The 72089-nt window shown below is 37.1% G+C and overlaps 1 protein-coding gene across 4 annotated transcripts; it reads left to right on the forward strand.

The window, feature by feature from the left end:
- Nucleotides 1–17384: 17384 nt before the first annotated feature.
- LOC134844083 (orexin/Hypocretin receptor type 1-like) lies at nucleotides 17385–35196 on the forward strand. Of its 4 annotated transcripts, none has more exons than XM_063860556.1 (9): nucleotides 17385–17633; nucleotides 21867–21991; nucleotides 26773–26963; nucleotides 27741–27962; nucleotides 28802–28969; nucleotides 29497–29652; nucleotides 32177–32337; nucleotides 32541–32682; nucleotides 34143–35196. In XM_063860556.1, the coding sequence occupies exons 2-9, from the start codon at nucleotides 21910–21912 to the stop codon at nucleotides 34395–34397; spliced, it is 1377 nt and encodes a 458-aa protein (XP_063716626.1). In that variant the 5' UTR covers nucleotides 17385–17633; nucleotides 21867–21909; the 3' UTR covers nucleotides 34398–35196. The 4 variants fall into 4 exon arrangements, with proteins under 4 accessions (XP_063716626.1, XP_063716627.1, XP_063716625.1 ...); XM_063860557.1 differs by lacking the exon at nucleotides 17385–17633 and adding an exon at nucleotides 19259–19375; XM_063860555.1 differs by lacking the exon at nucleotides 17385–17633 and adding an exon at nucleotides 19482–19635.
- Nucleotides 35197–72089: the final 36893 nt, after the last annotated feature.

Here is a 72089-nt window from a genome sequence, read left to right on the forward strand (position 1 = left end):
AATTTTGAATTTGAGCTAAGACGACAATACATTTGGCTGATATGAAAAAATTTTGTCAAAAACTTCTTGCTAAAAAGTCGAAATTTGTCAAGTGAAAAAAACCACCCCGAGTACAATTACTCCGCCACTTTCTTCGAAAGTCGGAACAAAAAGGACCTAGTGCCTGATAATTGTGTAAGCCCAATGAAAACTTAGTGCTTGAAACTTCAGAATAGGAGCGCGACTTTCATTCAATTTTGGAACAACCGTTGTTGGTTTGGCGCATAGTCAACCGGTAGAGAAAAAACGGGGTTGGTGTTTGCAGTTGAGATTAATATAAATGAGACTAATATAAATGCACAGCGAAAATGAAAACCAAAATCTAGTAATGCAACAGTATTACTAATTTCGGAGCTAATTTAATCAATCCTCCCTCCCCCTTTTTCCAAAAAACTAGAAAACTCTTCAATACTTTCTGAGAAAAACTTTAAAAAAAACTTAAAATCTACAAAACTAGTGGTTGAAATTTTTTCTAAGTCACTTTACTCTCTGTTCAATGAAAGGTAATATTCATTCATAACCAGGGGCGATCTAGGATTTTCTCAAAGGGGGGGGGGGTTCAAAAAAATTTTGAACGTTTTTTGTCAAGCAAAATATCTATTTGTATTTACTGTTGCTTTTAATGGTACTGAGCGCATTCAAAACCCAGAGGGTGTCAAACAGGGATATCATTTTCAGTTTATAATCGTGTTAAAAGAAGTCTTGGCTTTCATTTGTCGAATCAGGAGGTATGGAAAAAACTGATTCCGAATTAGAGCAGGCTTGATCTAACCTCGTATTTTTATACAGTCACATCTGAGCTTCTTTGCCTTTCTTTTTGTGTACTTTTAACTTGCCTTTATTCGTTTGAGGTTATCGTTTCAAAACACGTGACTCCGCGTGACATAATATATATTGAAAACATAAGTCAAATAATCAGTAAGTTTATGTTGTCTTTGTTTTTTATCAATTAATATGTTTGATTGGCAATATGCTCTGCTGGCGACCTTGAATTCCACTTTTTCTGCTGTCTCTTTTTTTAATGACGTCTTTTATTTCATTCTTTTTCATTCTTTTTTATGCGCTTTTTGTTCCTTTTTGGATGTACTTGATCTGAAACGGTTATGATAATACTTTTGAGAACTCCACGCGGACATTTGTACTTTTAATTATTCCTAAGCTGTTTTACCTTTTGACCATTCAGAGTATTGTTCATAACCAGGGGCGGTTCTTAGATTTTCTCGCGGGGGGCGGATTTTCAAAAAAATTTTTGAAAATTTAATTGACTTTTCAGGTCGATCAAAATAATTTTTCCAGCACTCTCAGAACACTGAAGAGACCTTTTTGACCAGAAACGTTGCGCTGCAAAAAAATTTAAAACAACGGTTCAAAAAATTTTGTCCGTGAGTGTAGAGATTTAAAATCTATATACATATATTTTTGCAGAATAACATAAGCAAGTTTACTCGTATCAGGGCCCAGCCCTGATTGTTCCCACTGTCTTTTAAATGGTCTCGAATAGTTTGATGAAGGAAATATTGGCAAACCAAAATTTTGGGCTGATAATAATAAAATTTAATCTTTTAAATGTGAGTTTTGTATGGAATTAGTAAGACTAAATAGCTTGCAGCAATTAAAATTGGTATTGGTACGAATTTGTATTTTAGGATAATTCACCACGACCCGCACCGGATTTTCAGGGATAAGAATCGATTGTATTGGAGCAATGTTATCTAAAATGTTGTCAGTATGATCCATTTTTGTTGCAAATTGAGACCATGAAATCGATTTTTTTTGTCATTATAATCGATTAGTTTACAAGAAAACAAAATCTATTAAAATTCAATATAATGGATTATATACCGTTTGAAACCCATTTTAACAACCCGTGTTACAATTTGAGTCGCGTATATAATTGAAAGAAGACTGCTCATATCAGGGCAAAGCCCTGAATATTCCGACTGCCCCTTAATTGGTCTCGAAAAGTGTTTAATATATGAAATGTATACAAACTAAAAATTTCAGGCTGATCAAAGTGTTAAAATTTGAGTCTTTCATGGAATTTATGCGACAAAGTGCAGAGAATTTGCCACGCATAAATAGTTCGCGAAATTGAAACAAAGTTTAAAAGTATTATTCGCACTTAATCGCAGCAAATCCGCCTTTTAGTCTCGTGCAAGCATTATAGCTCGGCAATCCTTTGATGCCCTTACGCAGACAATTTTTCTTAAATTGGTCTGAATAAAAAAACACCTCTTCGAAAGTCGGAACAAAAACCAATAAGCTGCCTCCATTCAATTTGAAACGGATTTGTAGTGAGGGATAATTCGCCACTTGTAAAGTATAAAACGAGCAGTTTAGAAGGACTCGTGGTATGATACAATAGTGGTGTGCACACTCGGCTGGACGCATGCCGATCAAGCGATTGATCTTCCGAGGGACTAAAAATTTATAAAGTTGGTTTTAATAGAAAAAACTACAGCGAGCGCATATAGTTCTCTCTTTCGTCGAAACTCGGAACAAAAACGAGCAGTATTCATAAATTAAGTTAGGTTCATATAGTTGTGTGCGCGCGCCGCTGGGCTTAAAAAGATCTAGGGATTGATCCCCGAAGAGAGCAAAATGTTCGTTTGGAAACCAGTCTGATTGAAAATACCACCCCGATCAAATATAATCTTCAATTTCTTCGAAAGTCGGAGCAAGCAAAAAATGTAACTATACCATCCGAAATTTTCGCTTAATTTTTTATTCAGAATTTTATCACACTGCAAAACAAAATGTTACAAATTCCCAATTGTATGTATAGGTAATATGTGCATGTAATGTTGCAAAAAATTTCTTTATTTAAACTTCGTTGTCAAACGATTGCAGGCAGGAAACTGATTTAAATAATCGTGTTTGCCAAGACCGTCGAGCTATTCAACCCAAATTTATTGCGTACAAGTAGTTCAATCAACATAAAATCAATTTTGAATGTTATTTGATCAGGAAAGTTTTTTAAAGTTAATACGAATAATTGATACTTACATGACTTAAAATCGACTACCTAAAATAATCAATACCGCTGACACATACTGCATAATGTAATCATTAAATTTTTGTTGTATTAAATATTTTTACTTAATTGGTTTTTGATTATCGTTAAGTTTCGTCGTCTATCTTTCCAATTAGTTAAAATTTGCACATAGCGCTAGTAGGGGCAGTAAAACAGTGCCGAAAATGAAAAAAGTGTTCGACAGTGCCGAAAAAAGATGATTTTCGGCACAGTTTGAACAATAAATTTATTTTCGGCACTGTTTTAATTCGGCCCTGTTGTGCTATCTTTAGAGGTGGAGCTCAACAGTGCCAAAGTACAAGAGCGCCGAAAATAAAATTATTGTTCAACAGTCCCGAAAACCATCAACTTTCGGCGCTGCTGAACCCCCCCCCCCCCCCCCCCTCCCGCCCCCGGCTGGTATTTGTATCTGTAATTTGACGTTCACTTACAAAAATAGAGATGATATAGTGAATATCATTTTCAGTTTTGAGCTCTTTGGATTAATCCAAAGAGTTCAAAACTAAAAGTGATATTCACCATGTATTAAGCTTTTTTCTGGCTGTTTTATTTACTATTTCATTTACTATTATTCAACAGAAGACGGATGAACGCAGAAGCAATTATCAGATTAATCTGACCCAAGCTGACCCTTCTTTAAAATTATTTTTAGCCAATCATGTTCTAAAAGCAAAAAGGGGCAAACCAATTTTCTCTAGACGCAGAAAAAATGATCAAATTTTTCAAGTCTGAGTAAAAGCCGATATGTTAAAATCTCTCGACAATTTGATTTTTGTTAACGTTTTTCAGTGAAAAAAAACAACAACTTTATATTAAGTTGCTACTGACAGCTTCATCGAGACAATACTCAGACCTTTAATGAAATTTTTGGGCCCTATATTATATATACAACCTCAAACGGTAGCTAGCTATTTAAGATCTGTTGCAATTAGCTCCAATCTAATAGACTTCTAAACGTTAAATGGCTTCATCAAACGTTGAAATACTGCAATTTAAAGACTTCATCAACTTTTAAGATCCTCGGAACTGAAGAAAACGATTCAAGTTTAAAGCTTTCTTGACTCCCTATGCAGTAGAATCCGTGATCAAACATTGTCAATACAGTATCAGCTCTTTCCTACGTTGGGCCAAATTTTGTAAAATAAAATCTTTCGACAGTTTTGACTTTTTTTATATTACTACCGAAGTAGATATTACGAATTGATTAAATAAATAATGAATTCGACTTTGGTTTTGATACCTTCAGAACATTTAATTACATCTTCTGTTCTGTTATATTAATCCATTTCATCCTTAGGAAATTGCACTCTTTGCAGGTCGTTTGAAAGTTTGAAGCTTTTTATTGCCTCCGTTCAATTATGTGTCGCATTCATTTTCTGGCAGCACTTGTAGTTCACATTCTTATTCTCCTGGCCATTTGACTTTTTCGGCTTTTTTCCAGTCTTCCTATCAATTTTTTTCTGAAATTAAATATCTGAAAGTCTATTTAAAATGACTTTTCATGTTATAAACTGTGTTAAAAAGTGTCAGCGTGAACAGGTGATTAATGTTTCACAACGTTTCTTGTATAACAAAATGCCGTGTGAACTTTACAACGGGGGTGAAAAACTGGAAAAGAATCACTTTTTCTTTAAAGATTTCCTAGTAAGTTCTACGAACTCGACAAAATAAGTTACCAAAATTTTATGAAAATTCGTAAACTGATTTAACCTCCTGATCTTTGACCCGCTAAGGTCTAAGACGTCTCGAAGCAAGATTGAATTTCAGTTTTACGGCGTTGGACCAGGTAAGCATTCTCCTCTTCAATCAGTGCAAATCAAAACAGTCGACTCCATTGATTTATTTGAATCAACATAATTGGCAGTACATATAAAACAGTCGAATAGAACCTTTAAAATCCCCCTCATGAACTGCTTAAAGGTCGAGTACATTAAACTGATCCAAGGCGTTTCTTTCTAGCAGTTAAGAAATATACTATTTTATTATTCACTTTATTCTTCTTCTGTATTCGGGTACTTTTTTTGGCTCCTCGCAAAATTAGGTATCGCAATAAAAGACGGATGCGACTAATGATTCAAAAATACACACAAAAAGTTAAGATAAATTTAATCTAGAAAAACCTCAAAAACATCAACCATTCAAAGGTAAATTTGAACCACCTATAGTACACCGCTTCTCACCTATAAATACCATTAAACTTTACCTATAGCTATATATCAATTTTTTTAACTTTGAAAAAACCCGAAAAAAAAATTTAAGTAATTTATTCTAAAAAAAGTAGCTAATTTACTTATATTTACCTCAACAATAAGGTAATTTAACTTTTAATTTTCCCTACAAAAAAATATAAGCTAAGATAAATTTACCCTGAACTATTAAGGTTTGAAAAATTTTAATTAACTTCATTTTAATACGTTTTTACCCAGACAGTTAAGGAAAATTGAGCCGTTCCATATGAGCTGCAATGCAACAGCGTTCAGAAATTTTTCGCTGTGCTCAAATAGGAAAAGTTTTATATTATTAGTTTTGCAAATTGAGGGGAGCGTAGATGAAATCACCGTGTTCTTTATTTGCATTAAAGAAGGGCCTAAGAAATTAGAGAGCAATCAAATTAGACGACCGTAATAAAACGGAATTTAGACGATAACTCTTTGTGATTTTAGACGATTAGGAAATGGGCTAACAATAATTTTTGTACAATAATGAAGTTATACTAAAACAAAAAAAAGTATCTGACAAAAAATTAATATCGGAAGTTAATTAAAATACATTAAATCGAAAAAGTTAATAAAATTTTTCAAATGCATAATTGATAGAAGTGTGACATTAATATTTTTATTTTTGGTTGTACAACCAGTATTTTTTCAACCAAAAAAAAGTCTGTAAACAATTTTCAAACAATTTGCACGCAAGTAATTGTCTAGATTCCGTTATTTTCTGGCTGTTTATCTAATATGCTTGTCGTTTAATTTCCTAAACCTCATTAAAGCAATTACAAGTAATTTTAAACGTGAGTAGCTCCATGGAGAAGATGTGTCAACCTAATCTCAACGCAATCTCGCGTATCATGCATTTATTAAATTTATAAGTTCCTTGTTTTCATTTTTTCGCCAAATTTTTGTATCGATATTCCGTATTATAAAAACAACAAGGGATAAAAACAAGACTGCTCGCATTTCAGGGCAAAGCCTTGAATGTTCCGACTGCCCCTTAGCACATATCGAATAGTTTTGGGGAACATAAAATATTGAAAAATTATAAACTTGGACAAAATCAAAGATCAAGTGTGGAAAACTGAGTAGCACAAAATTGATATGACCGATTAGCTAGTCTCATTCAATTTGAAAAAATTTTGTGCGGGATAATTCGCCACGAACAAAAAACCGCGTTACGCTTTCAGCATTATGATTAAAATCTTCAAAGCGCGTATAAATTAGTTCGAAGCATGGCTAAATTGGCTATTTCAAAACATCAAGAACTTTGAAAAAAGAAAAGATCGGAAGTAAAATAGCTTTCTAAAGTTGAGTTCAAAGAGTCTATATCTTCAATATTTTATACAATTTTCGCTAAAAACAATTATTGCTCTGATTTTTGTAGCGAAAGTAACGGAATATTTGTGCTCGGGTGGTTTTTTTTGTCTTCAGACAAATTCCTTTTCTGGCGGATTTTTTTTCATATCACTCAAAAGCTATTGTTGTCTTGAGCTTAAATTTTTTTTTAAGTTATGGGGGTTTAAATATTGACACTTTGGCCAATTTTGGACAAATAACGCGCAATATATTTCGCGCTATTAACGCGCAAGCAGAGATTTAATCCGTCTTAGAAATCGTTCCAAATTGGTTCAAAGAAGCCTATATTCCATAAATGATATGTTAATAGGAGCAAAATCTATCACTTTGTACTTAATATGGCGTGTGAGGGGATGTTTTCATAAAAAAAAATCAGTTTTTTTGAAATTTTAATTTAAATTTTTGCTTTTAATTTTTTCATGTTGTTTCTGCTCCATAGACCTTAAAAGGCAGTCGGAACATTCAGGGCTTCGCCCTAATACGAGCAGTCTTGTTTCGTTTTCTTCGAAAGTCGGAGCAAGGAATTGGCACTTCAAATGTTTAGCTCAAGGGATACTAAAAAAGGCAAAACTTGAATGAAAATATTTGGCACCCTAAAACTAGTATTCAACAAAAATTGCAATCAATTTTTTGCACATTAGAGCACGAGAAGTTTTTGAAAATTGCCAGAATAAAATGGTGATACATTTTTATGAAAATCCAATATAAACCCTTTCTCGCTTTTTTCTGTACCGGGCACGGACTGCACATGGCTATAATCTAGTCGCCAGTAAATAAGCACGTGTTTTCTTTGAACTTATACCATGGAAACGACGCAAACCAATTTTAGAAGTCACTGAGTCCCAATGATTTCCCCCTTTTCTGCGACAGTGGTTGGCCAAATCTTAGTATTTCACGCCGCAAGTGGTTCATAATGTATAGATGGTTCTTCTTATGTTACGCAAGCACTTGCAATTTTTATATTAAATTTTATTCGCTTGTTGCAATTATTATCTAACTAGCATGAGGACTAACAAGACTGCTCGTAAATCAGGGCAAAGCCCCGAAGGTTCTGACTGTCCCTTAGTTTATATCGAATAGATTTTGGGGAAAAATATTGAAAATCTATAAATTTTGGACAAGATCAAAAGGTGAAATGTTGAGTCGTACAGAAAAATTATGTTGTGCGGGATAATTCGCCACGCATTAATAATTCGAGTTACGCTCTCAGCATTACGAAAAAATTCTTCACAGCGCGCCTACTTTAGTCCAGAACATGGCCAATTAGGCAATTTTCCATCCCCCAGAATTCTACAAAAATTAATCTGAGGTTAGATATCTTTTTTCATTTGAACTTAGGAAGTTGATATCGTCAATGAGGTATGAGAACTATTATTTGGATCGGCAAAAATTGACTGAATAAAAATATCACATCGAGCATAATTATTCCGTTTTCTATGAAAGTCGGAACAACTAAGTTGACAGTAAAAAAGCAAAGATTAGAAGTTTTGAGACATGAAGAGAACGCATCTAATATAAAGAAGAAAAATTCTGATAAGGTTTAATTTTGTATAATTTTTCAACACATTTGTTTGATATTGTATTGACTAATTGAAGAAAGTGAACTGTTTTAGCGTCTGTGGAAGAAAGTCAAGTCTAACTATTCCCTTTCTGGTTTTCTTAACACATTTTTCAATTAATAGTGTTGAAACAACCTGGCTACAGCTGCGAGTTTTTCTGGGGTGGGGGGCGCACGCCCCCTCACAAGACTTCGACCTCTTAGCCACCCAAAGGATTTCTTCTACAGCATTGTGAGACACTATTTTTTTGCACACTGACCCTAATTTTTTTCTAGAGGAATCATCGGAGCCTTTGTATAACACTTATAAAAAGGGAACGTGCGACAAAAAATGCAATTTTTGGTCAATATTTTTTCAAAAACTTCCAGGCGGCACAGAAAACTTAGGCAAAAGGAGGGCGTTAAAAAACATGGAGGCGAGGTAAAATGGACAATATAGACCAATATTTACAATAGACATTTTGAGAAGAAGTTGACCATTGAAGGCTTTGCTCAGGTACGATTAGCCTCGTTGTACCGGCTTTCGAAGAAATTTACAGAAATAATGTTTGAGTTTTTAGGCAAACCCTCTACTTCTTAACATGCTTTTTAAGGAATTTGTGCACACGCTTTTCACATCCTGAACTCAATTTGTAACAAAAACTCACCAGCTAACATGCTTTGCAAGTTTATGAGGGTTTGAAATTTGCCGATTTAGCCAATTTTGAGTAATTAACGCGCGGTATATCTCGTGCTATTAACGCGTAAGCGGAGATTTAATCCAGCGCTGAACTCCTTCCAGCTTAACTTGAGGCATGCTATTGGTCTTTGTAAAAATTTCTATACACTAAATTTGTCAATTTGTAAGCTACAAAGCGTGTGGGGAAAACTTTTAAAAAATAAATCTGTAAAAATTGTTTTAATTTTTCGTTTTTTTTCTAAATTTTTCACATGAATTTTTTTAAATATGTATTTGAAAGACGTGAGCATAGAATAATTTGTTTCATAAACCTAATAATTCAGTCGGAGAGAGAGAGGCTATTAGAGAAGTTCTTCAGAGGTTGTAAGCTTTGTTTTCATTTGAGTTTTTTCATAAACCTGGAAGTTGATACTTTCCGCGCTTGAGACTTGACTCAAGATGAATCCCAATTATCTTGATCAAGGCTTAGAGGAGCCAATTAATTTCAGTCCTGGAATGTATTACAGTCGATAACCTCGCATTGATAAATAAAAACTACACTGAAAAATCTAAAATTGTTCAGAATGAACTTTAAATGGTAGTTCAACTTTCCACGTTTAATTGTTTAATCAGTTGACTCTTTTTTTCCTCGAGTTTTTCACATGCGCCGTTAGATTTCTGATATTTGATTTTTGGCTTCAAATCATACAAAATGGCCAGAACTAGAGTTTTTTTGAGCATTGCTTCAGTTAGAAATTTGGATTCTCAAAACTTTTACTTAACACAAAAAGGCGCAGCTAAAAATGTTCCAAAAGGAGGACAATTTTAATCGAGTCGAGTTCTCAGTAATAATTATTGTTATTTCTGAGAGAAATCAGTGTTTTCTATGGATGATTCAGTCCCTGGGAAACGTCGAAACAAAGAACATTATTGGCGGGATTAACATCGATATTAAAAAAGACTATCACGGCATGTCACTAAAACGTCGATGCATATAACACTATCATTGAATCTCGTTGAAAGATTTATGCATACCACACTATCATGGCATATCGCTGAAACCTCAGTTTACGTAACACATCATGGCTTATCGCTGAAGCATTTATGCATATCACATTGTCATGGTAAATTGCAGAAACATTTTTGTAATTCAGTTTGTCATATCATATCGATGAAGCTTCGATGCTACTTACACTATTATGATTTATCGCTGTAACACCCATGCATATAACAATTTGATAACATATCGCTGAAACGTTGATGCGTATCAGACTGTCATGAAAAATCGCTGAAACACCCATGCATAAAATACTGCCATCGCATATTGCTGCAAATCGAATTTGAAAAACTAAGGTTGCATATCGCTCTAACATCAATGCGCACAACATTATTATGATATCTCGCTGAAACAACCATATGCATATAACGCTATGATGGCATCATGCTAATAAAGCGATTCAAAAAACACCATTATGCCATATCATCAAAAAGCGATGTATCTAGCACTATTGTGGCATACCGCTGAACCCTTGATATATCTCATAATTTCAGAGCAAACCTCTGAAAAATCGATGCATATAGCAACAAAATGGCACATCGATGATACATCGTTGCATTTAATTCTATCATGGCATATCACTATAAAAAACAATCCAAATAAAACTACCAGGCACATCGCTATAAACCGAAGCTTGTATTCTTATCAAGTCATTTCACTAAAAAATTGATTTATGTAATACTATCGAGGCATATCGCTGAAACATCGATGCTTATACAATATCATCGCACATCGTTGAAGCATCGAATCGTGCCTCACTATCAAAGTATATCGATGAAACATTGTTGCAAATAAAACTATCAGGCTATATTGTTACAACATCGATATATATCACACTATCAGGGCATATCACTGAAACATCGTCGCAAATAAAACTATCATGTTATTTTTTTTACAACATCGATGTATATAACATTATCAGAGAACATCGCTGAAACATCGATGCTTATAGAATATCATCGCATTTTGCTGAAGCATCGAATCGTATATCACTATCAAGTATATCGCTGATACATCAATTCATATGCCATTATCAGGTCATATCACTGGAGAAACGATCATTATAACACTACAATTAGGGCATATCGTTGATTCATGCATGTACCACTATCGGGGCACAGCGCTGAAACATCGTTGCAAGAAAAACTATCAGGATATATTGTTAAAACACCGATGTATAAAACACTATCAGAGAAAATCGCTGAAAAATTGATGCGATGTTATCGCATATCAATGGCAAACTGATCATTTAACACTATCATGGCATATCGTTGATTCATCGGTGCATGCAATATATCACTATCGGGGCATATTGCTGAAACATCGCTGCCAAAAAAGTTTTCAGGATATATTGTTAAAACATCGATGTATATAACAAAATCAGTGCATACTGCTGAAAAATCTATGCTTATAAACACTATCACAGATTACGGCTGAACCATCGTTGCTATAACACTTCAAGTCATACCGCTGAAACAGGGATGACTTACGCTGCCATTTCGTTTCAGGCTCGTTTTGGACACCCCCTAGGGTTAGGTGTAAGGAAAGGGGTCCTTCCGCAACTATTACCCTGGAAGGTATCAAAATAAATTTTTTGTCTTATTGCTGTACTTGATGAATCAGTTTATGAATACCAAATTCATAATCGAATCCAGCATTGAAGTTGACTTTTAAAAACCCTATTTATATTACTCAAAATATAAGTTTTTTGGTTTTTTATTCGAGTTTTGTTATAATCCTGAAGGTGTTAATTCAAAAATGTCGTCGAAATGAATAAAAGATTCTTTCACGCCGCTTTTAAGTAAAAGAAGTTTATTAGTTTGTCTTTATCATAGACAACCAAGCCCGCCTTAGGTCCAATTTTCACGTGGTTAGATATACCAATGTTTATTCGCCCTCAAACTGACCTTACGCCAATTATCCGAATTAGTTCAACTCGAATCTGCAAAACCTTGAGGGCAAACTTATGGCTCGCTGGCTGAAAACATAACAGCACGTATAGAAACCGGGAAAAGTTAAACTTCAGCAAGTATCAATAAACAACTAATCAAAACAAATTATCTGTCTCGGTAACAGGATTTGTAAAGATATATAGATAGATTTTTCTTATTTAACTCGGGCAAAACTTGCAATTAGCGGTGAGTGCTTTTTTCATGTGAAACAGTCCATTCAATTTCTGTTTGAAAAATTTTGGCAGTTGCAAAAAAAATTTCATTTGATTGAGCATGAACTGTGTTGTGATTGTCTGTTTTGTTTCATGAGTTGGTTTGCCTTTTCACAAAGTTTCCAATACCAACACATAACTTTCTACCCTTCAGGTTTCTCAGTTTTACTAGCAAAGTTTTTTTGATAGACCCGCACCAAATTTTCATGGGTAAAAATTTCATGGATTTTCTCTGTCTGAACTGTTGTATAGACAATAAATAGTAAGGATAGCTGGTTACTGTGCAAGTGAAACAGAATGTTTCATCCGAAATCTTTTAAAAAATACAAACATTTGTTTAAAATGATTTATTATTCGACTCATTGCGATGATTTTTTCTGTTACCTGATTTTGTGTGGAAAACAAAAAAAAAGAGAAAAAACTAAAACACACCTGAATACAAAGTTCCTCCCCATTTTCAATGGTCGGAGCAAAATTTTACAATTGAGGTCAGAGAATAACAAAAAAGTAACTTTTTCTAAAGACACATTTTTTTAGTTCACCAGCCAGAGGCCTAACCATAATGATTTAAGGTTAACTAAGCTATCGCTATAGTAGCTCACCTTGTAAATTGCAGCGCACGTGCGATTTGAACCCGCAATCATTTGATTGCTGAGCACCATCACCACTGATGCGCGAAATAAAACAAGTTGAAAATAATTGGTCTAAATCAGTTAAATTTTTGTAACTGATAAATTACCAATATAATAAGGAGAGACTATTAAGAGAGACTATAAAATATCAATAAAATATGGGGGCGGATCTAGGATTTTCTCGAAGGGGGGGGGGCGGAAATTTTTGAAAATTTTCTCGAACTTTTTTAGTCCGGTCAAATTGATTTTCCATGCACTCCTGTGCAAGTGTATGGGACGGACTATAAATGCCCAATTTTGACCAAAAATTTTAGGCCAAAAGCTTCTGTACAAAAGTTCATGGGTTGTTCGTTCTAAAATGGATGTCATAAAATAATACAAAAGGGGGGAACCCTCTGGTTGGCGAGGGGGTCGAATCCCTGAGGGGAGGTGGCTGTCCGTCCCATACGCCCCACAATCCCGCCCAAAGCCCGCTCCTGATTATAATCAATTATTATCCATGAAACTCCAGTGATGCGATCACTTAATTTCTTTGTTTAGGTTTTACTGCTGAGATTTTTCAAGCTGCTGAAAATATCGAAAAATATCATCTTTGAAAAAATGTGTTTGCTGCTTATCAACACTCTGCTGGCCAATCTTTCCCGACTAAAAGGCTCTCAAATTATGGTAAAAATGTAAATGATATACAATGAATGCATAATTAAAAAGTAATCGTAATTCTATCTGTCCCTTGAAAATAAATGCTTATCATTATTCTTAGGGTTTCTTTTTTTTTTTACAAAAGAACCAATCATCGACAGTTTATTGTTCCACAAAAAATCTTTACCACTTGCAGTGATTTGATTTATAAAAACAGGTTTCCTCGCTTCTGTGCTTCAGCCTTTCGGCCCATCTATGGTAACAGAGTGTCTCTAATTTAATTGTATCGGTAAGTTCTCTACTTAGAAAGTTTAGCTTTGGTATTAGAATTTGATCGTTGAATTAGGGGGCTGGGCGTGGTCAGCAAAACCGGGCGTAGCGTTAGTGGTACAATAAGCCGACCCAGAAATAACTCGAAAATGAATTGAGTCAAGCTAATTGCTCTCAAAAGTTTGATATTAATTCAATTTTGTTTGTAGTACCGGATTTTGGCGACAAAAATATTTCACGAACCAAAACGCACCCTAAAACAAAATGCTCCCCGCGTTTTTTTAAAAAGTTTTATTGCGACTAATTTTCAAAAACACGAACACTATTTCGCGTTTCTGACAAAGCTAAGTAACACAAGTTAGAAAAAAGTTGCACACATATAGTACCTAAGTAACTTTCCTGAAAGAATAACCATGCAAGTTTATTTTTATTAAAAGGGGGTATAACCCCAAAGACCCCAATTGTTTCCGCGAACCAGGGGCGGATCTAGAATTTTCTCGAGGGGAGGGGGGCTGATTTTCAAAAAATTTTCGAAATTTTTGTCGACCTTTTTTTAGGTCGGCCAAATTGATTTTTCGAGCTCTCCCAGAGCACTGTTTTGTCCCTGTTTTGACCAAATTTTCTGCGGCGCAGGCATAATTTTGAAAAAAAAACAGGCCAAAAAAAGGCGTTTGTAGGCACTTTTTGGAAAATTTTGACCAAAAAATCGCGTTTTTTCGGCGCGCTCCCTCCTCATATTTAGTATATATTGGCGCCATAGGCGCCTTTAGAACATTTTTAGGGTCCATCACCAAAAATGGATATTGGAAAATAGTACAAAGGGGAGACCTTTTGGGTCGGCACGGGGTCGAATTCCTGAGGGGGAGAGCGTCCGCCCCCCCTCCCTAAATCCGCCCCTGCCGCGAACACTGCGCCTTTCGCGGCAGTTTTGTTTTTTCTTCGCAAAAATTTAAAAAAATTTTTCTCAAAAGCTTTGAAAAAAATCTCCACCTTGAGAAATTCTGGATCCGCGCCTGGCGAGAATAAGTGCTTTTCTCTCTATTGAAGTGTCCTTGAAAGTGGTAATGATAGAAGGATTGATTGAGAGTTCGAGCCGAATTCCTAGAAATCTGATTGATCGATCATACGTCTGCTATCGATAAGACTCCATTCAGACTGATTGACAGTCGATTAAAACACGTCAGTCTTTGTTAATGTTGCTTTAAGTACCGCTCAGAATAACCACCGCTGATTAAATTTAACCACCTCTTATCAAAATTAGCCACTTTTGATCAAATTTATTCCTACTTTTGATCAAATTTATCCTCAGTTTGACAATGCTAGTTGAATGGGTTTTGAAGCAGATTATTACCAATAATTACTTCCATTTTTTGAAAATCTTTTCTTTTTGCTAAAAACGGGTTTTTATTAGAATTAGAAGTAAAAAATGGATTTTGTGCTCAAATTTAATCCGGTTTTTACTGAAAACGTCATTTGTTTTCTCAATATAAAATGAACTCCATTTTTTCTTCTTTTTTTATTCAACCAATAATCAATGTTTGTTTTACTGTTTTCTTGCTTTGAAAATTTTAGTTAGAAAGCGTTTTTTTAACTTGAAGATAGACAGTTATGTACACTAATATCACTGTAGTCTTACCAATTTAGTCTATCTGTTTAATTCTTGTCAATAAAAAACGCGTGTTTGATTTTGTCTGTTTTCTGTCATAGTTTTTGAAAAGCGAGAAAAGTAAGGAGAGCAACTTTTATTAAACTTTGCGATTTATAAACAACAACATCGAATATCTCAAAACAAATCAACTAAGAAGCTGATATTTTTCAACTCTCTCTGCGTAAAAAATCGATCGACTTCTATCGTACTGAAGAATTTGTAACACACAACTACTTATTATTAAAGTTTAATTTGTGGCGGTCTTTTGGTTCCAAATGAAGTTATGCAAACCGCTCTTAACTTCTAGCAGTCTTTTGTTGTGAGCTCGAAAAACAACCATCACCCGCCATCATCTCAATTTAATCGGCACATCATCAAAATAATCGTAACGAACTGTAAATAGTGTAGCACTCAAATTAGATTAAGAATACCAGCGTGCCAAACAGAACTCATAGAACTCAAAGTTAAGTATAAAGAGTCGAGTGTTCCGACGGCTGTTATGCTCCGAACATGCGGAAGACTCAAAAATGATACATTTATTGACCGGAAAAATCCAGTCGGGACTCCCGAAACTCAGACGAACGTCTATTGATTTTCGGCGGAACTAAATCGAGTTTTTGTTTACTTATTGTTGTGTGATTAAAGCCGCGATTGGAGGCCAACAAGAATAGCGAGTGATTCCGGGGATATGGAATCCGGGATCGAATCTTCCGTGTTTCAAAATCTATCAGAATTGTCATCTACTGTGTCATCTCTCGCCTATCAAAATGGTAAGCGAATTATATAAGCTGTTTTTATACCAATTTGCTGTCCTTAAAGAATAAATACTATGATGAAATAGGCGCTTGCAGCATAGACGCTTGTCTGTTATAGTGTTTTATATAGGTGGCGAGGGGGGCTTTCAAATAAATTGCTTTAAAAAAATTTTGATGGCTTTTCTAGGTCGACCAAATTAATTTCCCAAGCTCTTTTGCCAAGCTCTCATATTTTGTCAAAAAAACAGGCCAAAAAGAGTTTGGGTCCTTTTTGAAAGACTTTGACGCAAATTTTTTTTCGGCGCGAGCACTACCTCAAAATTAGTAAACATTGGCGCAAAAGACCCCTTTGGAAAAATTTTAAGTTCGGTTGGTCGAAAATGGATATTGTGAGAGGGTCAAAATCTCGTCGCCTCCCAGATTCGCCCAGGATAGAAAAGTTAGGCGCATATTTACTGAAAACCACATACTTACTCATTAAAAGATTTTTTTTTCAATTTATGTGCGACAAAGTTTTCCGGTTAACACATCTTTCTTATGATGAAAATATTGTATTTGTACATCATTGCTCCCCCCACTCTCTAAAAATGGGAAGGAACTATAGCGAAGGTGGATTTTTTCAGCTCATCATGACTCGCTCAATGAAAGTCATAGCGAAGTTTAGCACATATGAGTTAGGACCGAGTTGGTTAACTCATAGAGTAATTTCGGATAGGGTACACCGTCTGCTCGTCACGCTATCTTATTTTCGGCCGGATAGATTCGTGCAACTTCTTAGTCTAATACCGATCCTAATCTTACTCTTATACTATCTAGTCTCAGGTTGTTTAACTAGTCTCTGCTAGGCTCAATAGATCTAGGGTATACTGGTTTATTGCGGCTGCTGAAGTGCTCGGGAGAGTCCAACTAATTTCTAAGTTAAATTCAAATCTCTCTGGTGCTGAAATTACAAGTAACTTCAGCACTTACAAATAAGTGGGTTGTTAGTTAGATGGATCATGATTGGTTAATATTAAATACTTTACATTGGTAAAACATTTAATTTATCCAATCATAAAATATAGTTTAGATCAGGTTCCAACTTGATGAATCAGTTTATGAATACCAAATTCATAATCGAATCCAGCATTGAAGTTGACTTTTAAAAACCCTATTTATATTACTCAAAATATAAGTTTTTTTGGTTTTTTATTCGAGTTTTGTTATAATCCTGAAGGTGTTAATTCAAAAATGTCGTCGAAATGAATAAAAGATTCTTTCACGCCGCTTTTAAGTAAAAGAAGTTTATTAGTTTGTCTTTATCATAGACAACCAAGCCCGCCTTAGGTCCAATTTTCACGTGGTTAGATATACCAATGTTTATTCGCCCTCAAACTGACCTTACGCCAATTATCCGAATTAGTTCAACTCGAATCTGCAAAACCTTGAGGGCAAACTTATGGCTCGCTGGCTGAAAACATAACAGCACGTATAGAAACCGGGAAAAGTTAAACTTCAGCAAGTATCAATAAACAACTAATCAAAACAAATTATCTGTCTCGGTAACAGGATTTATAAAGATATATAGATAGATTTTGCTTATTTGTCTCGCGCAAAACTTGCAATTAGCGGTGAGTGCTTTTTTTCATGTGAAACTGAGTCCATTCAATTTCTGTTTGAAAAATTTTAGCAGTTGCTAAAGAAATTTCTTCTGCTTGAGCATAAACTGTGTTGTGATTATCTGTAGATTGTCTCTAATTTGTTTCATGAGCTGGTTTGCCTTTTCACAAAGTTTCCAATCCCAACACATAACTTTCTACCCTTCAGGTTTCTCAGTTTTACTAGCTAAGTTTTTTTGATAGACCCGCACCAAATTTTCATGGGTAAAAATTTCATGGATTTTCTCTGTCTGAACTGTTGTATAGACAATAAATAGTAAGGATAGCAGGTTACTGTGCAAGTGAAACAGAATGTTTCATCCGAAATCTTTTAAAAAATACAAACATTTTTTTTTTCAAATTGGTTTCGTTTTTTTTCTGCATGTTGTGATAAAAAGAGCTAAACAAAAAAGTAGAATTAAGGCAGATTTGAGAGTCATGGTAAAATAGGTCAATTCGAAAACAGTTTTTGAAGAATAATGACTAGGAAAAAAAATTTTAACAAATTTTGAAATTTGATTCCCAAAATTGCGCTAAAAAGCTCCAAAAACTACCTTCATTTGAGTGAAACCAAGTTTTACGGCCTAAATTAAGCTTAAATAAGCTATTCTAAGCATACACGGTCGCCTTGTTAGTTCAAAAGTAGTCGTCAAAAATTTCAAACCGGTTTTTCAGTCGTCAAAAATTTCAAACCGGTTTTTCTCGACACTGTGAGAAAACTCTATTTTTTTTGTCGTTCGAATCACGACTGAAAGGGCTTTAAAATGATGTATTATTCGACTCATTGCGATGATTTTTTCTGGTACCTGATTTTGTGTGGAAAACAAAAAAAAGAGAAAAAACTAAAACACACCTGAATACAAAGTTCCTCCCCATTTTCAATGGTCGGAGCAAAATTTTCCAATTGAGGTCAGAGAATAACAAAAAAGTAATTTTTTCTAAAGACACATTTTTTTAGTTAACCAGCCAGAGGCCTAACCATAATGATTTAAGGTTAACTAAGCTATCGCTATAGTAGCTCACCTTGTAAATTGCAGCGCACGTGCGATTTGAACCCGCAATCATTTGATTGCTGAGCACCATCGCCACAGATGCGCGAAATAAAACAAGTTGAAAATAATTGGTTTAAATCAGTTAAATTTTTTTAACTGATAAATTACCAATATAATAAGGAGAGACTATCAAGAGAGACTATAAAATACCAATAAAATAAGGGGGCGGATCTAGGATTTTCTCGAAGGGGGGGCGAAATTTTTGAAAATTTTCTCGAACTTTTTTAGTCCGACCAAATTGATTTTCCATGCACTCCTGTGCAAGTGTATGGGACGGAATATAAATGCCCAATTTTGACCAAAAATTTTAGGCCAAAAGCTTCTTTACAAAAGTTCATGGGTTGTTCGTTCTAAAATGGATGTCATAAAATAATACTAAAGGGGGGAACCCTCTGGTTGGTGAGGGGGTCGAATCCCTGAGAGGAGGCGGCCGTCCGTCCCATACACCCCACAATCACGCCCAAAGCCCGCTCCTGATTATAATCAATTATTATCCATGAAACTCCAGTGATGTGATCACTTAATTTCTTTGTTTAGGTTTTACTGCTGAAATTTTTCAAGCTGCTGAAAATATCGAAAAATATCATCTTTGAAAAAATGTGTTTGCTGCTTATCAACACTCTGCTGGCCAATCTTTCCCGACTAAAAGGCTCTCAAATTATGGTAAAAATGTAAATGATATACAATGAATGCATAATTAAAAAGTAATCGTAATTCTATCTGTCCCTTGAAAATAAATGCTTATCATTATTCTTAGGGTTTCTTTTTTTTTACAAAAGAACCAATCATCGACAGTTTATTGTTCCACAAAAAATCTATACCACTTGCAGTGATTTGATTTATAAAAACAGGTTTCCTCGCTTCTGTGCTTCAGCCTTTCGGCCCATCTATGGTAACAGAGTGTCTCTAATTTAAGTGTATCGGTAAGTTCTCTACTTAGAAAGTTTAGCTTTGGTATTAGAATTTGATCGTTGAATTAGGGGGCTGGGCGTGGTCAGCAAAACCGGGCGTAGCGTTAGTGGTACAATAAGCCGACCCAGAAATAACTCGAAAATGAATTGAGTCAAGCTAATTGCTCTCAAAAGTTTGATATTAATTCAATTTTGTTTGTAGTACCGGATTTTGGCGACAAAAATATTTCACGAACCAAAACGCACCCTAAAACAAAATGCTCCCCGCGTTTTTTTAAAAAGTTTTATTGCGACTAATTTTCAAAAACACGAACACTATTTCACGTTTCTGACAAAGCTAAGTAACACAAGTTAGAAAAAAGTTGCACACATATAGTACCTAAGTAACTTTCCTGAAAGAATAATCATGCAAGTTTATTTTTATTAAAAGGGGGTATAACCCCAAAGACCCCAATTGTTTCCGCGAACCAGGGGCGGATCTAGAATTTTCTCGAGGGGAGGGGGGCGGATTTTCAAAAAATTTTCGAAATTTTTGTCGACCTTTTTTTTAGGTCGGCCAAATTGATTTTTCGAGCTCTCCCAGAGCACTGTTTTGTCCCTGTTTTGACCAAATTTTCTGCGGCGCAGGCATAATTTTGAAAAAAAAACAGGCCAAAAAAATCGCGTTTTTTCGGCGCGCTCCCTCCTCATATTTAGTATATATTGGCGCCATAGGCGCCTTTAGAACATTTTTAGGGTCCATCACCAAAAATGGATATTGGAAAATAGTACAAAGGGGGGACCTTTTGGGTCGGCAGGGGGTCGAATTCCTGAGGGGGAGAGCGTCCCCCCCCCCCTCCCTAAATCCGCCCCTGCCGCGAACACTGCGCCTTTCGCGGCAGTTTTGTTTTTTCTTCGCAAGAATTTTAAAAAATTTTTCTCAAAAGCTTTGAAAAAAATCTCCACCTTGAGAAATTCTGGATCCGCGCCTGGCGAGAATAAGTGCGTTTCTCTCTATTGAAGTGTCCTTGAAAGTGGTAATGATAGAAGGATTGATTGAGTTCGAGCCGAATTCCTAGAAACCTGATTGATCGATCATGCGTCTGCTATCGATAAGACTCCATTCAGACTGATTGACAGTCGATTAAAACACGTCAGTCTTTGTTAATATTGCTTTAAGTACCGCTCAGAATAACCACCGCTGATTAAACTTAACCACCTCTTATCAAAATTAGCCACTTTTGATCAAATTTATTCCTACTTTTGATCAAATTTATCCTCAGTTTGACAATGCTAGTTGAATGGGTTTTGAAGCAGATTATTACCAATAATTACTTCCATTTTTTGAAAATATTTTTTTTTGCTAAAAACGGGTTTTTATTAGAATTAGAAGTAAAAATGGATTTTGTGCTCAAATTTAATCCGGTTTTTACTGAAAACGTCATTTGTTTTCTCAATATAAAATGAACTCCATTTTTTCTTCTTTTTTTATTCAACCAATAATCAATGTTTGTTTTACTGTTTTCTTGCTTTGAAAATTTTAGTTACAAAGCGTTTTTTAACTTGAAGATAGACAGTTATGTACACTAATATCACTGTAGTCTTACCAATTTAGTCTATCTGTTTAATTCTTGTCAATAAAAAACGCGTGTTTGATTTTGTCTGTTTTCTGTCATAGTTTTTGAAAAGCGAGAATAGTAAGGAGAGCAATTTTTATTAACCTTTGCGATTTATAAACAACAACATCGAATATCTCAAAACAAATCAACTAAGAAGCTGATATTTTTCAACTCTCTCTGCGTAAAAAATCGATCGACTTCTATCGTACTGAAGAATTTGTAACACAGAATTACTTATTATTGAAGTTTAATTTGTGGCGGTCTTTTGGTTCCAAATGAAGTTATGCAAACCGCTCTTAACTTCTAGCAGTCTTTTGTTGTGAGCTCGAAAAACAACCATCACACGCCATCATCTCAATTTAATCGGCACATCATCAAAATAATCGTAACGAACTGTAAATAGTGTAGCACTCAAATTAGATTAAGAATACCAGCGTGCCAAACAGAACTCATAGAACTCAAAGTTAAGTATAAAGAGTCGAGTGTTCCGACGGCTGTTATGCTCCGAACATGCGGAAGACTCAAAAATGATACATTTATTGACCGGAAAAATCCAGTCGGGACTCCCGAAACTCAGACGAACGTCTATTGATTTTCGGCGGAACTAAATCGAGTTTTTGTTTACTTATTGTTGTGTGATTAAAGCCGCGATTGGAGGCCAACAAGAATAGCGAGTGATTCCGGGGATATGGAATCCGGGATCGAATCTTCCGTGTTTCAAAATCTATCAGAATTGTCATCTACTGTGTCATCTCTCGCCTATCAAAATGGTAAGCGAATTATATAAGCTGTTTTTATACCAATTTGCTGTCCTTAAAGAATAAATACTATGATGAAATAGGCGCTTGCAGCATAGACGCTTGTCTGTTATAGTGTTTTATATAGGTGGCGAGGGGGGCTTTCAAATAAATTGCTTTAAAAAAATTTTGATGGCTTTTCTAGGTCGACCAAATTAATTTCCCAAGCTCTTTTGCCAAGCTCTCATATTTTGTCAAAAAAACAGGCCAAAAAGAGTTTGGGTCCTTTTTGAAAGACTTTGACGCAAATTTTTTTTCGGCGCGAGCACTACCTCAAAATTAGTAAACATTGGCGCAAAAGACCCCTTTGGAAAAATTTTAAGTTCGGTTGGTCGAAAATGGATATTGTGAGAGGGTCAAAATCTCGTCGCCTCCCAGATTCGCCCAGGATAGAAAAGTTAGGCGCATATTTACTGAAAACCACATACTTACTCATTAAAAGATTTTTTTTTCAATTTATGTGCGACAAAGTTTTCCGGTTAACACATCTTTCTTATGATGAAAATATTGTATTTGTACATCATTGCTCCCCCCACTCTCTAAAAATGGGAAGGAACTATAGCGAAGGTGGATTTTTTCAGCTCATCATGACTCGCTCAATGAAAGTCATAGCGAAGCTTAGCACATATGAGTTAGGACCGAGTTGGTTAACTCATAGAGTAATTTCGGATAGGGTACACCGTCTGCTCGTCACGCTATCTTATTTTCGGCCGGATAGATTCGTGCAACTTCTTAGTCTAATACCGATCCTAATCTTACTCTTATACTATCTAGTCTCAGGTTGTTTAACTAGTCTCTGCTAGGCTCAATAGATCTAGGGTATACTGGTTTATTGCGGCTGCTGAAGTGCTCGGGAGAGTCCAACTAATTTCTAAGTTAAATTCAAATCTCTCTGGTGCTGAAATTACAAGTAACTTCAGCACTTACAAATAAGTGGGTTGTTAGTTAGATGGATCATGATTGGTTAATATTAAATACTTTACATTGGTAAAATATCTAATTTATCCAATCATAAAATGTAGTTTAGATCAGGTTCCACCCATCCGGGTTTTACAGAGTTTTTTTTAGAATAGTTCTTCTGCAATTTGAAGGATGGATGATGGACGTTTGTTTTTTTGGCGAACATCATTTTCTTCCGTTTCCTCTTTGTTAAAGAAGTTCCAGGAAGCTGGAGTTAGAGACATAAGACGTTGTGTCTTCTAGTGACAACGACTAAGTCTTTGCAACAAACTCAAATCTGATTTCAGAATGGTTGGCTATGTCAGGTTTTTCTGTTCTGCGTGGAGAACTTCTTTTGTGTCTGATCTAATTTGGGAATGGCGTGGAGATTGTGCGTGGAGGGGATGCCTGGTTACTCGGATCTGTACGTATACTTGAACATCGAGGTGGTCATTGGTCTAGTTCAATGAAGTCCTTTTCTGCGAAGTCAAGTCGTACTCTAAATCCTTTGAGTGGTGATTGTGAGTGGCATATCGATTGTGGTTGGTCATTCTCTCTCGAGTGTAGTGGGGTTGTTTTGTCTTTAGATGTTCGTCCTTGGTGTTGTATTCTGATCTATGTATTGCATAATGTAATTTACATTTTATAAAACATTTATTAGTTTAATATTTTTTAATTATGATTTCAGTTAGTTGTTTTCACAAAAGCTTTTTGTTTTAGTTCGGTTATTTTGAAGAGTTACTCACACTTGAGTAGCTCTTATTAAAAATAGAGGTGTGGTCACAAAGCGTGGATGTAGCGCGGTGGGTTAGGCCGGCTATAGAGCATGCTCAGGACGTCCTTCCTGGTGGGTTAGGCCAGGAGTGGGAGTATGATTTCATGCGGTTTTTATGAGGGGTCCTGTTATGTGACAACGTTTTATGTTGGGTTTGTTGTGGTTTTTCTTATGTCTTGTTGGTTATGTCCTTTTTCTAAAAAGCAAATTGTTCGTGGTATGGGTTTGTCTTTCGACTTTTTTGTGTTTTATTATTTCTTTCTTAGACTTTATAATAGTCTTCAAAAGAATAAATTATCCAGTTTTAAACTGGGTTAATCCGGTTTGGGTACCGTTGGTTTCCTTTTCTTAGTCATGCTGTTATTCTATGATTTGTGGTATTTAGTAAGCTGCGTTGGTTAGTTTTGTTTAAAAATTTCTATTAGTCTTAGGTCTTTAGAAAGGGTTGGGTAGTGAATCGACGTTTGAGGTCGTTAGACACTAATTAAGTGGATGGGGGAGAACAAAGTTGTTCTGTTTGATCCAAGGATAAGCCTTGGTGATCAAATTTAAAATTTAATTAAGTAGAAAATTATTTAAGATCCAAGGATAAGCCTTGATGATCTGGTTTTAAAATTAAGTGAATTTAAGTTTTAATAAAATTTTAAACGGTGTAAAGGAAAGATTTAGTGTTTTGATGATATTAGTGGGTTTATAATTGCTGTTATGTTTTAGATGATGGAGCTGGAACAACAGGATGATTTATGATTACTAACCATTTATTGTCATGCTACTAATTTTTATTTTTATTTTTCAATAAATATTTTTCAAACATGTTTTGTATATTACTGCAGAGTTTTAGGAAAACGATCTTAGATCTTTTTATCAATCGTTATTGTATATTAATAATTTTGTTTAGCGCCTGAAATGATTTTGAAGATTAACTTCAAGGTTTTATGTTTGCAAATGAAAATCTAAATTCATTGCTAGTAGTATTCTAAATATAAAAGTTTGTTCTGGTTTTTGCCTAACTATCATATAGCTATATGGCAAGTTTCTACTTTGTCGTATGTCGTCTCTGGTTCGAGGTCTTCTTCCAATTCCGGGTAGTTCTGTTATGGTTCGGAATATTGGCTCTGATCTATTGAGTCGTAGAGACATTTCGATTAAATTATTGTCGTATAACATTTTTTTTAAATGTTTTTGTCTAATTTCTAATCTATTTTGGTTAATTCTAAGCTATTAAGGTCTTGTTCGAGACTTATGGTCGCACCAGATGAGTTAGGACCGAGTTGGTTAACTCATAGAGTAATTTCGGATAGGGTACACCGTCTGCTCGTCACGCTATCTTATTTTCGGCCGGATAGATTCGTGCAACTTCTTAGTCTAATACCGATCCTAATCTTACTCTTATACTATCTAGTCTCAGGTTGTTTAACTAGTCTCTGCTAGGCTCAATAGATCTAGGGTATACTGGTTTATTGCGGCTGCTGAAGTGCTCGGGAGAGTCCAACTAATTTCTAAGTTAAATTCAAATCTCTCTGGTGCTGAAATTACAAGTAACTTCAGCACTTACAAATAAGTGGGTTGTTAGTTAGATGGATCATGATTGGTTAATATTAAATACTTTACATTGGTAAAATATCTAATTTATCCAATCATAAAATGTAGTTTAGATCAGGTTCCACATAACCCTTTTTTTCGTCATTAGAATTTTTTAAACACTCAAAAACATTTTTCTCAGTGCCGAGAAAAAATGGTGTAACTTGTGCTGTTCAGACATAATTTTTGCTGTTTTTATCTCAGCACCAGTTTTACTTACAAACTCAGAAGCGATTCATGTATATGTTTAAAGGCTTTCTTTAATCTCACTTTGAATAGAAAACTCAATTTCTTAATTATTTTCGAAGGTGAAAGTTTCGTAAATTACTTCGAAATTTTTTTTAAAATTATTGTTCCGACTTTCGATACGAAAGTAACGGAATATTTGTGCTCGGGGTGGTTTTTTTTTTCTTCAGACAAATTTCGACTTTTTAACTAGCCATTTTTGACGGAATTTTTTTTACATCATTCAAAAGCTATTGTTGTTCTGAGCTTAAATTTGAAAAAACATTTCACCTGTGATCATTTTTCGTAAAGTTATGGGGGTTTAAAGATTGCCATTTTGACCAATTTGGGACAATTAACGCGCGATATACTTCGCGCTATTAACGCGTAAGCGGAGATTTAATCCGTCTTAGAAATCGTTCCAATTGGTTGAACGAAGCTTATTTGCCATAATTGATTTGTTACAAGGAACGAAATCTATCCTTTTGTACTTTATATGGCGTGTGGGGGGATGATTTTCATTAAAAAAATTTTCAAATTTTAGAAAAAAAAAATTTCATTTCATTTTATTTCATTTAATTTTTTTATGTTATTACTGCTCCATAAACCTAAAAGGCAGTCGGAACATTCAGGGCTTCGCCCTGATACGAGCAGTTTTGTTTTTATTGCAATTATAGCTTTGGTCGGAGGGTTTTGTGCTACTTACACCAAAGCCGTTTATTCTTGTTTTAATAATACCATCAGATAAAGGGATATGTCAGAACCAAGGAATTATCAAACAACAGTCATGAATAAGCGAAACAGCTGGTATGTCGTTCTCATGATTCAGATTACCGAGGAGCTAAGTCCCTAAATACGTTCTCGGATATCCTTATCAGAAAGCTCAAATCTGTTTGTTTGATATTCGCCTGCGCTAGTATGCGTCATAATAGCGGCCTGCTTTTGATTTTTCATCACTATGACTTTTAGGTCCATAGGTTATGCTTTAATTAGTCAAATGTTTCTTTCAAAAAAGTCGACAAAATTACGTCTATGGTCAATTTTGCCCTTTTGACTATTCAAAAAATAGTAGTTTTTAAGTAAATTAAATATTTTGATCTTTTTAACGCAATGAAATTTTTATCTATAGCATCAAAATAAACAATTTTATTAGGTTAATTAAACTTCTTTTAGATTCTTTGACCTGAGCGAGTATTGTCAACAGTTTGTCACTGTGTATTTTTTCTAATTTTAGCTTCATCCCCTCTGGCCAATGGCAGTATAGACGGTAACAGTAGTGGAGATGGAGAAGGGGGAGGGGGAGGGGGCGCGTATGGGGGAGGATGGTATGTGAACAACAACAGTGTCCTCATCATAGCACTGGAGACACTCCTCTATGTCACCCTCTCAATTGTCATCAGCTGCAGCTCACTTCTCTCCATAATGGTATTACTACTCACTTAAAAATTAGTAGTAATTAATTTTGATAAATTTTAGAAATAATACTAACCTTATTATATACGAATTTGAAATTTATCTTTTTTTCTGGTTTAATTGAATAATTATGTCCCCATGAGCATTTTACCAATGACCTAACAATCTGTTTATCTTTCTGCAAACTTTTTGGGCAGATTTCAGTCACATTGTCGGAGTGTTATGTAGTTAATACAGTAACTTAGTCATTTCAAAAACATTCGATTTTTTCTTCATACAAAACTTGACGAATAACTGATTATGTCTTAGGACTGGTTGTTCTGACCATTGAAAATGGGGAGGAACTTTGTAGTATTTGTTTTCCTCGCAACATCAGCTACCACAAATAATCATCAGACAGGGTTGAGTGATGTATCATATTAAAGCTCTTTTAGTCGTGATTCGAACGACATCAAAAAATTTCAAAAAATTATCCCGGTGTCGAGAAAAACCTGTTGAAACTTTTGATTTTTCGTCTAATTTTGAGCGAGTGAGCAGGCTTAAATTAGCTTACTTATGCTTATGTTGTATGCTAACATTTTCTGCTACTTGCACAGTAACCGGCTATCCTTCTTTTCATATCTGGTTGGTGGGAACACCAAGAAAAGAAACCCCACTTCGAATTTTTTGCTCCTTTTTGATAAGTGCTTATATTCTAGTGGCAATTTGAATGATGCGTTTGTTATTTAAAACTGTTGGCGAGTGTTATCAGCTGAATTTAAGCTTCTTAAAGTTGCCATTAAATTTTAGGTTGTATGGACCACTAGTGGCCTGCACACTTCTCCTGGCTTCCTCATGGTCATCATGTCCATGTGTGACGTGTTGCTGTCCACTATTCTGGCCATGTCCACTGTGAATGTGATACTGAGGAAGAATGTGTTTCCACAGTGGGTCAATGTTGCTCTGGCCATGATGTTCGCCACCTTCCAGAATGGAAATGCAATGGCACTCATGGTGTCCGCCATAGATCAGGTACGCAATGAAAGTTGTATGACAAGCGTTTTTCCATAAACTCCATATATGAAGTTGTATGATTTTTTTGTATGGTACTTTTTTGAATGGACGTCAACCCGGGATACTTAAAATTTGTGCGCTGCAGGAAATTTTGGAAACGAAACAAAAGCAGGCAAAAAAAGCTGGTTTTTAGGCGTTTTTGGAAGGCTTTGACTAAAATAATTGCATTGTTTCGGGGGGCGCACTCCCCCTAAAAATTACTACATATTGATGCCAAAAGCGCCATGAAAAAGTTTTAGTTTCGATAGGCAGAAACAGATGTTTGTAAAAGCTAAGAAGCTCCAAATTGTCTTCGGTGCAAAAAAAAACTATTAGACGCTTTTGTTTTTTCTTATCATTCTTTTAAAATCCTTCTATACAAACATATTTAAAGAACCGTAAGTTTACGTTTTATGCTAATACACAGCTGCAAACGCTTAAAATTTTAACAGCGAGGTTCTATCGATGAAGTTTTTTTCTGATCTTTCTAGCCGCATGTAGAAAAAGAAGATAGGCACCCTTTTGGGGTTCTTCCAGGAAGGAATCAACTTTTTAAGAAAAAATATTTCAATTGTCGAAATAAGCAAACTATATCTTTAATTATATCTTTAAAAATCTTCAAAAAAAGGTTATCTTTAAAGGAGGTTATCTTGCAAGATCTTGCAAGAATCTTGCAAGATCTTTGAAAGAGATGCATCCTCTTCAAAACAATCTTGCAAGATTCTTGCTGGATATTGCAAGATAACCCTTGATCGACTAGGGTGTTCCCTTCTCTACAATGAGGTTATTAAAAGAAAACGGCTGCTTGTGTTGTGTAGTGTATTTCGATCTTGAAGCCCCTGCACTACCCTCTGATCTCTACCCCTCGGAGGATTCTGGTGGTGTTTGTGAGCATGCTTCTCGTAAGTCTCCTCTTCGTCCTCTATCTCACCTACGCATCCTACTCTTACACCCAGAAGGTCAAACAGGCAGGCGGCCAACAACTGGTTAGTTACAATGTTAAACACTATTGATATGATTTTAGCAAGATTCTCATGAACAGGTTGGATGAATTTTTCCAAGGGGGTGGTAAAAAACGTCAAAAAAAATCAAAAAATTTTTTGATCAAATTGATATTACGAGCTCTTCTAAAACGCTATAAAGACGATATTTTGATAAAAATAAACATTTTGTGGGGACTTTTTGGAATGTTTTGACCAAAGATGTAACTTTTTTGACGCGCACTCCGCCTCAATTTTAGTATATATTGGCGCCAAAGGTGCCTGTATAAAAATTTTAGGCTAAAAAAAGTCTGTAAAAATATTTCTGAAAAGTAGAGCCTTTGGGTGGCCAAAAATGACCCCCCTCCTTAATCCTCTGCTAGTTATGAAATTATTGGTATGACAAGATCCATTGCAAGATCCAATGACAGTTTTTTCTAATATTAGAGTGGTTTTCTTTCTCTCATTTTTGTCTCGTTTCCTTTTTCACGGATTCAGAAATGTTTTCACATCTGTTTCTTTTTCTTCACTAGAGCATGCTGTACTACGATGAGTTGACCCACCTGCAGTTCGTGGCCTGCTACGGAGAAGTGACCCCTCACTTGGCCATGTTGTTCTTCGTCCTTCCAGGGGCAGTGGTACTCGTCTGCTACGGAGTCATATTCATCGTTGTCGTCAAACAGCGACAGGTGAGTGAGCTAGACCGAAGAGCTCGTATTATTATCTCTGGCATTTGGCCGAGTAACAAAAAAAATAAGTGGTTGCTGTACAACTTGCAGAAAATATGCATTGATTTATTGCAGGAACTAATAAATCAAGTTAATTGACATTTAAAAATATGCTTTACTGGTGCATTTGCAGAGCTAAACACTAAGAAGTTCGTCCTAGTTTAGAAACTTTTTCCTGGCAGAGGCAAAATTTTGACAGAAAAGCCAAAAGACCTGTTTTTGAGCATTCATTACGAGGCCAAACTGTGCATTCTGTGCATTGTATGCGGATTCCACAACAGGCCAAAATCAGATTTGTCGCGGAATCCACATCAATGCTACTTTTCTTTGATCTTCTATGCTGTTATGGATTCCACAAGCAAATAGTCAAAACACTGTTGCGCTCAAAATCGCTTCAAAAATAGACAAATTTGCGGAATCAGCAACCATATTTGCGGAATCCAAAACAGTTTGTGGAGTCCACAAACAAACTAGTTAAATTGAGCTGTTGCGGAATCCGCAACTGTAAGCGAAATCCGACAAGTGTAAGTTGAAACCGCAAATTGTAAGTGGAATCCGCATTTTTTTTTTGCGGATTCCGTTTACGTTTATGTATATATGTAGTAGCGTTTAAAATTATATCTTTTAATTACATGATTTGATTTCAGTAGATTAGGAGTATACTAGATCAGTGTTTGGGATTAATGAAAACCCAATTACTGACCAGTATTTGGGATCGATGAAATTCCAAATACTGAAATAATTCGACGATTTGCTATGCGTTGGGTTTCTAATCACTCTCAACCTAGTGACTCCAAATAATGATTTTATTCCATATTTATTCCATATTATTTCAGTTATTGAGATTCCATCAATCATAAATACTGACCAGTATTTGGGATCGATGGAATTTGGCGATATGCTGTGAATTGTGTTTCCATACACTCTCAACCCAATGACTACAGTTTCTGAATTTATTCGGCGTTATGCTTTCAAAATCAGTATTTGGAATTGACCTAATCCCAAATACTAACCTAATTTGGCAATATGCTGGGTGTTGTATTTCCATACACTCTCAACTCAAGGACTCCATATATTGAAATTATTCCGTGTTGTGTTTCCAAGATACTAAAAGATGTTATCCACCGATTTAGGTAACCAATGTTTTAAGACTTGTTCGTGGATTCCGCTGACAATGGTTAAATCCTTGGTTTCAAATTCCGCATTGCTAGAGATAGGAAATCCAGCTCTAGCTTTTAGTTGTTCATTTGCATGTTCAGTATTGAGCAAAATTCGGAATCCACTTACAGTTTGCGGAATCCGCTAACATTCCGCTTACATTTTGCGGAATCCAAAACAATTAGCTATTTTCGCTTGTTGCGGAATCCACGACACAACAAATGTACCGATAAAATTTACGTTACACTCATAGAACGCGGAATTCACAGAAGTTTTCTAAAGGGAACATGTTTAAAGATTGGTTTTTGGAATCCAGGAACATACAGACACAAAATTGTGGGCCCATCGTGCACAGTTTGGCCTCGTAAAATTTGTTGGGAAAGTTTTTTACAAATTCAATTTTGCTGGCAAGCGCATGCCCTTCAAAAAAGAGCTTGTAAAAAAAAGTTCGTTCGGCCGAAAGTGAATGTTGTAAATTAGTACCATATTGGGATTCTTTGGGTAGCCAGGGATCAAAACCCATCGGATGGGTGGATGGCGGATTTTCAGAAATTCTAAAAGTTTTGTCGACCTTTTTTGGTCGACCAAAATCATTTTCCGAGCTCTCTCAAATCACTATAAAAACGAAAACTTTTTGAAAAAATAGGCCAAAATAGGCGTTTTTAGGCACTGATTGACCAAAAAATTGCGTTTTTTGTTGCCCCCCCCCCCTCAAAATTAGTTCGAGGAAAAATCAAATCCCCTCAGAATCAAAATCGATAAAAAATCATTGTGACTTTGAAATTCAAGCTATAATGCTTTCTTCAGCCTCTAAGCATTATAGCTTGAATTTCATAGTCACAATGATTTTTTGTCGATTCTTTTTTTAAATGTAGTCGACTTTTTTCTACGTCAAACAAATTGATTTTTCGAGCGCACGCAGAGTTTTATAAAGACCCTTTATAAAGTCTATTGATCACAAAAATTGATTTTATCTAATTTTTATTTCAAACTTTCGAAATTAATACTAGTTTTGGCTGTCATTTGCTCATTGAGTTGCAAGAATTTCTTCGCCTTGGTTGCGATTGTCAAAGTCAACCTTAATAAATCATAAACTTCTCAAATAAGCCTCATGATTGATAAGTTCCTTGGAGAGTCTCGTTTTTTACTTTTCTTGGAACCAGTTTTTTAATTTATGAAACAATTGGATTGCAGCGGTTCATGAAGTTATTTTTTCTTTCGAACATTGGCACGTTTTGTGTCTTGTTTATGCTTTGTGTGTTGAATTTTTAAAAATTGCAGTCATATAGAAGTAATGAGAGTTATGATTGTTTTCTGTACAATGCAGGAGATCAGACGAATGCAGGCGCAGCTGACCTCGATGGCTGCGAGGCGGGGCTCAGTCGCCAGTGGACTCCAGTTCCTGTCCCACATCAAAGCATGCAGGATGCTGTTCATCGTCACCCTGGTTTACTTCTTGGGATTCCTACCTTACATGCTCATGGACAGGTATGTCCCAAAGTGGGATCTTTTTAAATATTCGGAAAAAACCGAAATACAAGCGTCTGAAAACAGATATTATATGTGTTATGGCAATCTGTCAGACTGGGTTCTTAATATTTTCTTATATAAATGATATTTAATGATCAAATCTGGAACTATACTGGAAAAAATGTATTGCTTTTTATTTTATCTGCAACATTTTTGCGTAGGTACATCAACGATCAGCTGCAGACGGAAAGGGAGCCGAAACTGCCTCCCCTGTGGTCATACAAGCTAGCCACTTGGCTCATCATGGCTCAGAGTCTCCTCAACTGCGCCATTTTCTACCGCATGAATTCCAAGTTCAAGCAGGTAACGGGGCATTAGTCATGCGAATAGCAATAGTACTAATTGATATGCACCCAGGGGCGTACCTAGATTTTCTCGAGGGGGGGGGGGGGGTTTAAAAAAATTGATTTTCCGAGCGCTCACAGAGCACTATAAAGACCCTGCATAAAACTTTAGGAGTGGTCGGTCGAAAATGGGTGTCATTAAATAATACAAAAGGGAAAAGGCTAACCCTTTGTTGGCGAGTTGGTCGAATCCCTAAAGGGAAGTGTTCTAGTTTCATATTGAAACAGAAATATAGAATTTATTGTGCTCACAAAGCGTGACGCCGCCGCCATCATAAAATCAATCTGTTTATACCCCTTTGTAAAATGAATGGAAACCAATGCTTGAGGTATTTGGAATAACTCGTATAACGTTTAAAGTATTGGGAATAAAAACGACTCTTCTCGTAAAATACGAATGTATGAACGACTCCACTCGTAAATTACGAATGTACGAATGACTATCACGAGAGAAAACGAAGTTGAAAACTAACCTCTCATTTGTTACGACAAATTGAGAGATTTCCCAATAGAGGGTGAAAACTACTGAGATTCTTTCCAACCTTTTTCTCTAAAAACACCAACCTTTCGATCCTAAAAAAACAACCATTTTCTCTCAAAACTTCAACAAAACATTTTCAATCCAACCCTTAAAACTTAATATGGAGTCTAAGGCCACTTGTAGTAAATTCATACAAAGTTCTTTTCTAATTAATTTTTTCAGCGAATTTTAGATTTACTTTCTAAGATAGAAAGTAGAAAAGACCCTATATTACTAGCAGGCATTTTGTCTAACATACATAAATTTTGCTAACGTGATAGAAGGCTTCCCCCTTTTGTTCCGGCCCTTACTGTATCAATCTTTGAGTTGAGTTTCATTAACAAATCTTTTTCCTATAGAAGAATGCTTTGGCATATTAAGTTTTTTTCCCGAGAATTGCATTTTTTTCTGTGTTATCTGAGAGACGTGCAGGTCAGTCCACTTGTTGATTATTGAAAATTATATACGCTCCTAAGGATAACAAAATTTTTTTTTTTGACAAAACCTGGTTATCTTTAGAAGTAGAATAGATCAACTCTCAACTCGGACAGTCAATCAGCCTATCCCGTGCACAGTTTGGCCTCGTAATGTTTTTGAGCTTAAGGTGAATGCGATCAACGATATCTTTAATTTACTTACAATCATCTTGAATAAAAGTTATGTAGATTGTAGATATAGCATATATCATAAGTAATTACAGGTGGAGGTCCGCGACCCAAAAAAAATCTTGTCGAATACCTTTTTTAGCCGAGTTATGTACTCAAAATGCAGCTGTACAGTCTTTTCTTAGTCATACGCAGCGGATCAAAGTATTTTTTGGCAGAAGCGCCGAAATCTTTTTTTTTGAAATATTGACTGGTTAAGGATTTTTCATGATAATTTTTTGCGCAATTTAACAGGGTTTCCACCGTCTGCTGAACAAATACTGTCCCTCCATCTTTCAATGCATCAGAAACTGTCTCCACTTCCGCCAAGCAACCAACAATGTCCCCCGCAACGACACAGCTTGCACACAGCTGGCACGTCTGGATGGCGGCGGCGGCAACCTCCCCAGTTTATCAAACTTCGCAGACACCGAAATCACTCCCCCGCCGAGCGTCCAAATTGCGACACCCGACGAGATCCACCCGCGGGTTATGAACTCGTCTGCTTAAAAAACTGATCGCCAGATGCTTTTTTTCTAATTCGACAGACCGAAAACTAAACGGCGAATTACTCGGGGGCGAACTTTTACTCCAAGGAACTATTTTGCATCGATTTATTGAGTGATTCAGTCTTTTCTCATCATAATTATGCTAGTCTACACTATTGATGTACTCTTGATTCGATGTTTAAAATCGCCGCCGATTTGCCAAAAATGGTCACAATCTTGTTTTATACTGCCCGAAAAAAGTCAGTCTGAAAATATGTCTGCAAATCATTCGCTCTGCAATCTGTGAAGAAGACGATTCTGCTGATGCTAGGTAAATAAGACGACAAGATACTAAGATGACACGACATTAAGACGACAAATGAGCGTTAAAACCTTTAAAATGAACTGTTTGAATAAGCGGTTTATTTCTTAGAAATAAAATGTGGAGAAATGCGTGTAGCGTCGTCTTAAAATTTCACTAAAAACGGTTGTCGTCTTAACTTCAGTCGTCTTACATGCCGGACACCTGTTCTGCCATATGTCAATAAATGGGTTTGCATTCAGCTGACAAAGTAACAATTTGAGAACTTCAATTCCGTAAACTATAATTCCTAATGATAAATCTACTGAACTCGTAAATATTTTCTTCACTGTTATGCAAAATATACTGAATGAAATCTACTTAGTCTCAATATTTTATGTTTAATATTTTCTAAAAGCTTGCTAAGTTCATTATATTTCGACCAAAATGCTACAATATTTTAGCTTTAGTTGCTACTGTATTTTACTGTAATTAGAAATTAGTTTTTCGATTGCCGTTTGTCGAAGAAATAGCATGTGTAAAGCAAAATTTGATTATAATTAGCTTAATTCTTCCCAGCAGGACAAAAATGTGGCGCATTGGAGGTGGAAAATTATAAAAAAAAACAAGGGAAGGCTTTTCTGCAGCACATTTCTATGGTTAGTCAAGTTGAAGCTTGCGTTTTTTGTCTCGACCGAGGTGGGCCCATTACATGTTAGAGCTCGACCTAAAATCCCTGGTGGAGAATGCCCTATACAAATTTAAAGTCGGAGCTAAAACGAGTCGGTCGTCGATTTAATATGTCGAACACAAAATCGAAACAGATCAACACGGCGTCGAAATTTAGAGTAAAAAGCATCCGGTGAGTACGGATAAGTTCAACCGATGTTTGGCAGAGTCTAACAAAGATAAAAAATGTCAGTCAAAGTGGAATAAGGCCGTAAAAAGTCCAACGCTGTCAAGATTCGACCACGAGGGTCAAAAACGGACTGTTTGGCTCAAAAAGTAAAAAAAAAAGCTCAGCTCCTGGAAGTCGTTGAATCCTTTAAATTTGTTTTTGTTATCTTTTCCTCTACGACTAAGGAGCATAGTTTTCTAGGTAACCGACAAATGGCACGAATTATTCAAACCATGCTTGTTTTCAAAATGAAAATCAAAAACTCGAAAAAAATTGTAAGTCTTAGATAACACATTTTTTTTAATTGTCATGCAATATCTTTGCAGCTCTTTTTTGAAAATGAAACTGCAAAAGAGGGTTGAATTCTTAATTTTGCAGTATATATTGAAAATCAGAGCAATAATGGAAGCGTTTTAGCATAAAAGGATACATATATCATAACATCCTTGACTCCTTGCTAGCTTTCTTTGTGATAAGATTCAGAGTTAGAGCAACTAGGATTAAGAGCTGGGGTTAGAGACTGAGATAGAATCTGAGGTTTGAACTGAGAAATCAGAAGAGGTAGTGATTGTTGAAGAATGAATTGAAAGAAGTGAATGTAAATGACAAGACAAACTAAGCATCAGAAAAGTACCAGTTTATTAATTACAGACTAATTAATTAATTTGAGATCACTAGTTGACCTTGTCTGAGTTTAATCAGTTTTGATTATGATTCAATTAATCGGTCTGACCTTGAGATGGTCTGACCTCAACATCCCCACTCAGGCTGAATTGGCTTTGTCCAATGTCACGCTGCAACCCATCAAAGTTCGACGATGCTGTTCCATCTTAGCCTTGCTCAGGGCTTTGTCAAAAAGTCAGCTTCCATGAACTCAGTAGGGTAATATTGGAGTTCAACTGTCTCAGCTCCCACTCTTTCTCGAACAAAGTGGTATTTCACATCGATGTGTTTCGTTCGCTTCTGCATCACATGATTCTTGCACATCTTGATACAGCTCTGGTTGGCCTCCTTGATGGCAGTTGGTCCGTCAATAACTACGCCCTTCTCATCGAGAATAGATCGCAGATATAGAGCCTCTTGAACCGCTGCTGCCATTGCTTGGTACTCAGCCTCATTGGTAGAAATGGCTGCAGTTGGTTGCTTCTTGTTGCTCCAACTAATTGCTGCCCTGCCTTCTGCAAATGAAAGCTGTAGCCTGTAGTTGACCCTCTAACATCCAAATCTCTAGCCCAGTCAGCATCTGCTGATCCATAGAGTTTAACACCACCAGCTTCCGTAGTGTAGCACAGCTCCAAATCTTTGCTCCCCTTCAGGTAACGAAGAACCCTCTTTGCAGCCACCCAGTGCACCCTTCCCGGAGTTGCGTCACAGTAGCTAGGATATCAGGCCTTGTTTGCTTAGCTATGTACAATGAGCACACAATGCCTCTGTAGTCCTCAGCATTCATGGATACTGCCTCTGCTGATCCAGCTTCAGGGCAGCCGTTTTTCGACAGCTGTGCGCTGATGCCCGCTGGTGTGCCCACTGGTTTGCATTGAGCAAGGCCAAAATGCTCCATGCAGTCCCCGATGTAGCGAGATTGATTTACTTTTACCGTCCCAGGTGACTGCTTGACCTGCATTCCCAGGAACCAGGACAATGCGCCTCTGTCATCCATCTTGAATCGTTCGGAGAAACGGCTCCTCAGCTTGTCAACTTCTTCTTGACATCTGCACCCATTGATGATTGATGATGTCATCTACCTAAACCAGCACATAAATCATTGCATCGTTTGTTCCCCTAATCGTGAACAAACAGAATTCGTTGCTGCTTCTAGTGAGCCCTTCATCAAGTAGGAAAGTGTTCAGCGTCTGATACCAGTCTCTTCCTGACTGCCGCAGCCCGTAGAGACTTCGTTGTAGCAAGCACACTTGGCTGTCACCGCTGTTGAATACCTCTGGCTGCTCCATGTACACTGTCTCTGCTAGATGAGAGTTGAGGAAGGCTGACTTAACATCCATCTGATGAAGTACAAGGTCATCTTGTGCCCCCAGAGCCAGCAGTATCCCCTTTGTTTAGGGCTTACAAGTTGGAGCAAACGTCTCATTGAAATCAAGTCCTTCCACTTGCATTTTTCCTTTTCATTACACATCGGGCTTTGAACCACCCCACTTGTCCCATCGCATCTCTCTTTACAGCAAGAACCCATCGTCCAGTACAACTTTTCGAGATTGTGGTCTATCAACAAGTGTCCATGTTCCATGGCTTCTAGAGACTTCACCTCTAAAGCCATTGCTGCCATCCACTGCTCATTTTCAGGTCCAAACACTGCTTGTGAAAAACCCCTTGGCTCTTGAATTCCAGTCACTGAAGCATGGGTATAGGCCACTCCGTATCGAATGGGTGGGTTCCTTGTCCTAACGGACCTCTGCACTGGATGATCAGTAGAATGTGAATCTAATGCTTCCTCCTCGACCTGAATTTTTTCAGTAGCCCCCACTGAATCTGCGGTATCACCCTCAATTGGCGCGCTTCGTGCTTCGCTGGTTTTTGTCCTGCTTGGTTGCTCAATATCAATGCACCCCTCAATTGATAGCTCGTTTTTGTAATGGCTCACTGTCAACCATGAAGTCATCTGGAATGATGTTCTCATTGAATGTCACGCTTCTTGCTCGCACCACTCGTCTTGTCTCTAGATCCATCAGCAGGTAGGCTTTGCTCTCCTCGTCGTAGCCGATGAACTTGCTTCTCTTGCCCTTTGGATCCCGTTTCCGTCTGATGCCTCGATCCAGACAGTACGCCAGGCAACCGAACACACGCAAATAGCTCAATTTTGATGGTTGCCCATAGTGCACCCCTGTCGGTGAAAGGCGCTTCTCGTTGCTGGATGTGGGACAAAAGTTGCGACCCCTCACAGCTGTCGACATTGCTCACACCCAAAACATATTCGATAGCTTTGCTTCGGCCAGCAGACATCGAGTCATCTCGGTGATCACTCTGTTGTAGCGCTCTGCTTCACCATTCTGTTGGGGAGTATTTCGCACAGTGAACTCTTGCTTCACCTGGAATTCTCTACAAAATCTCTTAAATGCATTTGATGAACAGTCACTTCCATTGTCAGTTCGCAGGCACTTCGCTGCTCCATGCTCAGCCACAAACTCCTGGAACTTCAGTAGAGCATCACTCTTCTTCACCAGGTAGTTGACCCACAGCCAGCCGACTGAAGTCGTCGATGAATATCAAGGCATAGCGTGCATCATGCATACTCGTTACTTCAATTGGTCCCTGAATGTCACTGTAGACCCGTTGCCCCACTGCCGATGCTCTGCTGTCAGTCTTCTTAGGCACTGCTACTTCATGCATCTTAGAAGCTGTACACACTTCACAGAACTCTAGATCGCCCACATTGACAAGCGATGAAAGATCCTTCTGGTTGAGGTGCCCCCGTTGTCGGTACCACAACATTGCATCACTGGTATCCCTCCTTGTTTTCGTCTCTAGAGTCATCGGGTTTCTGTTGAACTTGCACTCAAGAAAGAAAAGCTTGCCGCGCTGCTTCACAGGTAGCTGTCCCCCATCTGGTGCCAGTAGATGTGACGCATTTGCGGCGAAACTGAAACTTGAGCCTCTAGCCACAGCTCAGCTCACACTCATCAAGTTCACACTGTAGATCGGCACAAACAGCACATTGTGAAAAGTGTAGCTCCTCACAGCATCTTGGCAGTCACTGATCTCCACTTCCACTAATCCTTTGCCCTCAATCCTTGACAGCGTGCCGTTGGGGTTTTCCCCAGTTGTCCCTTCGTTCCAGCTCTCAAAGCTAGAAAAGACAGCCCTGTCGCGCACCGCATGATCAGTGCATCCCTATCCACAATGAGGTCGTCTCCCTTCATTGAAGTTGCAGCACAACAACAGAAGAAACCTGTCCTCCCCTACTTGCACTCCCTTGCAAAATGTCCAGGTTGCTCACACTTAAAGCACCCTTGCTACTTTGCTCCTGGTCCCTTTGCTTCGTTCGACCCATTGCCTCGAGCACCGGATTGTCCGCTGTTGCTTTTGGATTTTCAGTACCTCGCCATATGACCCTTCTGACCGCACACATAGCAGCCACAACTTGACACTCCTTTCTTTTTCCTCACAGCTTGCATGGCTATATGACCATGTCCAGTCCTCTCTCAACATCGGGCCTTCCTCGAGTCATCGTAGTTTCTCAACTTCGTTCTCAGCTCTGGAAACGTCTTGGCTGGTTGAAAGCTCTCTTTCACCACAAAATGCTCTTAGCTGTCAGGCAGCCCATTGATCACCAAAGCATTGAACAGCTCTTGACTGCGATTGAAGTGGTCGTCCAGATCCTCTTCTGATACTAGGCGCAGCTTCGTAAGCTGACCTACTAGACTGACCGCTGTCGGCATCTCTACACTGCAAAACTTCTCTTGAAGCAGCTTCCAAGCCTTCGTCCCATCGCCAGAGCCATCTGTTCCCACGCAGTCGTGCTGTATGTACATCAAAGTGGTGTTGTTGAGCACCAGAATGAGGTGGTACTACACAATGTTTCGATTGTCTTTCCTCTGCTGGATCAAACCTGCTCGCTTCTGCATCTTGTTATCATAGGCTGCCTGCTGATCAGCATTCGGACTCTCGAGGAGAGTAGGCTCAGGCTCTGGCAGATCATAATTGCCCATCACTGTCCTGAACAGGCCCTGGGTGTGCATCAGCGCCGCAAACTTCGTCGACCAAGCAGAAAAATCTTCAGACTTTCCACTAAAAGCCGCCAGTTTTAAGTCCATCGTTGCTTAAGGCTGCTAAAATAATACATGAAAAAAACTAGAAATCTGACCCATATCCTGTTAAGATTCAGAGTAAGAGCAACTAGAATAAAGAACTGGGGTTACAGATTGAGATAGAATCTGAGGTTTGAAGTAAGGATTGAGAAGAGATAGTGATTGTTGAAGATTGAATTGAAAGAAGTGAATATGAATGAAATGACACACTAAGCATCAGAAAAGTACCAGTTAATTAAATACAGACTAATTAATTAGTTTGAGATCACTAGTTGACCTTGTCTGAGCTTAATCAGTTTTGATTATGATTCAATTAATCTGTCTGACCCTGAGATGGTCTGACCTCAACACTTTGAAATTGTCAAAACTCAGCAAAAAAGAAAGACTTTCTACAATTTTTATTCTAGTAAAGTGAAATTGCTGAAACCTTGATTTTACAAATGTTAACCGCTCACAATTTTTCACCAAAAAAGTTTACCTTTCTCTGACTCTGCTTTTTCAAGCATTTAAAGATAATGGCCTAGCTTGCTTCTCCGACGCAATTTTGGACGCAAAACTAAGATTCAAATCAATTATCGCAAGTAAAATCTACAGTTCAACAAGCTAGTTTATACTTTATACTTATTTTAATCGATTCGATATTGATCGAAATCCGTATTCTAAAGTGATTTTTTTGGTACAGATTATATACAGATTTTACACAGATTTTAACCAGATTATATACTCATTTTGTACAATTTAAATACTCTATAAAATGGATTGTAATTTCGTTTCAATTTTGATAGAAAAATTTTCAAAAAAAAAATGTTTTGTTACGTGTCTTGTTGAAAAGACCAAAATCGATAAAAACAAAATCTGATTTATATTGACCATTTTTTTCATTTTATACATATTGATGATTTTCATGGTTTTTTTTGCATATTTTTGCGACAGAATCTTGTTTATATCGATGACTATCTTGAATTTGTGTCGTTTAGTTGGAATTCAACTTCTGTTTTGAGTCTCCAATCAGCATGTCACTAAGAGTAAAAAAAATCAATTTTTTAGACAATATAATCCATTTTTAAGACAATATAATAGATTTTTTTGGGTCCTCTGAAAATGCATTACAATCGATTATAATCGTTTTTATACAGATTTTATATAGATTCTATACAGATTTTATTCCGCAAAAAAATCCATCGTCTACACTATAAAATCGATTTTTCTGAACTGTATAAAATCTCTATATGATCCATTATAGTGTCTAATTGGGTTACATACAATCGATTTTTAACTAGTAGAAAATCTGTATAAAAATCGATTATAATCGATTGCAATCTTATTTTAGCCAATGCGGTGCGGCATTGGCGATTAGCGACCGCTTGCTCTGCTGCGCAAACATGCGACACGAGTGTTAATGTGCGTATTTACGAGTCTGTTATTGTGCAAGTCTGTGTTTTTAATGAAGTTGACAGTTTTGTTGACAACTCGTTAGATAATTGTTTTAATTAGGGAGAGCTTGACCGGAACTGAGCGACGTCTTACCTCTGTCAACCAATTAAGCATCAGTTTTGTTACATTGGTCGGATCTACTTAATAATTCCCCCACCCTTTTTTAAGAAAGGGGTAGGCAATTAATAAGTAGATTAAAATAACGCATTTTCGACCAATCAGAATGCAGCAAAATTCTAGTTCTCAATAAAAGCTCAGTGCTAATTTACTGCTTTTATTAGTAGGGGTGGAAATTCTTAATTAGTAACCAAATGGGAGGGGGGCAATTGTTAAGTAACTCCTAATGGTCTGCTAAAAGACTCATTTTTCATTTTGTATGCTAAGAAATTGGTCTGCTAAGCGATCGGTCCCATAAAGCGCATATTTGGTTTGCAAATGGTTGATCATTTTTTTATTATAACGGTTTATGTTATACTGACAGATCAATCTTTTAAATCTTGAACTGAGATACAAAAGAGAAAAACTAGCTAATGGAAAAAAACTTGGATGCTTGCAATTGTTCGTTTTTGATCGGAACTTCCTATTTGGTCAAGGTTTGTGAGAACTATTCTGGCCATAGTAGTTGGATACCAAGATTAAATAAGCTATTAGAAACAGCGAGTAGAAACAGCGAGTATCAAAAAACATTGCGGGGCCAAACTCGGTTATAACAAAGATTTAAGGGGTGCTCGATAAAAATTTTCTTGACATGAAATCTCATCACTGATGAAGGTTTTGAATTTGATACATAAATCTGCCTAGTGTTTAATCACTTGAGTTTTGTATGACAGCCCGACAAAAAGCATTGCATCCAAACAAGGAAGTTCTATGTTTTGCCACACTATGAAATTTCACGACTAGCGTTTTCTACTAAAGTAAAAAGCAGCGATTTATTTCAATTTGGCTTCCTTTTTTTTTGTATTTTGTCCAAAAGCAAAATAACCTCAGGTTTTCTGTATGAGAATAACAAGAAAATCAAGTGAAAAAATTCCCACAGATAAACTACAATTAAAGAGTGGCCATAGAAATACATTATGGCTTCTTTAAAAAAGTTTGTGTTTCAAAATCGCGGCCTGATTTTCGAAAGACTTTTAGTTTCTTTCGCCATATAAAAACAAAAAACAATTCGGTCTAGTGATATAAAGAAAGCGATATAAGAAACTGGTGTGAAAAAGTGATATAAAAAGTGATTGAAAAAAATTTGATCCAGATAGTACGCCAGGCAACCGAACACACGCAAATAGCTCAATTTTGATGGTTGCCCATAGTGCACCCCTGTCGGTGAAAGGCGCTTCTCGTTGCTGGATGTGGGACAAAAGTTGCGAACCCTCACAGCTGTCGACATTGCTCACACCCAAAACATATTCGATAGCTTTGCTTCGGCCAGCAGACATCGAGTCATCTCGGTGATCACTCTGTTGTAGCGCTCTGCTTCACCATTCTGTTGGGGAGTATTTCGCACAGTGAACTCTTGCTTCACCTGGAATTCTCTACAAAATCTCTTAAATGCATTTGATGAGCAGTCACCTCCATTGTCAGTTCGCAGGCACTTCGCTGCTCCATGCTCAGCCACAAACTCCTGGAACTTCAGTAGAGCATCACTCTTCTTCACCAGGTAGTTGACCACAGCCAGCCGACTGAAGTCGTCGATGAATATCAAGGCATAGCGTGCATCGTGCATACTCGTTACTTCAAATGGTCCCTGAATGTCACTGTAGACCCGTTGCCCCACTGCCGATGCTCTGCTGTCAGTCTTCTTAGGCACTGCTACTTCATGCATCTTAGAAGCTGTACACACTTCACAGAACTCTAGATCGCCCACATTGACAAGCGATGAAAGATCCTTCTGGTTCAGGTGCCCCCGTTGTCGGTACCACAACATTGCATCACTGGTATCCCTCCTTGTTTTCGTCTCTAGAGTCATCGGGTTTCTGTTGAACTTGCACTCAAGAAAGAAAAGCTTGCCGCGCTGCTTCACAGGTAGCTGTCCCCCATCTGGTGCCAGTAGATGTGACGCATTTGCGGCGAAACTGAAACTTGAGCCTCTAGCCACAGCTCAGCTCACACTCATCAAGTTCACACTGTAGATCGGCACAAACAGCACATTGTGAAAAGTGTAGCTCCTCACAGCATCTTGGCAGTCACTGATCTCCACTTCCACTAATCCTTTGCCCTCAATCCTTGACAGCGTGCCGTTGGGGTTTTCCCCAGTTGTCCCTTCGTTCCAGCTCTCAAAGCTAGAAAAGACAGCCCTGTCGCGCACCGCATGATCAGTGCATCCCTATCCACAATGAGGTCGTCTCCCTTCATTGAAGTTGCAGCACAACAACAGAAGAAACCTGTCCTCCCCTACTTGCACTCCCTTGCAAAATGTCCAGGTTGCTCACACTTAAAGCACCCTTGCTACTTTGCTCCTGGTCCCTTTGCTTCGTTCGACCCATTGCCTCGAGCACCGGATTGTCCGCTGTTGCTTTTGGATTTTCAGTACCTCGCCATATGACCCTTCTGACCGCACACATAGCAGCCACAACTTGACACTCCTTTCTTTTTCCTCACAGCTTGCATGGCTATATGACCATGTCCAGTCCTCTCTCAACATCGGGCCTTCCTCGAGTCATCGTAGTTTCTCAACTTCGTTCTCAGCTCTGGAAACGTCTTGGCTGGTTGAAAGCTCTCTTTCACCACAAAATGCTCTTAGCTGTCAGGCAGCCCATTGATCACCAAAGCATTGAACAGCTCTTGACTGCGATTGAAGTGGTCGTCCAGATCCTCTTCTGATACTAGGCGCAGCTTCGTAAGCTGACCTACTAGACTGACCGCTGTCGGCATCTCTACACTGCAAAACTTCTCTTGAAGCAGCTTCCAAGCCTTCGTCCCATCGCCAGAGCCATCTGTTCCCACGCAGTCGTGCTTTATGTACATCAAAGTGGTGTTGTTGAGCACCAGAACGAGGTGGTACTACACAATGTTTCGATTGTCTTTCCTCTGCTGGATCAAACCTGCTCGCTTCTGCATCTTGTTATCATAGGCTGCCTGCTGATCAGCATTCGGACTCTCGAGGAGAGTAGGCTCAGGCTCTGGCAGATCATAATTGCCCATCACTGTCCTGAACAGGCCCTGGGTGTGCATCAGCGCCGCAAACTTCGTCGACCAAGCAGAAAAATCTTCAGACTTTCCACTAAAAGCCGCCAGTTTTAAGTCCATCGTTGCTTAAGGCTGCTAAAATAATACATGAAAAAAACTAGAAATCTGACCCATATCCTGTTAAGATTCAGAGTAAGAGCAACTAGAATAAAGAACTGGGGTTACAGATTGAGATAGAATCTGAGGTTTGAAGTAAGGATTGAGAAGAGATAGTGATTGTTGAAGATTGAATTGAAAGAAGTGAATATGAATGAAATGACACACTAAGCATCAGAAAAGTACCAGTTAATTAAATACAGACTAATTAATTAGTTTGAGATCACTAGTTGACCTTGTCTGAGCTTAATCAGTTTTGATTATGATTCAATTAATCTGTCTGACCTTGAGATGGTCTGACCTCAACACTTTGAAATTGTCATCACTTAGCAAAAAAGAAAGACTTTCTACAATTTTTGTTCTAGTGAATTGAAATTGCTGAAACCTTGATTTTACAAATGTTAACCGCTCACAATTTTTCACCAAGAAAACTTACCTTTCTCTGACTTTATACTTATTTTAATCGATTCGATATTGACCGAAATCCGTATTCTAAAGTGATTTTTTTGGTACAAATTATATACAGATTTTACACAGATTTTAACCAGATTATATACTCATTTTGTACAATTTAAATACTCTATAAAATGGATTGTAATTTCGTTTCAATTTTGATAGAAAAATTTTCAAAAAAAAAATGTTTTGTTACGTGTCTTGTTGAAAAGACCAAAATCGATAAAAACAACATCTGATTTATATTGACCATTTTTTTCATTTTATACATATGTTTTTGCCCAAAATCTTGTTCATATTGATGATTTTCATGGTTTTTTTTGCATATTTTTGCGACAGAATCTTGTTTATATCGATGACTATCTTGAATTTGTGTCGTTTAGTTGGAATTCAACTTCTGTTTTGAGTCTCCAATCAGCATGTCACTAAGAGTAAAAAAAATCAATTTTTTAGACAATATAATCCATTTTTAAGACAATATAATCGATTTTTTTGGGTCCTCTGAAAATGCATTACAATCGATTATAATCGTTTTTATACAGATTTTATATAGATTCTATACAGATTTTATTCCGCAAAAAAATCCATCGTCTACACTATAAAATCGATTTTTCTGAACTGTATAAAATCTCTATATTATCCATTATAGTGTCTAATTGGGTTACATACAATCGATTTTTAACTAGTAGAAAATCTGTATAAAAATCGATTATAATCGATTGCAATCTTATTTTAGCCAATGCGGTGCGGCATTGGCGATTAGCGACCGCTTGCTCCGCTGCGCAAACATGCGACACGAGTGTTAATGTGCGTATTTACGAGTCTGTTATTGTGCAAGTCTGTGTTTTTAATGAAGTTGACAGTTTTGTTGACAACTCGTTAGATAATTGTTTTAATTAGGGAGAGCTTGACCGGAACTGAGCGACTTCTTACCTCTGTCAACCAATTAAGCATCAGTTTTGTTACATTGGTCGGATCTACTTAATAATTCCCCCACCCTTTTTTAAGAAAGGGGTAGGCAATTAATAAGTAGATTAAAATAACGCATTTTCGACCAATCAGAATGCAGCAAAATTCTAGTTCTCAATAGAAAGCTCAGTGCTAATTTACTGCTTTTATTAGTAGGGGTGGAAATTCTTAATTAGTAACCAAATGGGAGGGGGGCAATTGTTAAGTAGCTCCTAATGGTCTGCTAAAAGACTCATTTTTCATTTTGTATGCTAAGAAATTGGTCTGCTAAGCGATCGGTCCCATAAAGCGCATATTTGGTTTGCAAATGGTTGATCATTTTGTTATTATAACGGTTTATGTTATACTGACAGATCAATCTTTTAAATCTTGAACTGAGATACAAAAGAGAAAAACTAGCTAATGGAAAAAAACTTGGATGCTTGCAATTGTTCGTTTTTGATCGGAACTTCCTATTTGGTCAAGGTTTGTGAGAACTATTCTGGCCATAGTAGTTGGATACCAAGATTAAATAAGCTATTAGAAACAGCGAGTAGAAACAGCGAGTATCAAAAAACATTGCGGGGCCAAACTCGGTTTTATAACAAAGATTTAAAGGGGGCTCGATAAAAAATTTCTTGACATGAAATCTCATCACTGATGAAGGTTTTAAATTTGATACATAAATCTGCCTAGTGTTTAATCACTTGAGTTTTGTATGACAACCCTACAAAAAGCATTGCATCCAAACAAGGAAGTTCTATGTTTTGCCACACTATGAAATTTTACGACTAGCGTTTTCTACTAAAGTAAAAAGCAGCGATTTATTTCAATTTGGCTTCCTTTTTTTTGTATTTTGTCCATAAGCAAATTAACCTCAGGTTTTCTGTATGAGAATAACAAGAAAATCAAGTGAAAAAATTCCCACAGATAAACTACAATTAAAGAGTGGCCATAGAAATAAATTATGGCTTCTTTAAAAAAGTTTGTGTTTCAAAATCGCGGCCTGATTTTCGAAAGACTTTTAGTTTCTTTCGCCACATAAAATCAAAAAACAATTCGGTCTTCACAAAATACAGATTTTTTGATATTCGTTTTTTTTCGTGTGTTTTGAAAACAATGTGTCTGGACTAATGTTTTAGACAAACATTTAAAATTTTGCATGCAAAAAATTATTTTTCGGAAAATGTTTGCTTGTGCATTTTGTTTGTTTGTTAAAAATTTATTGTGATTTTTTCAGTTTTTCTAAGCATATAAAAATACTTACACACAAATTTGAAAAGTGAATGTGTATTACTTTAATTTCTTACAGAAAGAGGGTCCTCAGTTTTTCTGGAGTTTGTAGATTCGAAAAGTAGTCTTAAAATCAGTTTTAGTTTCAATACGTGATGTGTATCAATTTTGAACGTCTTCATGATGATTTGTTTTTTAAAATGATAATGCAAACGAGAAAATGATTTTTGAAAGAAGCTATTTATTTTCAAAGTACGAAATTGTAAATTGTATGACTACAATTTTTTCAAAGAATTCATTCATTAAGTTCTATCACCAGCTTTTTTTTCTCGTATGGAGTCAACCCGGGAATACGCGGATTGCGTGTTTTCTACTTAAACGACTACGTTTATTCTGCTACAGCCGGACGAAATGCGAAAAAATTTAGCTCGCCATAACTTCTTGGAGTTTATGGGTAAAACTACTTCCTGCAATTTGTGGGTAAAAACACCTGCAGTTTTTTATAGCGACTACTATACTTTTGTGTTGGCCCGCTTACACTAATTTCTAGAGCAGCCAATCAGCATAAAAAAAATGATATCAAAAAAAAAGTTTAACAAAATGATTTAATAAAATTGATAAAAAAATTATAAAATATCATCATATACAAAAATTGATACATAAAACGTAAGAAAAAGCGACACAAAAGAGCGATAAAAAAAGATATTAAAAAATGATAATGAAAAATGATATTAAAAAAGTGATATAAAAATTGATTGAAAAAAGTGATTTAAAAAGTGATATAGAAAAAGCGATAGAAAGGATTAAAAATGGGATACAAAAAATCATAGAAAAAAATTGATATAAAAAGTCATTTAAACAAAAAATAGAAAGAAAAAATTATAAAAAAGTGAGATAAAACAGTGATTTCTATAATAAGTGATATAAATAGTGATATAAAGAAAGTGATATAAGAAACTGGTCTGAAAAAGTGATATAAAAAGTGATTGAAAAAAATTTGATTTACAAAAGTGATAAGAAAGTGAGACAAAAAAGTGATAAAAAAAGTGCTATAACAAGTGATATAAGAAAGTGACATCAAAAGTGATATAAAAAGTGAATTAAAGAAAGTGATATAATTAAATGATATAAATAGTGATATAAAAAGTGATTCAAAAAAATTGATATACAAAAATGATAAAAAACTGAGATAAAAGAGCGATATAAAAAAAGGATATGAAAAGTGACTTAAGAAAGTGATTTAAAAAATGATATAGAAAAGTGATATGAAAAGTGAAACAAAAAAAATGATATGAGAAACTGATAAAAAAGAGTGATATAAAAATGGATAAAAAGTCATTTAAAAAGAATCAGAAAAAATGATAGCGATGTGATAGAAAAAAAATTACATAAAGCGATAGAAGAAAGTGGAAAAGTTGAAAAGTGATAAAAAAAAATAGAAAAAACACTGACAGAAAAAAAAGAAAAAAAGCGATGAAAAATGATAGAAAAAAGAAGAAAATAGATAGAAGAAAGTAGATAAAAAATCGATAGAAAAAAAAGGAAAAAAAGCAATAGAAAAGTGATAAAAAAACTATAGCAAAAAAGTGATAGAAAAAAATTGATATGAAAAAGATAGAAATGAGTTATTCAGCAGAAAATGATATAAAAAAGAGATACAAAAATGATATAAAAAATGATATTAAAAAAGTAATATAATCAAATTGATATGAAAAAGATCTAACAAACGTGTTTTAAAAAGTGAATTAAATAAATGATTTTAAAAAAACGGTTTTATAATGGATAAAAAAAATGTTATAAAAATTGATTAAAAAACATAGAAAAAATGATTTAAAAATGACAAAAATTGAGTAATAAAAAAAGTGATAGAGAAAAAGTGATATAAGTAAGTGATAGAAAAAAAATGATACAAAAAATTGATCTAAATAAATCACTGATATAAGAAACAAATGCAAAAAAACTGATATGAAAAGATATAGAAAATTAATATAAAAGAGTTGATTTAAAAGATTACTAAAAAAATGAGATAAAAAAAATTAATGCCAGAAAAGGATATAAAAAGGGACAAAAAAGGACATTAAAAAGTGATACAAAAAGGCGATACACAAGTGATAAAAAAAAGAGATATAAGTAAATGATATAAAGAGAAAGACTAAAAAAAGGATACAAAAAATTGATATAGAAAACTGATATCAAAAAGTGATATAAAAAGTGATATAAGAATAATAAAAATGATGCAAAAATGATTTAAAAAAGGATTTAAGCAAGTCACATAAAGAGATGTTGAGAAAAGGATATAAGAAAAGTGATATTAAAAGACGTATAAAAAGAGAGAAAAGTGATTGAAAAAATGTGATTGAAAAAAGATATAAAAAAAGATTAAACGAGGTGTTTTAATAAATTGATAAAAAAATTTTATAAAATATTATGATTTAAAAATTGACATATAAGCGTGAAAAAAGCATTATAAAAAAGTGATATATAAAGTGATACAAAGAAAGTGTTATAAGAAACTGATATTAAAAAAAGTTTCTAAAAAGGATATAAAAAAGTGATAAGAATCGGATGCCATAAAGTGATAGAAAAAAGTGATACAAAAAAATGAAATAAAAGTACAATATAAAAAAGCGATTTGAACAAAAATTTAAAAAAAGGTATTCAGATGTGATATATAAAATGCTATAAAAAAGGAGACCATAAAGTGATAGAAAAAAGTGATACAAAAAATGATATAAAAGTAGGATATAAAAAGTGATTTAAAAAAGTTGATGGAAAAAAGTTATAGAAAAAAAATTGATCTAAAAAATTGATATGAAAAGTGATACAAAAAAATGAAATAAAAGTACAATATAAAAAAGCGATTTGAACAAAAATAAAAAAAGGTATTCAGATGTGATATATAAAATGCTATAAAAAAGGAGACCATAAAGTGATAGAAAAAAGAGATACAAAAAATGATATAAAAGTAGGATATAAAAAGTGATTTAAAAAAGTTGATGGAAAAAAGTGATAGAAAAAAAATTGATCTAAAAAATTGATATGAAAAGTGATATAAAAAAGTAATAGACAAAGTGATACAAAAAAAATAATAAAAAATGATATAATAAAAGTGACTTAAAAAAAGTGATGGAGAAGTGATACAAAAAAGAAATATAAAAAGTGATAAAAAAACTGATATGAAAAAATTATCTAAGAAAAGTGATATTAAAAAAAGTATAAGAAAGTGAGAAAAATGATAATAAGAAATTGATATTAAAAAAAGTGATATAAAAAGGATAAAAAATTGATATAAACAATTGAAATTAACAAGTGATACCAAAAAAGGACAAAAAAAGTGAAATTAAAAAGTCATATAAAAAAAGATATATAAGTGATAGAAAGAACATGATATCAGAAACTGATGTAAAAAAATTGAAAAAAAGGTACATAAAAATGATTTTAAAAATGATATGAAAAACCTGATCATAAGAAAGTGATATTAAAAAAGTGATAAAACAAGTGATATAAAAAACAATTTAAAAAAGGGATAAAAAACATGCAAAAAAGTGATATAGAAAAAGTGATAAAATAAAAGAATTGAAAAAAGGGACTTACAAAATTGATATGGAAAAACTGGTAAAAATTGGAAGAAAAAAAGGGATCAAAAAAAGTGATAGAAAAAATTATATAAAAAGATGATAGAAAAAAACTAATGAAAATATGATCTAAATGAAAAACTGATATGAAAAAGTTAAATGAAAAAATTGATATAGAGAAGCGATATACAAAAATATATCAAAAAATTATATAAAAAAAGATAAAAAAAGGTATACAAAAGTGATATATAAAATGCTATAAAAAGTGATATAAAAAAGTGATATAAAAGAGAGATAGTAAAAAGATGATAACGCGCACGAGCTTGCCGAGGGATTGCCCTTCGCAATACTTGAACATGTGAATCATAGAGGTCAAACTCCGCTCGTTAACTGTTTTCAAACTAGTTTCGTACAAATATTCACGGTCACCTTAGTTTTTCGACTTGTTTGTTATCATCAATCTCATAAAAACAAAAAATAAGGCGGATTCAATATTTAAATTATCGATTTTATCCTCCCACTCCAGAAAACTATTTCAAATAAACTTTCAAAGTGTCCAAAAATCATTTAAAAGAAAATCATCGCAACTTCTCAATCAAAGCGCGAGAGAGTCTCATATAAAAAGGCGCAGGAAAATATTAAATAAGGCGAAATTGAAAGTGTGATATAGGAGATGCAACCGTTTTTAAAGGTAACCTCTTTGGATGTTTCTCTGAGTTGTTCCTTGTGGTTTGAGTTTAATTTCGCCGTCAACATCGGTTTCTTGAATTTCACGGAAAATACTTTTGGACAGCTGTTTGTGCACCAGTCAGAAGGCGTTTACTTACTAACTCAATCTTTTTGAACTAGCCGACTGAAAGAAAAGATTGCTGAAAACAATTGTTTACGAAATAAATACAAAACTAAAAGATTTGGGTATCTTATTTCTAGCGTCGAAATTGTTTACTGAGACAATTCGCTCCCAAAAAAAATTAAAAAAATGAACTCATGTTATAACTAAACTAAGTTTAATTTAAATATGAAAGTAAAGAAGTATTAACGAAGTTTTAAATAAGTATTACAATGTGTCTTATTTCTAACTAAACTCAATAACACTGATATTGCTCACTTTGATGGATATCGCTAGCATTGTTCTAGGTCTTAAGCGACCTGTTACAATATGTAATACTATAAAACAATTAGACAATCACAACACTTCCCAAAACTGGGAAAAAATTGAAATACGACAATTATAAATGCAATGATCCTTTTCTTTTTACGGCTGAGAGCGAAGATTAATTGTAAAAAAAATCTGACTAACTACATTAGTGAGGTAGGAAATTGATTTTTTAGAGAAACGAGAAATGGTAGTTGAAGAGTTTAACTAAGACTTATTTTGAAATCGCACATTTATCGGACGGAACTGGCAAGTTGAATGTACTTAATAAAAAATTCAACACTATAAAGTTATGTTTGATGGGTCTATGTGCCAAATCTGTGCCAGTCGGTCATATTTGGAAGTTTGACTTTGATATGAAAGTTTAACCTTGATTTTGGGGACAAAAGTAATTTTTCAAAAATTCGAATCGACCATGTCATGCTCATGTTTCTCCCGACAACTGAAAATCAGAAGTTAATTTTATCAGAAGACTTGAATTAGAATTGCGGGAAAGTTGACTAAAATCACTAGAAAAAAATTGCTCTTCGCATTTTTACCAGAATCTTCAATTCGAGTAGAGCTGTCTTGTTCCCAACAGAGTTCAGAGAGAAGTTCAATCGTAGAGAGAGAGAGAGAGAGAGAGTGAAAACTTTAACTGGGAAGGTGGACAGCTGAAGCAAACAAAACAAAACAAAACAAAACGACTTGAGCTAAAATTAATTACTTAAATCTTCCAGAGTTATCATATTTACCTTATTTACTTGAATCTAGAGTCGTGTCGGTATGTGAGTAATGAATTTAATTTTTTGAGTGCATTTTATGTGAATATGTTGAGATAAGGCGAGTTTTAAGTTGATCCATCTTAAATAGATCAAAGGTTCACTGTCTGATAAAAACCAATGGTATACTAGAGCTTCCAACCCTGTCTTTAATGGCGTCCGCGTGTTTTAGGTACTTAGAGACCTAGCCATGGGGGCGTTCTTTTTTCTACAGAGGGGGTATTCTGGTAGTGGCCTTTAAGCCGTAACACAATTTGTAGTCTCATGTCTTACACGAACCGAATTGGCCCCGACTGAATGAGGTATGAAAGCACAAAAGATAGTGATCCTGAGACTTGAGCCAATGGTTATAGGGCCTATTTTTCATAACCTCATTTGTGACATAAGTAGGCGACTGTTACAGAGTGTTTTTATGGCGCTCCTGGGTGTTTTACGACATCAAGACTATGGAATCGAACCCACCTGACGCAGCTCCAGACTACATGCCCATTCTAGAGTACCGGTGGTACGGTTCAACTGGAACGTGTCCAACTTCTGGTTTTACCGTGATAGTTTTTTGTATAAACTTAAGAAAACGAAAAACGGGTAAAAGACAATTAGCGAAACAAAAACCGAAAAAGGAATTGAAATAGGAACAAAAAACTATAAAAAAATTAAAAGGACAGTGGTTTTGATTTCCAGATTAGGTGGATCAGACCTTTATAATAATTAATAGTATACTCGTACCGTTTTCTAATAAGATCGATCGTTTTGATCAAAACAGCAAAGATTCAGCAGGTGACCGAATTCGGGGCGTTGAAAGGGTTTTCAGGTAGATTTGCATCCTTGGAGGACCACTGGGAGACTTCACTGGAAGAGGTGACAAATGATAGCAAAGTGGTTCGTAGGACTGGGATCTGGGAAACGGGAAAAGACGCCACTGGAAAAAGGTTACCAGTAGTGTGACCAGAACAGTGAACAGCAAGATTGGATCACCGGTGCGTGCTGTTTGGTCAAACGGGTTTTGTTATAATCCATTTTATACTATAGGAAAAAAGTATAAAAAAGAATAAGCGGCACTTCACAGTTTTGAGAAACGTTTTTACTAGAGCAGAGCTTGGAAGCAGGCTCTACAGATTTCCTATTAAAAGGTATAGCACCCATCGCGCTTAAGGTATTTTTCGGCCTAAGTAGGGGGATATATAGGGGGGAGGTTAGAAGGAGGACTGGTTAAGATAGAGGTTGGTGGTTGGAAAACGTAAAAAGGGGGGTCTCATTACAGTAACTTAACAATCGATAACGTCGATTTAGTTACAAAAGATTTAGAAAAAGAGTTGAATTGTAAAGGTACCAGATAGTAAACTCGAAATAAGGTAAGTGACTTGGTCTGATTGGGTGGGGTGATCGCAAATAGACAATTTTTGGTTAGATGGTTCCCCCATAATAACGTTAGATGGGGGAGGAAAAACGCGAAAAACGCGTGAGAGTCAGGTAGCAGACATTTTTTGAAACACGGCCGGCCTTTGTCGACTTTGAATTTTAGATACATTCACAATTTTTTTTTCTTCTTTAAAGTTTATTTTTTTGGAACAGATTTTAAAATTTTCTGGAGAAGTTTTGAACAAGAATTGTTGCATTTGCAACAGTAACAAGGCTTAAGAACCAGCTGCATTTCAACCTGCATTTGATCAGAGAATGTCAGAAAAATTTAGGGAAACTCTGTAAAATTTTGGTGAAAAAACTGTGTTTGGGGGCAATTCACACGAGTTCCTGAAGCAATTTTGGGATACTTAATAAAGTATCACAACACTTGATTTCCGGTAGTGGGGAAACGTTACACGAGTTCCGGAGGTGGTACTGGGACAGTGGATTAAGTATCCGCACTCTTGAGTTCCGGTAGTGGGGGAATTGTGCACGAAATCTTGAGGTAGTCTTGGGATAGTATGTTAAGGGTCTCAACACTTGAGTCTTGGGATGGTAATTTAAAGGTACCAACACTTGAGTCCTAAGATAGTATTTTAAGGGTCCCACCACTTGAGTCCTGGAATAGTAATTTATGGGTTCCTACACTTGAGTCCTGGGATCCTGGGATAGTAATTTAAGGGTTCCAACACTTGAGTCCAGGGATAGTAAATTAAGGGTCCCAACACTTGAGTCCTGGGATAGTAAATTAAGGGTCCCAACACTTGAGTCGTGGGATAGTAAATTAAGGGTCCGAACACTTGAGTCCTGGGATAGTAATTTAAGGGTCCCACCACTTGAGTCCTGGAATAGTAATTTATGGGTTCCTACACTTGAGTCCTGGGATCCTGGGATAGTAATTTAAGGGTTCCAACACTTGAGTCCAGGGATAGTAAATTAAGGGTCCCAACACTTGAGTCCTGGGATAGTAAATTAAGGGTCCCAACACTTGAGTCGTGGGATAGTAAATTAAGGGTCCCAACACTTGAGCCCTGGGATAGTAAGTTAAGGGTCCCAACACTCGAGTCCTGAGATAGTAAATTGAGGGTCCCAACACTTCAGTCCTGGGATAGTAGTTTAAGGGTCCCGACAATTTCGTCTTGGGATAGTAAATTAAGGGTTCTAACACTTGAGTCCTGGGATAGTAAATTAAGTGTCCTAACACTTGAGTCCTGGGATAGTAAATTAATTGTCTTAACACTTGAGTCCTGGGATAGTAAATTAATTGTCTTAACACTTGAGTCCTGGGATAGTAAATTAGGTGTTCTAACACCTAGTCCTGGGATAGTAAATTAAGTGTCTCAACACTTGAGTCCTGGTATAGTAAAGTAAGTGTCCCAACACTTGAGTCCTGGGATAGTACATTAAGTGTCCTAACACCTAGTTCTGGGATAGTAAATTAAGTGTCCTAACACCTAGTCCTGGGATAGTAAATTAAGTGTCACAACAACTACTCCTGGGATAGTAAATTAAGTTTCCCAATACCTAGTCCTGATATAGTAAATTAAGTGTCCAAACACCTATCCTACGATATTAAATTAAGTGTCCCAACACCTAGTCCTGGGCTACTTATAACCTGGAATGCTTATATAGTAATTTCGGTGTCTCAACGCTCGAGTCCTGGGATAGTAAATTGAGGGTCCCAACACTTCAGTCCTGGGATAGTAGTTTAAGGGTCCCGACAATTTCGTCTTGGGATAGTAAATTAAGGGTTCTAACACTTGAGTCCTGGGATAGTAAATTAAGTGTCCTAACACTTGAGTCCTGGGATAGTAAATTAATTGTCTTAACACTTGAGTCCTGGGATAGTAAATTAATTGTCTTAACACTTGAGTCCTGGGATAGTAAATTAGGTGTTCTAACACCTAGTCCTGGGATAGTAAATTAAGTGTCTCAACACTTGAGTCCTGGTATAGTAAAGTAAGTGTCCCAACACTTGAGTCCTGGGATAGTACATTAAGTGTCCTAACACCTAGTTCTGGGATAGTAAATTAAGTGTCCTAACACCTAGTCCTGGGATAGTAAATTAAGTGTCACAACAACTACTCCTGGGATAGTAAATTAAGTTTCCCAATACCTAGTCCTGATATAGTAAATTAAGTGTCCAAACACCTATCCTACGATATTAAATTAAGTGTCCCAACACCTAGTCCTGGGCTACTTATAACCTGGAATGCTTATATAGTAATTTCGGTGTCTCAACGCTCGAGTCCTGGGATAGTAAATTGAGTATTCCAACACTTAGTCCAGGAAAGATAGAAAAACAGACAATACCGGGGGAGTAGGGAGAAAAATAGTCATAAATAGCTCCTTGAGAAGTGCATAAAAACTAGGAAAACTAAGTTTTAGATCGGACTGTTAAATAAATTTTAGTGTTCGCGCCTAAATTAATGAAGTCATTACAGCGTAAAGTTGAAAAAGCTAAAATTAGATTTTCTTAGACAAAAGGACTTGACACTACTGGTTTGTCCGATTAAGGCCAGTTTGCCATCAAAAATGTTTACAGAATTTTGAGATTGTTGAAAAACGTTTTGATAACATGTTAACCGGAAAATATTTACCTTATTTTTTTCGGATCTTATTTATTGTCATATTATCTATTTAAATTGCCGATAATTTACAGATGTTGAAGCAAGTTTTTTAGATCTTACAGGATACAAGAGTGCGCCACATTTTGGCCCGCCGACCCGGACGTTAGATATTCCGGACAATATTGTCAACGTCTCCAAACTAACAAATCTACAGACTCAATATTGCAGCCGTTAGTTTGACACGAATCTACAGTCTCAATATTGCAGCCGTTAGTTTGACACGGATCTACAGACTCAATATTGCAGCCGTTAGATTGACACGAATCTTCAGACTCAATATTGCAGCCGTTAGTTTGACACGAAACTACAGACTCAATTTTGGAGCCGACATTTTGACACGAATCTACAGACTGAAAAAAGCAGAAAAAAGTATCGCAGGACGTGACGTATTCATCAAGAACTGCTACATCTCAAATCAAGAAAGCAAAAGATCTAATATTGGGTTGTGGACATCCATTTTTGTGGACATGCATATTGGAGTGTGGATTGTGGACAAAACTTGTAAGACTAAAAAACCAAATTTTTATCCATTTGTGCTAACTTGCTGATTTGATGCTTTAAATTCTGATACGAGCTTTTTTGATGACAAAATTGTTATCCCCAATTTTTCTCGATACCAAAACTTGATCAGGAAATTTTCTGTGAACTTAGGAAAAAACCGGCCTCGTAAACCTTAATTACGTTATCCTAGCACTGTGTTTGTAAGCTCAACACCGTATTTTAAAAAAATGATCAAAAATTTTGAAAATAAATGAAACCTTTTGATTTTTTTTCTAAAATTGTAAAGTTTTGCAAATTATTCAGCAAAGCGCCTAGTTTCAAAATAAAGTAACTTAAACGACAGAATTTAAGCAAAAAAAAACTCTAAATTTCGTAAACGCATCAGGTTATTTGGAAAATTTGGAAAATTTTTGATAAAAATATCGACATTTTCGAAAAAAAAAATTTCTGAAAAAACTGCAGTGTTTATTCTTGAAACGTGGTGCAGCTAACTAAACTAATTCAATTGGATAAAAGTAGCCGTAATCGAGACGCAAAGCGTATTATCAAGCAAATTGTCCTACCTTTTGCTACAACCTTGTTAGCTCGGAGTGTTGCGGGAAGTCACGTCGCGGTTTGCTTGATTCCCTTCCTCTAAAATTGCTTTAATTCACTTAATGTTCATACTAGCTGCTAGCTCGCTGCATCAAACTTCGAAAATACTTTCGCCCGCTTCGCAAAAGCGTGTATCTCAATCGTGCATAGCCACTCCCATGATAAGTTTCAACCATAACGCAGTAAACGTACGTAAAGTTTGTCAGTATCAACTTGATGACTATCTCTTAAGCCGAAGCGACATTGTTATTTGGCACGACGCCATTAATAAATCTATTAGTCGACACCGTATTAATAACTGTAACGCACGAACTCCTAACCAGCTTAAGAAGATTCTTTTGAACTATAAACGTAATATTTATGCAATCGTTGACTGTAAACGTGTGGGCACGGAAGATATTTATAGTAAATTGCAAGAGTTTGGTATACTGGTTATTAATATAGTAACAGACCTGATATCTAGAAGGAAGCAGAAACCCACTGAGTTAGGGCAAAAGTACTTAGAACTACACTAGGATCCCTCTCTAGAACCGAAAACGTTTACGATCCTTAGGCGTTATAGCAACAATTTGAAGTATATTATTTCAAAGAAACGTACTCCTATACCAGGAAAACGCAAGCGGCAAGCTAATCGAAATAGAAAAATTACTGAGCAGCAACTAGGAGTTAAAAAAAGTGCCTCTCTAATTTGCGATATTGTTTAATGAGTCATAATATAATTTATTGATACTTAAGTTAAGGTCTTAATTTAATCATTCCATTTTTTCTCTCAAACTGAGCAGTTGAGCAGTTGACTAGAAGTGAACAAGTTTTTAATTTTTCAAAATGACAGAACAAATTGAGTTAAAATATTGACGATTTATGAATGTGAGAACATCACTGGAAAATGAGGTTTCCGTAGTTCACAGTCGATAACTGAGAGTTTAGAGGGACCAATTAGTAAAACAAAATTAAACGCCTTAATTGAATCTTTGAAGAAACTTCTCAAAAAGCATTAGCTAAGAATGATGAGCTTGTGATATTAGCTAATAAAACGGATAAACCTAGCAAATTATTAACGGAGTTGGCTGCATGGTGTGATAGGATAGTTAAAGTTAACGATGAAGTACCTGTCAAGGCTCGCGCTCATATTGAATCTAATCGGGCTTCAGAGGTCTACGTCAGTGAAACTAGTCGATCAAAATTTTCATCAAAATCGGCAAAATCCGGGTCGAGTAAGCAAAGCTCAATGAAATCAATGATCCCCAGTGAGCGCCGCAAAGAACTGCTCCTAGCGAAGATGAAGCGAGAAGAGTTGGAAAAACAACATGAAGCAACATTAAGGCTGAAACAACAAAAAGTCATCATCGAAGAGCAACAGCATCAGATTGAGATGGACCAAAAACAACAAAAATTGACCGTAAAGAGCCAAAATATTGTTTACGAATGGAAAAAAGTCGACTTGGAATGGAACGACTAAGCAAAGAAAATTGTAATAAAGTAGCTGAAGCAAAAATGGTTGAAACTGAATACCTCAAAGAGGCTGAAATAGATCAGCATCTCGAGCTGGCGTCTTCGGTTAATCGTCGTTCTGCCAGGGTAAACGATTGGGTTGATCACGCATTAGAAAACCAAAAAGGACCCGAGATAGTTCATGAAGTTTGCAACCTGTATAAATAAAGAAAGTGGTTGGCATCAACACAGAAATGTGTCCTCAGCGGGAGCTTCACCTCGGCCATCGTCGCCGAATCAGATTCTTGATTGTGATCAACAAAATGTTATCCCTATCAACCAACTGTCTCCTTCAGCGAAGGCAATGGAATCAAGCACTCTGTATCCACTAATCTGAGCACGAAACGCAGTCATTGCCTATTTCAAATAAAGCTGCACTTTGAGAAAACAATACATTGTCATTTTTTAATCCAGCTGTAACAGCAGCTACCAATACTCCGGTATGCTGTTACTTCTCTGTACCCCAACCTTCGTCTTTCATTCAACATATCCCTGTCAACAACTTTAATAAAGATTCTGGAGTTGTTGGAAACATGCCCGCCATCTCCAATCAATACTATGGATACACCCCCATGCCATTTTGTCACAAACACCTGCAAATTCAATCTGCAGAAATCAAAATTTGTTATCACATTGCGTCAGTGAACAATCAGCGTCAGTGAACAATCAGTTTAGCGGACAGTCTGCCGTTATTAGTCAGCCCAATAAGCCACTAATGTCCCAGTGGACACCCGCAGTCGCCCAATGTATCACTGGGGTAACAAGTGATGGTAACACGAACCCATCAGATGGTGTTTTTTAATCCGTAACGCCAATATCTCAGCAAAAATTCCCGCACGTATCAAGTGGTGGTACCGTTTACTATGGGTTTCCCAATCACGACGCATCAGCTGAAAACACTTTCATATATCAGCAGCCGCCTTTTGCAGCTTATCCTAGCAACACCTTGCCGTCGTTGCAACCAGCTCCCCAACCGCAATCCGGGTCGAGTAAGCAAAGCTCAATGAAATCATTGATCCCCAGTGAGCGCCGCAAAGAACTGCTCCTAGCGAAGATGAAGCGAGAAGAGTTGGAAAAACAACATGAAGCAACATTAAGACTGAAACAACAAAAAGCCATCATCGAAGAGCAACAGCATCAGATTGAGATGGACCAAAAACAACAAAAATTGACCGTAAAGAGCTAAAATATTGTTTACGAATGGAAAAAAGTCGACTTGGAATGGAACGATTAAGCAAAGAAAATTGTAATAAAGTAGCTGAAGCAAAAATGGTTGAAACTGAATACCTCAAAAAGGCTGAAATAGATCAGCATCTCGAGCTGGCGTCTTCGGTTAATCGTCGTTCTGCCAGGGTAAACGATTGGGTTGATCACGCATTAGAAAACCAAAAAGGACCCGAGATAGTTCATGAAGTTTGCAACCTGTATAAATAAAGAAAGTGGTTGGCATCAACACAGAAATGTGTCCTCAGCGGGAGCTTCACCTCGGCCATCGTTGCCGAATCAGACTCTTGATTGTGATCAACAAAATGTTATCCCTATCAACCAACTGTCTCCTTCAGCGAAGGCAGTGGAATCAAGCACTCTGTATCCACTAATCTGAGCACGAAACGCAGTCATTGCCTATTTCAAATAAAGCTGCACTTTGAGAAAACAATACATTGTCATTTTTTAATCCAGCTGTAACAGCAGCTACCAATACTCCGGTATGCTGTTACTTCTCTGTACCCCATCCTTCGTCTTTCATTCAACATATCCCCGTCAACAACTTTAATAACGATTCTGGAGTTGTTGGAAACATGCCCGCCATCTCCAATCAGTACTATGGATACACCCCCCATGCCATTTTGTCACAAACACCTGCAAATTCAATCTGCAGAAATCAAAATTTGCTATCACATTGCGTCAGTGAACAATCAGCGTCAGTGAACAATCAGTTTAGCGGACAGTCTGCCGTTATTAGTCAGCCCAATAAGCCACTAAGGTCCCAGTGGACACCCGCAGTCGCCCAATGTATCACTGGGGTAACAAATGATGGTAACACGAACCCATCAGATGGTGTTTTTTAATCCGTAACGCCAATATCTCAGCAAAAATTCCCGCACGTATCAAGTGGTGGTACCGTTTACTATGGGTTTCCCAATCACGACGCATCAGCTGAAAACACTTTCATATATCAGCAGCCGCCTTTTGCAGCTTATCCTAGCAACACCTTGCCGTCGTTGCAACCAGCTCCCCAACCGCAATCCGGGTCGAGTAAGCAAAGCTCAATGAAATCATTGATCCCCAGTGAGCGCCGCAAAGAACTGCTCCTAGCGAAGATGAAGCCAGAAGAGTTGGAAAAACAACATGAAGCAACATTAAGACTGAAACAACAAAAAGCCATCATCGAAGAGCAACAGCATCAGATTGAGATGGACCAAAAACAACAAAAATTGACCGTAAAGAGCTAAAATATTGTTTACGAATGGAAAAAAGTCGACTTGGAATGGAACGATTAAGCAAAGAAAATTGTAATAAAGTAGCTGAAGCAAAAATGGTTGAAACTGAATACCTCAAAAAGGCTGAAATAGATCAGCATCTCGAGCTGGCGTCTTCGGTTAATCGTCGTTCTGCCAGGGTAAACGATTGGGTTGATCACGCATTAGAAAACCAAAAAGGACCCGAGATAGTTCATGAAGTTTGCAACCTGTATAAATAAAGAAAGTGGTTGGCATCAACACAGAAATGTGTCCTCAGCGGGAGCTTCACCTCGGCCATCGTCGCCGAATCAGATTCTTGATTGTGATCAACAAAATGTTATCCCTATCAACCAACTGTCTCCTTCAGCGAAGGCAATGGAATCAAGCACTCTGTATCCACTAATCTGAGCACGAAACGCAGTCATTGCCTATTTCAAATAAAGCTGCACTTTGAGAAAACAATACATTGTCATTTTTTAATCCAGCTGTAACAGCAGCTACCAATACTCCGGTATGCTGTTACTTCTCTGTACCCCAACCTTCGTCTTTCATTCAACATATCCCTGTCAACAACTTTAATAAAGATTCTGGAGTTGTTGGAAACATGCCCGCCATCTCCAATCAAAAGTATGGATACACCCCCATGCCATTTTGTCACAAACACCTGCAAATTCAATCTGCAGAAATCAAAATTTGCTATCACATTGCGTCAGTGAACAATCAGCGTCAGTGAACAATCAGTTTAGCGGACAGTCTGCCGTTATTAGTCAGCCCAATAAGCCACTAAGGTCCCAGTGGACACCCGCAGTCGCCCAATGTATCACTGGGGTAACAAATGATGGTAACACGAACCCATCAGATGGTGTTTTTTAATCCGTAACGCCAATATCTCAGCAAAAATTCCCGCACGTATCAAGTGGTGGTACCGTTTACTATGGGTTTCCCAATCACGACGCATCAGCTGAAAACACTTTCATATATCAGCAGCCGCCTTTTGCAGCTTATCCTAGCAACACCTTGCCGTCGTTGCAACCAGCTCCCCAACCGCAATCCGGGTCGAGTAAGCAAAGCTCAATGAAATCATTGATCCCCAGTGAGCGCCGCAAAGAACTGCTCCTAGCAAAGATGAAGCGAGAAGAGTTGGAAAAACAACATGAAGCAACATTAAGACTGAAACAACAAAAAGCCATCATCGAAGAGCAACAGCATCAGATTGAGATGGACCAAAAACAACAAAAATTGACCGTAAAGAGCTAAAATATTGTTTACGAATGGAAAAAAGTCGACTTGGAATGGAACGATTAAGCAAAGAAAATTGTAATAAAGTAGCTGAAGCAAAAATGGTTGAAACTGAATACCTCAAAGAGGCTGAAATAGATCAGCATCTCGAGCTGGCGTCTTCGGTTAATCGTCGTTCTGCCAGGGTAAACGATTGGGTTGATCACGCATTAGAAAACCAAAAAGGACCCGAGATAGTTCATGAAGTTTGCAACCTGTATAAATAAAGAAAGTGGTTGGCATCAACACAGAAATGTGTCCTCAGCGGGAGCTTCACCTCGGCCATCGTCGCCGAATCAGATTCTTGATTGTGATCAACAAAATGTTATCCCTATCAACCAACTGTCTCCTTCAGCGAAGGCAATGGAATCAAGCACTCTGTATCCACTAATCTGAGCACGAAACGCAGTCATTGCCTATTTCAAATAAAGCTGCACTTTGAGAAAACAATACATTGTCATTTTTTAATCCAGCTGTAACAGCAGCTACCAATACTCCGGTATGCTGTTACTTCTCTGTACCCCAACCTTCGTCTTTCATTCAACATATCCCTGTCAACAACTTTAATAAAGATTCTGGAGTTGTTGGAAACATGCCCGCCATCTCCAATCAATACTATGGATACACCCCCATGCCATTTTGTCACAAACACCTGCAAATTCAATCTGCAGAAATCAAAATTTGTTATCACATTGCGTCAGTGAACAATCAGCGTCAGTGAACAATCAGTTTAGCGGACAGTCTGCCGTTATTAGTCAGCACAATAAGCCACTAATGTCCCAGTGGACACCCGCAGTCGCCCAATGTATCACTGGGGTAACAAGTGATGGTAACACGAACCCATCAGTTGGTGTTTTTTAATCCGTAACGCCAATATCTCAGCAACAATTCCCGCACGTATCAAGTGGTGGTACCGTTTACTATGGGTTTCCCAATCACGACGCATCAGCTGAAAACACTTTCATATATCAGCAGCCGCCTTTTGCAGCTTATCCTAGCAACACCTTGCCGTCGTTGCAACCAGCTCCCCAACCGCAAGCCGGGACATTGAATGACTTAGTCCAAGCTCTGTCAGTCTCAAAGAAGGATCCCCGTCCAGAATGGAAGCTGGCCCAGTACGATGGCAACCTGCTCCAATGGCACGAAAGGTTTGGCCAGTATTGCAGTTTTGTAGACGCAGCGTCCTTAAGCGATTATGTGAAAATAACTTATTTAAAAACACTAGTCACTGGAAAAGCTAAGTCAGCCATAGCAGAGTTCGCATACAGTGGAAGAATGTATAGGGATGCTCCGAAAACTCTAGAAAGAAAGTTTGGCCAGCCAAAAACGTAATTACGGCCCACCTTGATAAGTTGTCTAGTGTCGCGCAACTTCGAATGCACAACTCTGAGAATATCATTAGCTTCTCGATGATCATTTCAATGGTCTAGTGGCTGTCTTTAGGTCTCTTGACTATGACGAAGATTTGAAAAGCATCTGTTTGTTAAATCAAGCTCTTTCGAAAATTCCACCTAACATGAGAGAATCGCGGTCACTTTTTGTCGTGAAACGTAATTGGTGTACCTAATTGACTTTAACAATTGGTTAAAAAATAAAGCATAGGCTCATGAGCAAATGCAAAATATGCCTGGAAAGCCCAAAGTTGAAGAGCCATCCAAAACTAAAACTGTAACGAGAGTTTCCGCCTCGACAAGTACAGTTGAGAAAAAAATTGAATATCCTTCTTGTATCCTCTGCATGGGAAAACTTGCCTTGTGGAAGTGCTCTGTGTTTAAGGAGAAAACCCCAACACAACGTGCAAAACTCTCTGCGGAAAACAAATTATGCTTCTCCTGCTTACAAGGTAACCACGCAATGCGGAAATGTCCCATAGCAAAGAAATGCACCAAACCAGATTGCACTACCACCCATAGTGTACTTCTTTATGGTCCTGAACGTATTTATCCTAGTCGAAATCCCGAAAAAAATGATAGCCATACAAGACCCAACGCTGGTCAAACAAGAGCTAATGCAGAGCTGGATAAAGAGAGCACAAACGCTGATAGGAAATCATTCAGCAAGAATGTACTAAACGCAAGTTCGAATCAGGCAGACACTAATCCCGTTCCGTTGGATGTAAGTTGCGCAATCTCGAACGACCGATCATCAATCATAACATCGAAAAGGTCACTGCCCATAATCAAACTAAAAGTTTCCACCGATTTCCAGAGTGCTGATTGCTTAACATTGTGTGACTCAGCATCTAGTCATTCCTGGATATCGGCTAAATTAGTCAAATGTCTATATCTTTCGGAAAGATATTTGGATCTCACAGTAAATGGTATTAACACAACGACTGTTGTTCAAATGAAACAAGTTCAGATGAAGGTATCTTCCAACTTCGATGGATTCGAATACATATTCGAATTAACCGCATTTGTCAAGGATGAACTTAAAGTCGGTACCGGTACCGTCAACATCCCTTCATTACAGAGCAAGTATCTGTACCTTGCTCCAATCAAACCAACTGTGTATAGCTACGCTAATGTAGACTTGTTAATTGGTCAAGACTCCTTCCATGCTATTCGTCCTGAAGAGTATTTCAAGAGTGAGGCCGACCCAAACACTTCGCCCGTCGAGGTTCGCCTTCCAATAGACTGGGTCTTGAGCGGCCCAATGCCGACATCTACTGGTTTCCTTTCCACTTGTTTCAAGTGCAATACAGATGATACCGAACTAGCTTGTCAAATCAAACGCTGGTATGAAATAGAGTCATACGGAGCCTACAAAAAGGTTGACTCCCGTTCAGCCGAGGACAAAAGGGCGGCTAAATTACTTAATTTTTCCACCGTCCATGATGGATCAAGATACGCTGTAGGTATGCTTTGGGCAGAAGAATCTTGCATGTTACCAGACAATTACTATTCCTCTTTCGTTCAGTTAAAATCGTTGGAAAAACGTTTAGCGAAAGATCTTCACTTAAAGAATTAATACTCAAAAACTATCGAAGATGATTTGAGTAAAGGATATGTGATTCAAGTTCCTCCCCATACGCGAGCGGTATCTTCCCCACCATTTCGTGGTGAGCCCAAACAAACCTGTGGTAAAGTGAGGCGTGTCCTAAACGGAGCGTCTAAATTCCACGGTACGTCATTGAAGAAATCGTTGCTAGTAGGACCCGACCTACTGCAAAACCTTGTGTTTGTTCTCCTCCGTTTTCGTCAACATTATTTTGCCGTATCGGCTGACATTGAAGGGATGTTCCTACAAGTCGGCGTCCTTCCAGAGGACCAACCTTCTCTTCGTTTTCTGTGGCGGGAAGACCCTGATGTTGCATTTAAATTAAGTCAAGAGTTGATTACTCTGTTAGCTCTAGGTGGTTTTAAATTAACTAAGTTCATAAGTAACGTAACTAAAATTAATAAAAATTTAAACCCGCCTCAAAGCGCGCCGCAACAGGAAAATAAAAAATTGTAACTTGTGGGGATAATTCCTCCCATGTTCTTGGTCTGAAGTGGGACCATATCGACGACTCTTTTGTCGAAAGCCGTGGTGTCAACCGTGAACTTGAAAATTCGATAACACAGCGAACAGTGTTAAGTTTTGTATCTTCCGTTTTCGACCCCTTAGGTCTCATAGCGCGCTACACCGTAGGAGCGGGATTATTGTTGAAAGAAATCTGGCGCATTCTTGGCCAACAATGGGATGATGAGCTACCCGTTGATATCAAGTCAAAATTTTTTGCCTGGCACTCTGGTTTGCCATCTCTAGGAAAAATGAGTTTAAAGCGCAGCTACTTCTCCGCACTAAATGATTAGGTTGAGTTACACATGTTCGGTGACAGCTCAGAAGAAGTTTTTTGTGCTGTAGCTTTACTTCGCGCCCGTGTGAAAACTTCACTCGAAACAGAAGTTGCCTTCGTCTTTGGAAAAGCAAGAGTCGCGCCCATGAAAGCGTTTTTCTTCCCGAAGCTTGAACTGCAGGCCACGTTACTCACTACTCGCTTAAAGGAAGAAATCCTCAAAGCTCCAACCATTCCTGTGTCAAACACTTTAATGTGAACTGTGGCCCAGTGGTTAAACTCAGGTAGTAAGCAAACCACGTTCGTGGCAAACCGGATTGGAGAGATTCTGGAAAGTACGACCGTAGACCAGTGGTTCCACGAGACAACCCTGCTGATACGGGAACCAGAGGAATCTCAGCGGAGTCCTTAAAAACAAGCAGCTGGGTGAGCGGGCCAAGTGACCTTAATGATGGTTTAGAGCAGGCCGCTAATTTTTCAAACGTTGTACAAAAACAAAAACAACCCATTTTACTTGTGACCTTAATGATGGTTTAGAGCAGGCCGCTAATTTTTCAAACGTTGTACAAAAACAAAAACAACCCATTTTACTCGCATGGGAAGAATTCAGTTTCGTAAACTCCAGCGTGTAGTTGCCTTCATGCTCAGACTGAGTCCGAAACACCGGCACTACCGCACTGAAGTCGAGGAAATAACCGATCCGGTTGAATTAGAAACCGCCAAACAACAGCTTTTGTTGATTTCCCAAAAGGAATCTTTTGAAGCGGAATATTTATTCCTGTCCTGCAAAAAAATTGGCGAAAAGTCTAGTCGTATCGCACAATATGCACCGTTTATGGGTCCTGCAGTCCTCATTCGTTCAACAGGGCAAATTCGCCACCTAGTTGAAATTGAATATGACACAAAACCCCCAATAATCCTTGATGGAAGGCATACTCTGGTGAAATTGTTCGTAAGTGATATTCACTATCGCTATCAGCACCAGTTCTTAGACTATCTGCTAGCTATAATTCACTTAGAGTTTGCAATCTTGAACCTTCGCACTTTATTAAAGTCCATTGAAGTCCACTGCTCTAAATGTAGGAAGTGCAAAGCCAAAACTGTCACACCTATGATGGCAGAGTTTCCAGTTGAAAGACTTGGTTACCGCCAGCCTCCCTTCACAAACTGTGTTGTTGATTATTTTGGACCTTTTTACGTTTCAATCAGGAGGAGCTCTGAAAAACGATCGTGCTTCCTTTTTACATGTATTACCACAAGAGCTGTAAATATTGAGATTGTCTCATCCATGGACACGCGTTCGTGTCTAATGGGAATCGATTACCCAATACACGAGCGCACTCCATCAGTCATTTGGTCCGATTCAGGAGCCGAGAAAAACCTCTTGAATTGTATTCAGTCGTGGAACGGACAAGCAACCCCAGAGTTGTCGAAAAGGGATATTATGTGGAAATTTTAGCACCCGGCATCCTGGCATCAGGGTGGTTCTTGGGAACGTCTCGTGCGGTGCTGTAAAAGAGTATTCCACGCAAAAAGTAAGTAGAAACTCCCGAAGTCCTTGAAAAAACTTTCTGTCTCGTAGAACAATAACTGAACGCTCGACCTATAACATCAGTAAGTGCAAGTCCGGATGGTTTTGAGGTGTTAACTCCTAATCATTTTTTGTTAGGCCAAAATAGTACTAGCTTCCCTTCTCTCTCTCTCTCTTTCCAGGAGCACTTCGATCATTGAAAGCAATATATCCGAGCGCAAAGCTACGCCAACGCAATTTGGAGTCGTTGGCTGCGAGATTATGTGCCAGCGCTGAATAAACGCAGTAAGTGGCACTACGATAGTGAAGTTATTTTAAAAACAGGGATTGTTGACAAACGCAGCCCATGGCGACACTAATCTCTGGCTCGTATAAAAACCCTTAATTACGGAAAAGACAACATAGCCCGATCCACCGTAGCTTTGGGCGCGGAATATGTTCGCGCTTGAATTAATGACGTCATTATAGCGCGAAAGTGAAAAAGCTAAAATTAGGTTTTCTCAGACAAAAGTCCTTGAAACTACTGGTTTGTCCGATTAAAGTCAGCTTGCCATCAAAATTGTTTACAGATTTTTGAGATTGTTTAAAAACGCTTTGATAACATGTTAACCGGAAGATGTTTACCTTATTTTTTTCGGATACTATTTATTGTCATAATATCTGTTTAAATTGCCGATAATTTACGGATGTTGAAGCAGGTTTTTTAGATCTTACAGGATACGAGAGTGCGCCACAAATAGATTGAAAGTATTTTCAAAAATTTAGACTACTAAGAGACTTGTAGGTTTCCTTTAACTTGTTGATGTTTAACGTTAAACAGCTATATATAGCCGGAATTGTAGCTAGAAAGAAACTGTAAATAAAGATCATGAAGAGAACCATAGTATCGTTACCGGGAAAAAAAGCGAAAACATTCAAACGCCAAGTCGCCCATCAAAACAACAGAGGCAAACACCGTCAACAACAAAGCCGAGAACAATGAAGAAAAAGGGTTAGTTAACATGGTCAACACCCGAAGGAACAAGGAGCAGATGGCTGAAGAAAAACTCACAAAAAAGGAGAAGGTGCCCATCACGGAAGTTGATCTTGAGACCCCGGAAGAGAGCACAGATGAAGTGGAAAGAAAGACAACGAAATCGACACCAATGCCGAACGTAGAAGAACAAGGAACAAAAACGATTGATTTCTCGCCATTAGGCAATGGAAACGAAATCACTGGTAACACACCGGAAACAATAAAAGACGAATCTCAAACAGAAAGGACATCCTTATCGGAGAGATTCGCAGCTATGATCGTGTTGAAACCAAGAGATAATGAGGATGCAACAACAGCAACCGGAAAAAGCAAGACCCTTTGAACCGTTTCCGCGATAACAACGGAGACTGGCCAAGGGAAGGAACAGGGAACAGCGGGTAACCCAGTGAAGTATTTAGCGGAATCGAAAGCACCACTAGTTGAGCTGGGGGACTTGATGTTGAAATTAGAGCAGATGGACAAAAAATCAACGTCAAAATATGTGGAAGGAGCTCCAAGATTTAAAAAAAGATGAGAACCCTGACAACTATTTCAACCTAGCGAGGGCAACCAAAGAGAAGCTACAACAGATGGCTGAAAGAGTGGAGACGACTGACAAAGAACGGGAAAATGATATCAAGAAGGATATGGAGGAAATGAAAAAGCGGTATGAAAACGGAAACGATAAACTATGGAATCTGAGAATGGAGCTGAGAATGGACACCATGAGCAGAGACCAAGCGGATAGTTCCTGTGCCATACAGTCCAAATTGGATACGCTCTTCATAAATTCTATCACTCAAGAGAAAACGGCATCAGAAAAATGGGAGAAGCATCCAGGCACATGGCTGGACTTTCTGGAACCTCAACGCAAAAAGCTAGAAATTACACCATTACCTCAGATCAACGACAGCATAGGATCAGGGTTGACAAACACGGCTACAAAAGGAGAAGTGTCGAACTCAACAAGGATACCAAGGGATTCAAGAGCACATACGAGAATAACACCGGATGCCACGACATGAGTAAACACTTGGGAAAAGATGAACGGGACGCTTGAAGCAATTGCCACAAGGAACACAGGGTCGAGTGATGGAGGAGGAGGCAAATCGAGAAAGACCTTCAAGAAACCAGAGGAGTTTAAAGACGATTCGAATGGTTGCATAGATACTTGGGTTGAAGTAATGAGATTACATTTTGAGCAAGACAACCTAATTAATGAAATACAAGCCTGCACAACGATACTAAGCAATCTGGAGGGCACAGCGCTGAAGTGCGTGGAGGCCAAGAAGGAAGAGGAACGTGACACTGCGGACCAGATTTTTGAGATTATGATGAATCGCTTGGGATCCGGAATGAAGGGACGTCAAGCTATGTTGCGATTTGGTAAAAGGAGACAGAGAGATGATGAATCAATCAATCGTTTTCTGGATGATCTAGAGAGCTCGAGAAGAAGAAGCGACCCAGAGGAATCGATTAACAAGAGAAACTTTAGCATTGCTTCAAAATTCATCGATGGGGTGAAAATTGACGACTTGAGAACAATTTTGGCGACAAACAATACGGTATCGAAAGATAACGCACCAACCCCAGAGAGATGCTACAGAAATCAAGGGAGTACATGTTAATGAAACCAAAGAATTACTCATTTTCAGACGGTAGAAAGTTGCAAGGGGGACGCCAACAACCAAAGTAGACGTGGTACAAGCCAAGAGACGACATGGACAAGCGGAGGTCATGTGCAAATTTCGAATTGGCATATCATCACGTAGCGGATTGCACCAAATACAAACAAGAAAGGAAAAGCTTGGGATATAAACCAGACGAAAATGTTTGAGTCAGATGGAAAAACACGAATTCTACAAAAGCTTGATCATTAAGATAGGCGCGAGGTGTTTTTTCTGCAATCAAAAAGATCACTTCAGCATGGACTGTCCTCTGTTTTGGGAAACAGTGAAGAATTAGAGTCACCCAAAACACAAAATAGCACTTGCGGCTGTGCAAAATAATAGGAATAGACAAGCTGAGATTGACTTGCAGAACAAAGACGTGACAAGTGGTGAGTTATCCACGAATTCAGTGAAGGCAGTTGCTATTTCAGGAAGATTATTCTCGATCACCAAGAGTGGCCTCTGCGTCAGTGTCTTGTTGAATATTCTTGATATACCAATCACAACACAGAGAGTGAGAAAACTGAGATACGCGCTGCCGGTGAAAACTAAATATGAA

Source organism: Symsagittifera roscoffensis, chromosome 4, assembly GCF_963678635.1.
Source record: "Symsagittifera roscoffensis chromosome 4, txSymRosc1.1, whole genome shotgun sequence".
In the NCBI taxonomy this organism is placed as follows: Eukaryota; Metazoa; Xenacoelomorpha; order Acoela; family Convolutidae; genus Symsagittifera; species Symsagittifera roscoffensis.

Bases quoted from the DNA above. Each gene is read 5' to 3' on its own strand.
- LOC134844083 (XM_063860556.1), top strand. From the start codon at position 21,910: ATGGAATCCGGGATCGAATCTTCCGTGTTTCAAAATCTATCAGAATTG. The intron at 27,963-28,801 runs GTACGCAATGAA...TGTGTTGTGTAG, and splicing joins TGGTGTCCGCCATAGATCAG to TGTATTTCGATCTTGAAGCC. The intron at 29,653-32,176 runs GTGAGTGAGCTA...TGTACAATGCAG, and splicing joins TTGTCGTCAAACAGCGACAG to GAGATCAGACGAATGCAGGC.